We start from the raw sequence: 60,948 nt of genomic DNA, 5'->3' as shown, positions 1-60,948 counted from the left end.
AAAGCTTAGCACTCTGCCCAGGGTAGCTGCAGCCTCAGGCTGAAAGGCTGATCAGGAAGTCGCAGCCAGAGAGCCTGGTGGGAATGAGAGCACAAGGGCCTTGGGCAGTGCCTGTGGCTCAGTGGGCAGGGCGCTGGCCCCATATACTGAGGGTGGCAGGTTCCAACCCAGCCCTGGCCAAACTGCAACAAAAAATAGCCAGGCATTGTGGCCAGCACCTGTAGCCCCAGCTACTGGGGAGGCTGAGTCAAGAGAATTGCCTAAGCCCAGGAGTTGGAGGTTGCTGTGAGCTGTGACACAAATGCACTCTTCAGAGGGTGATAAAGTGAGACTCTGCCTCTAAAAAAAAAAAAGAGAGAGAAGGTGGTGCCTGTGGCTCAAGGAGTAGGGCGCCAGTCCCATATGCCAGAGATGGCAGGTTCAAACCCAGCCCTGGCCAAAAACCACAAAAAAAACCCCAAAAAACTAAGGTTTTGGGTGGCGCCTGTGGCTCAGTCAGTAAGGCGCCGGCCCCATATACCGAGGGTGACGGGTTCAAACCCGGCCCCGGCCGAACTGCAAAAAAAAAAAAATAGCCGAGCGTTGTGGCGGGCGCCTGTAGTCCCAGCTACTTGGGAGGCTGAGGCAAGAGAATCGCTTAAGCCCAGGAGTTGGAGTTTGCTGTGAGCTGTGTGATGCCATGGCACTCTACCGAGGGCCATAAAAGTGAGACTCTGTCTCTACAAAAAAAAAAAAAAAAAGAGAGAGAGAGAGAGCACATGGGCCTCCTGAAAGTTAAAATATTCTCCCAAGGGAACTAGATATCCAGAGATGCTTCTCAGACAAGAAGGCTATGTTAACCATTGTGATGAAAATGTGTCAAATGGTCTATGAATCGAGTGTATGATGCCCCATGATCATATCAATGTACACAGCTATGATTTAATAAAAGAAAAAAAAAAGGATTTGCATTTTAGAAAGATGTCAAAGAGGGGGCGGCACCTGTGGCTCAAAGAGGTAGGGCGCTGGCCCCATATGCCGGAGGTGGTGGGTTCAAACCCAGCCCTGGCCAAAACTGCAAAATAAATAAATAATAATTAAAAAAAAAAAGAAAGATGTCAAAGAAAAATGTACATTGATGGCACACAATTATCCCTTCCTAAAATAACAGTAAGGAATAGACAAAAATAAACCTACTTGGAAATAGAGAAAGAAGCAGCAGGCATTAGCAGGAGGGAGGACTCGGCACACTGCTGGAAGACAAGACAAGGGAAGACCCGGCCACCTGCGGAAGGGGAGGAGGAGGAGATACGCCCTTGCAGGCAGCAGGTGCTGAAGAAGCAAGTGCGGTGAAAAGCTGCAAATGGCTATGTGGTTCAACATACAAGAGACCTTCACTTCCACACGAGACTAGTGGAAAGAGGTGCTGGGAGGTCTGGCCTCTGGGGTGTGGGTGAAGTGTGGCCTGTTATGGGCTGAATTGTGTTGCCGAAAAAGACATTTTGAAGTCCTAATTCCTAATAGCTAAGTATGTGATTTATTTATTATTTTTCTTTCTTTTTTTTTTTTTGAGACAGAGTCTCAAGTTGTCACCCTGGGTAGAGTGCCGTGGCATCACAGCTCACAGCAACCTCAAACTCTTGAGCTTAAGCAATTCTCTTGCTTCAGCCTCCCAAGTAGCTGAGACTACAGGTGCCCACCATAACACCTGGCTATTTTTTTGTTGCAGTTGTCATTGTTGCTTAGCAGGCTGGGGTTCGAACTCACCACCCTAGGTGTATGTGGCCGGCACCCTGCTGACTGAGCTACTGGCGGTGCCCAGTATGTGATATTATTTGCAAATAGGGTCTTTGCAGATGTCATCAAGTTGAGACAAGGTCATATTGGAGTAGGGTGAGCCCTTCTTCCAGTAAGACTGGTGTCTTTTTTTTTTTTTTTGGTACAGACAAAATCTCACTGTATTTTGCAGGCTAGTCTCCAGCTCCTTGCTTCCTCTGCCTCCCAAGGTGAACCACTGTGCCCAGCTTTAGACTCATGTTCTTATTTTTTACTTTATTTTATTTTTTGAGACTAAAGATCACCACAAAAGTCACCTCTAAGACCTTGGCTGTTCTACTTGCTAGCTGTGTGACCATCGGCAAGTTTCTCAGGAGCTTCTAGTATTCAGACCAACCCCAATCTATACTACTGGATTAAAATTTAAAAAGAGTCACACTTTTTATTACTTTTTTTGAGACAGAGTCTTACTATGTTGCCCTTTGTAGAGTGCTGTGGCCTTAAAGCTCACAGCAACCTCAAATTCTTGGGTTCAGCCTCCCAAGTAGCTGGGACTACTGGCACCTGGCATAATGCCCAGCTGTTTTTAGAGATGGGGTCTCAATCTTGTTCAGACTGGTCTCGAACTCCTGAGCTCAGAGAATCAACCCACCTTGGCCTCTCAAAGTGCAAGGATTACAAGCGTGGGCCACTGAGCCCAGCCCAAGTGTCACACTCTGAATAAGGCTAGAGGGAGTTCCTATAGAAGTAGTTACCTGGCTTCATGCCTGTAGCTCAGTGGCTAGGGCACCAGCCACATGCACTGGAGCTGGCAGGTTCAAATCCAGCCTGGGCCTGCCAAAACAACAATGACAACTACAACCAAAAACTAGCTGGGCAGGTACTTGTAGCCCCAGCTACTTGGGAGGCTGAGGCAAGAGAATCACTTAAGCCCAAGAGTTTGAGGTTGCTGTGAGCTGTAACACCAGGGCACTCTACCCAGGGTAACAGCTTGAGACTGTCTCAAAAGAAAAAAAAAAAATAGTTCCCTGTTGAAGATGATCTCACAATCCCTAATTTCAGCACACATGAGGAAACAATCCGCCGTGAGTGAGAACGAGCATAGGATTAGTTGCCCTCAACTTCAGGTGCAAGAATTATCAGACATATGTACCACAAAGTAAAAAAAGCACCCAGAACATGAAAAAGAGGAAGAATTGGGTTTGCATGAGGGGAATTCCTTTGAAAGGGGAGGGGCTGCTTTCAACTGGTTTGCCAAAAATAGTTAACAGCGAAGATGAGTATTTATGGAGTCTGAACATAGTGAAAAGAGAAGAAAGTCAATTTCTGTGCAAACTACCTTTATTTATAAAGAAAACATCCCCATTTTGTTATAAACATAAAACCAGAGCTGTGTAAAGGCACTTAATTAGGGAGAGGTAGGGCAGGGTTCCTGGTAGAGTCCAACGTGCCTTTTTACACCAAGCCACTGGGAGGGATGGGATCAGAAGTGACTTACAGGGAAATCAAGTGGGGATCACCAGTGGGTTGTCTTGCTGGGGGCAGGGGGAGTGACAGTAGGAGTGGGAGGCACTTTGGACGGGATCTGATATGGCAAAGTGGGGGGGGAATTCTCCTACCCCAGTGATTCCCAGCCCCTCCTGGACCTCCAGGGGCTAAGGCAGATTCCTACATTTAAGGCTGGGGTCCTCCTTCTCCCCTGGGCTTCGGGGAGATCAGAGGACTGGCGGTGAGGGCTGCACCATTGGAGGGCTAGGGGGTGCAGCTAAAGGCAGCAGTAAACGGAACTGGAGGCTGGAGCCGAGGTAGGGCTGCTTGCTCCAGCCCCTCTCCGAAGGTCCTTTTGTCCTACTAGACTTTATTCCTCTGAGGCTTCACCCTGGGAAAGAGCTGAGGGAAGACAGGTCTTCAGACAGACCCCAGGAGCTCCTACCCCATCATCCCACACTCATACATGTGCACTGCCTCCCTCCTCCTCCCCTCTTCTTAAGGGACTCTCTCAGCATCTTTCAGACCACCCCAGAATCCCTGAGTCCTGTGTTAGCTCCAAGAACCAGATGGAGCCTTCCACTCAGAAGCCCCCATTGATGAAATGGGGGTATTCTGAGTTTCCCAAACTGCCCTAAAGCAGATGCCCACCTGTCTCTAACATAGGTGTGCAGTTGGGTCCCACCTTCATCCACCCCCAAATTAAAAAAATCTCTTTCTGGAATATAATAGAATCTTTTTTTTTTTGTAGAGACAGAGTCTCACTTTATGGCCCTTGGTAGAGTGCCGTGGCCTCACACAGCTCACAGCAACCTCCATCTCCTGGGCTTAAGCGATTCTCTTGCCTCAGCCTCCCAAGTAACTGGGACTACAGGTGCCTGCCACAACGCCTGGCTATTTTTTGGTTGCAGTTTGGCCGGGGCCGGGTTTGAACCCGCCACCCTCGGTATATGGGGCCGGCGCCTTACCGACTGAGTCACAGGTGCCGCCCCAATATAATAGAATCTTAACAGTCTCTACCCCCAACTCTACTAGACTCTTTCTTAGTTCTACTGTAATTTTATTAGTGGATTTTTCCTCACCCTGCCTCATGCAGTATGACAAAAGCTTCCTCTCCACCATGCCTGTAACATACAGTACTTAAACTTCCCCTTCATCACTAAGATGAGACCCTTCATCGCTTCCTTGCTAAAATTGATTACTGCTGTTATTATTTTTTAGAGACCGGGGTTTTACTATGTTGCCCAGGCTGGTCTTGACCTCCTGGTTTCAAATGATCCTCCCACCCTGACCTCTCAAAGTACTGGGATTGTAGAAATAAGCCACCTGGCAGCCTAATATGGATTATTCTTTAATCTCCCCATCAATACAATCAGGGATGAGAAAAATATTTGAGCACTGGCTGGGTGCAGTATGTCTCATGCCCTATAATCCTAGCACTCGGGGAGGCCGAAGCTGGAGGATCACTTGAGCTCAGGAGTTCAAGACTAGCCCCAGCAAAGCAAGACCCCATCTTTACTAAAAAAAGGAAAAAAAAAAAAAAGGAAGGAAAGAAAGAAAGAAAAGAAAAGAAAAATTAGCTAGGCATGGTGTTGGATGCCCGTAGTCCCAACTACTCTGGAGGCAGAGGCAGGAAGATTGTACGGGCCCAGGAGTTTGAGGTTGCTATGACTTAGACTGAGGCCACAGCATTCTAGCCCCAGAGTCAGAGCAAGACTGTCTTCAGAAAGAAAGAAAGAAGGAAGGAAAGAAGGAAAGGAAGGAAGAGAGGGAGGGAGGGAGGGAGGGAAGGAAGGAAGGAAGGACCAAAAGTAACCAGTAAGGTAGTACTGGTGAGTACCCCCCAAAATGCCAGTTCTGTAAAGGGCTCTTCCTCACCTACTCCGCTATAAGGGACCCTTCCTCCTCCCCTCCATTCTATAACGGACTTCCCCTCTCCTCCGCGACCAATAATGGGCTTTTCTGACTCCCCTACCCTATATAATGGTCTATCCCTCTCATCCTCTTCCTACCCCTTTTCCTGTGGGATCACCCTCTTCCCCACACTTAGGTCAGGAGGATCCCACCATCTCTCTCCCGGGCTCACCCCGAAGTAGTTACGCGGCACGTAGCCCTCCTGGCCGCGGAGCGCAGCCCACCACCAGTCGGTCTCCTCTGGCCCATCCCTCCGCAGCACAGTGACCGACTCGCCCTCGCGGAAAGAAAGCTCATCCCCGAACTCGGCGCTGTAGTCCCAGAGAGCGTACACCGCCCCGTTGTTCATCAGCCCCATACTCTGCTCCACGTCTGAAAAATGCCACGGCCAGGATCTGTCTGAAGATCCGTGGCCAAAGACCCACGGACACAACAGGCCACGCTGGGGATAGGGACAAGAACTTGGCTTTAGCGCCCGACCCAACAGGAGAATGAGCCATCTGAAAAGTTGTGTGTGCCGGTGTCTGGGGATGGGAGCTAGAGCTGGAGACAGACGCCAGACTGGCAGTCTCCAATGTCGGAGGACATTGGGAGTGCACTGAGTTGGGTCACCTATTCCGAAGGCAGGGTCAATGGCCGCCCTTCACTTATACAATGCTGAATCCTCTGGTACCCCTAGAGGTACAGATTCCCCCCTCCCCCATGAACGGTACAGTCCCCTTAGTGAATTTATCCTTTCTTCAAATAGTACCTACTATTTGAGTGGTCTGATCTTCCCCTTTTTCGGTGGTGCAGTCCACACACTGCTGAAGTTATACTTACTTTTCTAGATGGGGGTAGACCCCACCCCACACCCAATCTAAATGGTACAATCTCCATCAAGCATTTAGCCCCCTTCCTGATGGTATTGCCCACCATGCTCCCCTATTCAGTGGTTCAGTCCACTTTGCTCTCACTTTTTCTCCCTTCCCTGCCAGGTGTATTGTCCAATCTTCACCTTCACAAACTCTCACGTGGAACTGTATGATCCTCACATTCATAGGTTCCACCTACCTGTGACACAGGTGTAATGACCCAGTCCCCCTCCCGAAGGTGCCCCCTTTAGCAGACGGTCTACATCTCTCCTGAGCAGTACAGTCCCTGTGGGCCCCTGCTTGCCCTTAAAGGCAGGCCTTATAGCCCTTTTCCTCTCACCCATTTTGCCAGTGTCGGTTAGCACCAATAAGTTCACCTTTCAAATATGGATCCCTGTGTTTCACCCCCAGGTCCTGGGGCCTGCCTTACTCCAACTGTGAGGTCCCCAACCCAAACCAAGCTATGACCTGGCCCTCCAGCTATGAAATAGAGGCCGGCTTGGCCTTGTAGCTTAGTGGTTAGAGCGCTGGCCACATACGCTGGGGCTGGTGGGTTGGAACTCGGCCTGGACCTGCTAAAACAACAATGACAACTGCAACAAAAAATAACCGGGTGTGTAATTCCAGCTACTTGGGAGGCTCAGGCAAGAGAACTGCTTAAGCCCAAGAGTTTGAGGTTGCTGTGAGCTGTGAGGCCACAGCACTCTACCAAGGGTGACATAGTGAGACTCTGGCTCAAAATAAATAAATAAATAAATAAATAAAAAATAAACAAAGAAATAGAGGCCCTATTACAATCCCCCTACGGTCCAACCTACCTTGTCATTCCCTGCCAGGAACCAGGTGATGGAGCCTGCCCCCTGGAGAGACATGCTACTGCCTCATGTCTTACTACAAGTGGAACAGTCCCCAAGCTCCTTCCCCGGAGCCACCGCCAGTTTGCCTGCCAGGTGTGTACTCCCTATCCTACAAGTGGCAAATCCATCTGCCCAGCCCTGTGCCAGGTAGATAATTAGAAAGTCCACCTTCCCACCCCTGCAGGTGAGAAAGCAGATGAGCAACACAATCTCCAGACCCCTCTTCTCTCCGAAGGTGTCCGGCTTGTACAGCACATCCTCCATGTGTCCCCTCTCCCTCAACAGGCAACAATCCACCACCCAGGCAGGTGATCTGTCCACTTCCCCCTCCTCCACAATCCTGCCACAGGGTTGGTACAGCCCGCACATCCTCTTAGCCCTCGTAGGGGGTAGCCTGCCCTCCCCTACCCGGTGCCTGGGACCCTCCAGACGCCCCAGCACTGCCTCGCACCTGCCAGGTAGGTGGCGCACTCGGCATAACCCTCACGGTAGGGGTCGCACTTCTCGATGGCGGTGGCGCCGTCACTGAGCGTGGTGGCAAAGATTGCGGCGCCGTGCTGCACCAGAGCCATGCAGATGGCTGTGTCATTGCACGACGCTGCGCAGTGCAGCGGTGTCCTAGGCACGGGAGGGAGGCATGAGAGGCCGCGCGTCCGCCCACAAGGGACCCAGCCCACAGCCCCGTCCTGGTCCCGCATCCGCACCGCGCGGGTCAGGGCTCACCAGCCGTGGCTGTCAGGGGAGTTGACGTTGGCCCCAGCGGCAATGAGGAAATCTACGATGGAGTAGTTGGCGCCGCAGATGGCGTTGTGCAGGGCGGTGATGCCCTCCTCGTTGGGCTGGCTCGGGTCGTTCATCTGAGCGGATGGGGAGAGGAAGACTCAGTCTCGCAGCTCTTGTGCGGTCCCCCAGCCCTGCCCACCTCCAGCTCAGCGGTCCTCACCTCCTTCACGGCCTGTTGCACCACCTCCAGCTCGCCGGTTAGGGCGGCGTCCAGCAGCAGCACCAGTGGGTTGAGGCGCGCGCGGCGGGCCTTGCGCGGGGAACCCGCCTTCCGCAAAACTGAGCGCATCTCCTGGGGGACAAGGCGGGGATTTCAGCCGCTGGGAGGCTTATTAATGTACCCATTACCCAGAGAGATAAACAGAAGTTTAGGGGCCAGACGCCCCAGGTTACTCATCTGAGCAGGGGTAGGGCTGGGATTCACACCCAGGGAGGTCCTGAGATTCAGACCAGAGGGATGGGGATGCCTCAGTTCTCTAGAGCCCTCAGTTCCTACAGTAGTCAGAGAATCCTGTGACTTTGGAAATTTGGCCCAAGACCTGAGAGAAAGTTGGGAGGCCATTAAGTTGGTGGCAGAGTAATTCCAAGCCTTCAAGGCAATGATTGTGGAAGGGAGGTGTTCACACACAGTCCCGTTTCTTTTACAAAAAAACAAATACTATGAAGCACACTTGACAAAATGTTACCAGGTGTTAATTCAGATGTTTGGGATTTGAGTATTTATCACATTATTCCTTGTGCTTTCTCATCTTCAATTTTCCTCTGCCACGATTCATTTATTCTGAGTGTGTGCGTCTGTAGCATTGTTATTCTGGTCTTTACCATCTCCAGAGTCTCAATGATCTGGAGATTCTGGAATTCAAAGACCCAAAAGCCACTGAATCCAGAATTCTCTGATTTTCAGTTATGTCAAGTTTCCAACCTGTTATGATTGCAGACTAGCTAAATTGCACTATTTCAAATTGCTGAGGGCCCAGGAGATTGGATGATTGAGAATTTTAATGTTTACGGGTGGCACCTGTGGCTCAAAAGAATAGGGCACCGGCCCCATATGCTAGAGGTGGTGGGTTCAAACCCAGCCTGGGCCAGAAACCGCAAAAAAAAAAAAAGAGAGAATTTTAATGTTTAAAATTTCATTCCATGCTGGGTATGGAGGCTCATGCCTGTAATCCTAGCACTCTGGGAGGCCAAGGTGGGTGGATTGCTTGAGTTCAGTTTAAGACCAGCCTGAGCAAGAGCAAGAGCAAGACCCCTTCTCTACTAAAAATTGAAAAACCAGCCAGGTGTTGTGGCCAGTGCCTATATTCCCTGCTACTTGGGAGACTGAGGCAAAAGAATCACTTGAGACTAAGAGTTTGAGATTGCTGTGAGCTATGATGCCACAGCACTCTAGCCATAGTGACTCTGTCTCAAAAAGAAAAAAAATACTATACTCTTGAGGCCCAAGCAGGTGGATTGCTTGAGCTCAGAAGTTCAATTGAGACCAGCCTGAGCAATAGCAAGACTAAAAATAGAAAAACTGATCTAAGAGTATCACTTGAGTCCAAGAACTTCAAGTCGTTATGATCTATAATGCCACGGCACCCTAGTCAGGGCACCAGAGGGAGACTCTGTCTCAAAAAAATAAAAAGTTCATTCCAAAATACTGGAAGGACATTCTTAAAAATATTAATCATGGCTTTCTATGAGAGCAGTTTATGTCCTCTTCATTGTAGCTTTCTTTATTTCCCCCAAGTTTTCTATGGTATTTGTGAATCCCCTTCTATTACAACATATTGGTGTGTTAATTTGTGATTTTATAATTCAAATTATGAGTGTCTTTAATTTTCAGCTTTGGTGACTTCAAGAATCAGTAATAATAAGAGTCTATGATTCTATGATGAGACAACTCTACCATTTCAAGATGTCATTCTTCCCTTCTTTATTTCAAGATCCTAAGCCTCAACATTCCCTGGCTCTACCTTTAGCTATAAATGGCTCTACCTTTACCAAGAAATAGCCATTTGAGTTGTCCACTTGGCCACCACTTCTGTAGAAATTGTTCTCTTCCCTCTGTCTATCCACACTGAGTGTTCAGGACTGTTCCATGTGACTATGACCCGCAGCCAAGATGCAAGAACTAAGATCAGCAGGAGACCATTCATTGGTCCAATAATAACAACAATAATATAGTTAGCAGCTATGTGCCAGGCACTATTCTAGGTACTATATTAAACATTTACTCTTCACAGCAACCCTATGAGGAGAATGCTGTTATTTTCACCCCTTTTACAGAAGAGGAAACTCAGGCCCAGAGAGGCTAAATGTCTTGCCCAAGTTTGCACAGCTGATAAGTTGCATGGAGCTGGGATTCAAACATCCCCAGCAAGTCTAATGCTGCAGCTGATACATTTACCCATGACACTCACAGGCAAGACCAGAGACTAGCTGTTTCTAAGAAGAGAGAGCAAATCTCTAGAAAAAGCAGAAACAAGAGAACGTATGGTCTTCAGGTTGAGAGAGAGAGAGAGGGTGAGTGCTTTGATTCAGACAGGCTTTCCTGATCCCAGAAAAAATCCCTATGTTGTGCCAAGACTTAGTCATTTCCAGGTGTAGCACTCAGAGATTGCTGAATGAGGACCCAGGGGTGGGATGCAGGTATAGGTTATCGGAGAGAAAGCCTCCGATATGAAGGAGTATATGACTCTCCATATATTTCACGCACAGCTATTCATGGCTTAAAGACCACATTTCCCAGTCCCTCTTGCAGGTGAGTTTCTGGCTAATGGGATGGGGCAAAGTGATATGTGTAATTTCCAGGTACTGCCCCAAAAGGGAAGGAGTACTTTCTCTTCTTTCTTCACCCTTCCTACCTGGAAGGCAGACTCGGTGAGAGCCATCTTGGACCATGAGGGCAGGTTAACCCCCAATGGATGGCAGAGCCCCAGGTAGATGGAGGCTGGGTCCTGACTCCATAGTGCTACATACTAGCCCTGGAATGCTCCTTAGGAGAAAATTCCTATCTCATTTAAGCCATTGTATTTTGGGGCTCTTTGCCATAGCTAGAAAACCTACCCCACTTTCCTCCTATATTACTTACCATGCTCTGTGGCTGCTCTGGTGGGCTGCTCTGGGGTGGGGCTGGGGGTGGTATAGGAGCTGGTGGGGCAGGAGCAGGGGGCCCTGCCCTAGCCTCAGGTCCCTCAGTGATGGAGGACAGCTCTGGCTCAGGGCCCCCGGGCCCTGGCCCACCATGGCGATGGAAGAGGCGGTTGATGATCTGCTGGTACTGTTTCTTGTGGGTGGGGGGCAGGGCCACAGCGGGGCTCTGCTCCATGGAGCCCCTGCGTTTGAGGGGCCGAGGAATCTCTGCCAGCATCCGTGCCACCTCCTCCAGCTCGGGCACCGACTGTGCCTCAGGTGGCAGTGCTGGCTGCAGTCTTGTGGGGCTGAGGGGCCGAGTCACAGTGCCCTCATCTCCATCGCCAGCCTCCAGCACTGGTGCGAGCAGTCCTTCAATCTCTGGTTCAGGCTCCAGCTCAACAGGGGGCTTGGGGGGGCCTAACAGGAACAAGAGCTCCATTAGAGGGTGGGTCCTCAGGAGACTACTCAAGACACTCCCTCCCCTTGACTTCCAGGACTTACAACCAGCACCTGATTTGCTGTGTGACCTCAGGGAAGTTCCTTGCCCTCTGTGGACTATTCCCTGGGTTGTGACTAATATACACTTAATGACACCTATGTACTGAGTAGTTAGCATGTGCCTGCTGCTTTTCATGCCTGTCTCAGGGGACCTCACCACTACCTTGTGAGGTAGATAGGCTGTCATCTTCATAGTTTGGAAAAGGAATCTGAAGTCTTGGAGAGGACAAGTCAGTTGCCCAAACCCACATCCTTGAGATCTGAACTCAGTTTTGTCAGACTCTAGTAAAGTCTACAAACCATGATAGATTTGACTTTCTAATATCCTAAGAATTTCCTCTCCTAACATCTCACCCAGAAAACTGTCAAGGGTAGAATACAGGCATTTAATGATCTCTTCTCTTAGTCCCCAGTAGCAAAGCTTCTGAGCTTCTGAAGTAGTTGGAAATAATAATAATCACTCCCTATGGATTATTTAATTGAATCTTCATTGCAACTCTATAGGGGGAGTTTTGTTTGTTTGTTTGTTTGTTTTTTTTTTGTAGAGACAGAGTCTCACTGTATCGCCCTCGGGTAGAGTGCCGTGGCGTCACACGGCTCACAGCAACCTCTAACTCCTGGGCTTACGCGATTCTCCTGCCTCAGCCTCCCGAGTAGCTGGGACTACAGGCGCCCGCCACAACGCCCGGCTATTTTTTTGTTGCAGTTTGGCCGGGGCTGGGTTTGAACCCGCCACCCTCGGCATATGGGGCCAGCGCCCTACTCACTGAGCCACAGGCGCCGCCCCTGTTTGTTTGTTTTTTGTTTGTTTTTGTTTTTTGAGATAGAGTCTCACTATATCACCCTCAGTAGAGTGCCATGGCATCACAGTTCACAGCAACCTCAAACTCTTGGGCTTAAGCGATTCTCTTGCCTCCAGCCTGCCAAGTAGCTGGGACTACAGGCATTTGCAACAACTCCCAGCTATTTTTTTTTTTTTTTTGTAGTTGTTTTTAAAGTTTTTGGCCAGGGCTGGGTTTGAACCCGCCACCTCTGGCATATGGGGCTAGCATCCTACTCCTTTGACCACAGGCACTGACCGGTTTTTTTTTTTTTTTTTTTTTGTTTGTTTCTTTGTTTTGTAGAGACAGAGTCTCTGTTTATCGCCCTCGGTAGAGTGCCGTGGCATCACACAGCTCACAGCAACCTCCAACTCCTGGGCTTAGGCAATGCTCTTACCTCAGTTTCCTGAGTAGCTGGGACTACAGGCGCCCACCACAACGCCCAGCTATTTGTTGTTGTTGTTGCAGTTTGACCAGGGCTGGGTTTGAACCCGCCACCCTCGGTATATGGGACTGGCGCCCTACTCACGGAGCCACAGGTGCCGCCCTTTTTGTTGTAGTTGTGATTGTTGTTTAGCAGCCCTGGGCCGGGTTCCAACATGCCAGCTCTGGTGTATGTGGCTGGCGCCCTAGCTGCTGAGCTACAGGCACCGAGCCTAGGGGAGATATTTTTAATCTCACTTCACAGATGGGAAAACAGAGGCTCAGGCAGGTCAGGTAATTTATCCTCAGTCACACAGCAAGTCAGCAGTTTGAGAGGCTCAAGCCCACTCTGCTTAACTCTACTGATCTTGTACCCAAAAATATTAATAATTATTATAACTAATATACTAGCTATTGAGAACTTACTAGGCACTATTTTAAGGACTTTCTGTGAAGTCAATACCATATCCTAGTAAGATAATTTGCCCAAAAAAACTGAGGCTCAGAGGTTAGGTGCCTGTGGTTTAAGGTGGCTAAGGCACCAGCCACATGCACTTGAGCTGGCGGGTTCGAATCCAGCCCAGGCCCGCCAAACAACAATGATGGCTGCAACCAAAAAATAGCCAGGCGTTGTGGTGAGCGTCTGTAGTCCCAGCTACTTGGGAGGCGGAGATAGGAGAATTACTTGAGCCCAGGAGTTTGAGGCTGTTGTGAGCTGTGATGCCACCAACAGCACTCTACCCAGGAAGAGGTTCTGTCTCAAAAAACAAAAAACTGAGGCTCAGAGAAGTTAAGTGACTTGTTCGAGGTCACACAGTGGAGAATCAAGCAGTCTGGCTCTAGGGTTCATGCACAAACATTGTGCTACCCTTGGTTCTTGAGAAAATTCCCAAGCTCAGCTGGCCTAGCTCTCTGCAGGCACAATGTCTGGAGGCATTTGGCTATGATGGGCCCTCAGCTGGTCTGGTCCCATGCCATGTGTCCTCCCTTCACCCAGCCTTCTGGGGCCCCCACTGCTGACTCACCTTCATTCACAGGGGCCCAGGTCTGTTGGGGAGGCTGTGGGACTGGGGTAGGGGGTTGGGGCTGTGGTTGTGGCTGGGGCTGGGGCTGGGGCTGTGGGGGCAGCTGAGGCTGTGGTTGTGGCTGGGGCTGGAGCTGGGGGGGTGGTTGTGGCTGGGGAGGTAGCTTAGGCGGGGGTGGTCGAGTGAAGACGGGTGATCCAGGGAACGTTGCCCTGCTAGCCCCATGCTCCCAAAAAGCATTCTGCAGTTTGAATATCATGCTGAGAGGGATGGGGCGCTGGCGTGGGGCACCGCGGGGCTGGGGACTGGAAGGGGGCATGGGGATGCGGCTGACAGGCTGCCAGCTGCGGGGCAGAGTGCCTGACTGCCCAGCAGAGCCCAGGGAACGGCGGTAGCTGCCCACATCTGAACGCCTGTCATTGGCCAGAGGGGAGACCTTATAATTGCGCGGCAGGGTGGCACTGGTGAGGTTGTCCTGGAAGGAAAAAAGGGAGAAAGCACTCAACTGGAAGAGGTAAGGGCAAAAGGTGAGAAGAAAAGGGGAGGTGAGGGGAGCCCAGAGAGTGAGGGAAGGGTCAGCAGGGGGTGGAAATGCAGCATATGGAAGGAAGATCGTGGGAAAGACCACGGAGACTGGGGGCGCACGGGTGGGGGAGGGGAGTGAAACTGGCCCTGACCCAGCTCCGGACCTTGACCAGCCTCCCCTCATTTTGTATCTCAGTCTCTGCCCCTCACCTTGCCAGGGGCCCCCAGCCCGTCCAGGCTGCTCTCCCTCCAAGGCAACAGCTGCAGGCCTGGTGAGGCAGGCCGTGGGAACACATCCAGGCCTACGAGACAGAAAACATTAGCGCCCGGGGGTGCCCGTCTTCCGTGTCCTCCACTCCTCTTCTTTCCCCTAACCCCCGGCCTCCGTTGCTCACGTTCATAGCTCTGGGAAGATTTCTTCTCATACGCCACGTCTAGGTCAGACTCGTTCCAGGCTTTGGGGGGCCGCCGGCGCAGTGTCAGGTCGTCTGAGGAGATGTTTTCAGTGAAGATGTGCACCAGGTGGTCCGCCCACTTCTGCCCCCCAAGTTCAACCCCCTGGTTTACCTTGTGCGCGCAGAGGCGGGGCAAAAGCGCTTCCGCCGGTGCCCAGCAGAGAGCTCCCAAAGACCGAGGGCGCATCATAGGCGGCAGGGGGGCGCGGCGAGGGCCCGCGCTCGGGGAAGAAAGCCTGGGGCCCCTCGGCCAGAGGGCTGCCACGCGGAGAGCCAGCACGGCCCAGGAAATCAAAGGGCGTGGGGGGACCCTGCTGGCGGAGCGGGCCTGGCCCGGGCCGCGGGGAGGGCGCACGGCCTAGGGAGCTGCTTGCACCATCGAAGGCGCGGGGCCGGGGTGAAGGTGCGCGGTCCAGGCTGCTGTAGGCGTCAGGCTGCAGGTAGAGCGGAGTGCGGGGAGACGATGGCCGGCCCTTGGGTGACAATGGGCTGTAAGAATGCAGGACCGGGGCACTCTCCGAGCGTGGGAATGAGGCGTCTATGCTGTCAGTGGTTGCCTTCCGGGGAGACCCTCGGCTGCCCATGACTTCAGGAACGGGGCTGGAGCTGTACCGGGACAGCTGTGGGGAGGCCAGGACATGGAGGCGTCAAAGGAGACTTTAGCAGAGGGCTTGGTGGGGTTGGGTCAAAAGATATAATTGAAGGTCAACTCAAAGGAGTTGGACTAGTGGAAATTCACTCACAGTAGGGCCAGGTGAGGAGTGTCAGGGAGAGACCCTGAATTAGGATGAGTCTAGCCCATTACTGTATGTCTCCTTTGTGTGACTTAAGGTCTTCCTGTTAGATGTCCATCTCCACTGGTCCCCTACCTTCAGGTGTGCTTGAGTAGCCCACAACCTGCTCAACTGTTTGGGGCAGCCATGCCTGAAATCCAAGCCTCTGGACTGAGGTGTGGAGCAAAGCTGGCTTTGGAGGTCGGGGGTAGGGACCAGGCTCACCCTAGAAGGGGCTCCAGCCTGTGGGCCAGGAGGCACTGGAGAGTCTGACCACAGTGACTCCAGCTGCTTGGTCAGTTCGTCCACCTTGGCTGCTGCTGTGTCCAGCTCCATCTGCTTCATATGCTCCATGTGCTTCATGGCCAGTGCTGGGGGGGTGGGAGTGGCACTAAGGACCTGGCTTCTAGCAGGGGCCCACCTCTGCCCACATCCCCAGGGCCCCGCCCCACCTGCCCCACCTGTCCCACCCCCCTCTCCCAGCTCACACTGGAAATTCAGGTCCAGAAGGTCCCGAGCACTCTGGAATGCCTCACTGTCCATGGTGCCAGGTGGAGCAGGCGCTGCATGGTGGGGAAAGAGCTGGCTAAGACCATGCCCCCATGGACCCTGTCCTCAAGGAATGTAGGGCACTGAAGGGAAGCACCTCACCTTTACTGTTCCTTCCATTTCCCCAGCTGAGAAATGCCAACTCCCTCAAAGCCCAGTCTGTATGCCAACTAGAAATCCAAACCTGTTCTAGAAGGCTCCAGGCAATTCACTCTCTTTACACGACTCCTTGTCCATCTTTTTGTATCATCCGCAATGAGACTTGAATCATTCCCTCAACAATTATCTGTTGATCATCTACTATGTACCAGTAAACATGGGATGAAATAATAACTAATGATTACTGAGTGCATACTAGGGACCAGGAGGCACTGTGCCAGATGCTGCGAATATTTGTTTTATTTTTTGTTTGTTTGTTTTTTTGAGACAAGAGTCTCACTAGGTTGCCCTTGGTAGGGTGCCATGGCGTCACAGCTCACAGCAACCTCAAACTCTTGGGCTTAAGCGATTCTCTTGCCTCAGCCTCCCAAGTAGCTGAGACTACCGCCACAACACCCGGCTATTTTTTGGTTGCAGTTGTCATTGTTTAGCTGGCCCTGGCCGGTTCGAACCTGCCAGCCTGGGTGTATGTGGCTGGCACTGTAACCACTGTGCTAAGGGCACCGAGCCCAAATATTTCTCTTTTTTTTTGTAGAGACAGAGTCTCACTGTACCGCCCTCAGGTAGAGTGCCGTGGCGTCACACAGCTCACAGCAACCTCTAACTCTTGGGCTTACACGATTCTCTTGCCTCAGCCTCCGGAGCAGCTGGGACTACAGGCGTCCGCCACAACGCCCGGCTATTTTGTTGTTGCAGTTTGGCCGGGGCCGGGTTTGAACCCGCCACCCTCGGCATATGGGGCCGGCGCCTTACTCACTGAGCCACAGGCGCCGCCCCCAAATATTTCTTTTAAATAGTAATTTTGCTGCCTACCGTATAACCCATGCCTATCCCTTGGGATATAATGTAATAAAAAACAATAACCATTACTTGAGGAGTTCCTGCCTTCTGGAATTGTGCTAAGTGTTCTGTACTCAATGCTTCTGTTGATGGTAAAAACCACCCTAGCAGATGAGAAAGTATAGCTCAGAGACAATTGTTTAAGGTCAACCTTCAAGAAGTTTCGCACCCAGTAGTACTGGGCTTCACACCCAGATCTAACTTGTTACTCTGGGTCATCTCCATCAGACAGGAGGGATCCCACAGGGCAGGGACTACTCGGCTTCCTCTCCCAAGAGTCCCTATCCAGTGGAGGCCTGGCTCACACTAACCCATTGTTAGCAGGAGGAACAGGGATGTGGCCAGGGGTTGATGGGCAGCCATGGTCACAGGCCCAGTGGGAGGGAGATAGGCTACCAAAAACCGGTCAGGCCAGCACTATCCCCATCCCCATGGTAGCCACCACGCCTGCCAGCTCTGCCACCTCCCTGTCGTAGTGACCGCTTAGCTTTGGCAGTACAGGCGTGGGCACCAGGAGCAGGCTGGGGCATGCTGGTACCAGCCTGTCTGGGAAGTTGGGAACAGAATTTGTTGAGGCTGGTGGCTCATCTGGCTGTACTGGGAGTGTGTGACCTTGATTAATGAGTCCCCTCCACTCCTTGGGCCTCAGTTTCCCCAAAAGTGAAAGGAAGAGGCAAACCAAGTGAAAGGAAGAGGCAAACCAGCTATTTTGAGAGGCTGCTTCAATCTCTGAAGCCTAGATTCTGATCCTGTAAGGACTGTGAGATGTAATTAAAATTCTGCAGAACCTAAACTCCTCAGCTGCAGAGTCTACTGTTGGAAAGTTCTCAGTCAGCAATTCTATCTTCGGATCATTCTAGAATTTCCAACTTGGCTAGCCCAGAATTCTCAGTCTTCCTGACCCAGGTACTATCTGTCCCAGAATTGCACTCTCCTGGAAGTCTAGATGGATGGAACAGCTAAAAGCACAAGTGAGGGGGTGGACTTCAAGGGTTTAAATCTGGCAGGACCACCCTGACCAGAGTGCCTCAGTTTCTAGATCTGTAAAATGGAAATAAGTAATATTGTGACGATCCACCTGGTCAAAAGGTGCAGGAGGAATTCAGGGCTCTGAGAACTAAGGCCTCAGAAAGTAGAAATTACAGGAATAAAAACTCGGGTCTTTTAGAATCTGCGACACACAGCAAACACTTTGTGTCTGTTAAAATATAAAAATGAACAATTCTATGCAGCCTCCAGTGCCAGCATTCCGGCAGTAAGTGGTTCTCGGGGATTTCATGACTCCCGGATTTCTTAGATTGCCAGACTGCATGCTGACATCCTCTGGCTCTAAGCCTTAGAGTCTAAGGAAATGCCAGCAGTGGGTGTGGATGTTCCGGGGTCCAGCGCGGGCGGTGGGGGTGTCAGGGCCGCCAGGGGGCGCCCAGGGCACGGCCTGACCCCACCCCAGCGGGCGGACAGGGCCTGAGCTCAGGCCCAGGGAATGCGCGGCGGGCCCGGGCAGGTGCCGCGCCTCGCGCGAAAGGAGAGCGGGGCGGGGCGCGGGCGGTGTCTGTTCCCAGGCCGCTGCCCCTGCCCTCCACCCCCGGGTACTCTCTCCTGGGCTCCCCTCCAATCCTAACTCCCTGTCTGGCGAGCTCCTACGTACCCCCCGCAGGTAACCTCCCCTGGGCTCCTCTCTCCGCTGTACTCCTAACTCTCCTTCCGGGCCGCCTCTGCACCCGTCTCATTCTTTGGAGTCAAGGACCCTGTGGGCTTCCTGGAGGAGTCATCCTCAGTAGGAACCAGGTCAGCGCGCCAGTTTGGGCAGGGAACACCCAGCTCGGAATCCTACAGCGCTGTCGGGACATACTGAGGCCAGGAGACGCTCCATCCTTTCTGGGACTTTAGTTTCTTCCTCTGCAGACGCTTGTGAAATGAACTATCGCCTTTTCCTGTCTAATCCTCTACCTTGGGCTAGTTATTTAGCTACTCTGTGCCTCAATTTCCTCATGTGTATAATGGGGGAATTAATATCTTCATCTCAAAGGAGCCTGAGGACTGAGTAACAATTTATGTGTAGTGTTTAGAACAATGCAGTAAAAAGTTCACCTGTACAAGATTCTTAATTACCAGCCTTACTTGGCTGTTCATTAAGATAAAACAGGATCTGGTACAAACTGAGGGCTCAAAATTTAAAGTAATGTTTCCCTTAAAAGGCCTCCTTTCCACTCTTTCTGAGATTCCAAAACCCCTGAGCTTTCATGTCTGGGGTCTCGACTTCCTGAGGCCTTGGCTCTCAAAGCCCTAAATCCCCCCTGTACATTGTTGAGTTCTGGCTAGTCCTCAATAACTTAGGGACAGGGAGCTGGGAGAACTCTGTAATACTCCAGTAAGAAGCTGGCAAAAGCCCTGAGAGTGGGCAGTGTGTACTTTCCACCCTCAGTTTCCCCACTAGTAGAGAGTTCTTTCCTCAGGTCAGCAAATCTCATTCAGTGTGAGACCATTGGGAAGTCGCTGGAGACTCCTCTAGACAATGGGAGCCATCTCTCTATGCCACAGCCCTGAGCCTGGCATGCAGTGGGCCCTGTCTTGGCAGTCTCGGTTATTATTTCTAATTTCATTTCAGGTTATACCAAATGCCCTTCAAGCCCAGACATTAGGAAACATCCCTCTCTCACCAGATTCCCCTGCCTCCCCCATTCTTTTTTTTTTTTTTGTAGAGACAGAGTCTCACTGTACCCCCTGGGGTAGAGTGCCATCACGTCACACGGCTCACAGCAACCTCTAACACTTGGGCTTACGCGATTCTCTTGTCTCAGCCTCCTGAGCAGATGGGACTACAGGCGCCCGCCACAACAACCGGCTATTTTTTTGTTGCAGTTTGGCTGGGGCTGGGTTTGAACCCACCACCCTTGGCATATGGGGCCGGCGCCCTACTCCCTGAGCCACAGGCGCTGCCCTCCCCCATTCTGCTTTTAATCCCCAACCCCATGATGCATGGGGGTAGAGAGAACGGGAGATAGAGGGAGGTGCCTGACCCTGCCCTCCCCAAGCCTCAAGGACAGACAGACACCTCCAGAATTAGCCTCTATCCCTCCCTTATCTCCCACAATACCTCAGGTCAGACTGATGACAGTGGAGGTGACATTTCTCACCTCAGGGTCAGGGCAAGGAGCCCTGCCAGGGAGTGGGTTAGTCAGAAAATCTGGTGGGAGTGGATGGAATCCTGTCCCCCAGAGAGCTACATAGAATGGTGGGGGCCAAATTCTGACCCCCAACTCTGCTGCCTGTGTGACCTGTCGGCCGCAGTTTACCGCTTCCTTTCAATGTAATGCGTGGGTGCCTGGCCACGCAAGTCTCCTAGAATGCAACTCCATGTTGTGGACCTCTGCAAACCTCATTTATTTCCCACCCCCCATAGGGCAATAAAAGGCCTCGCCTCCGCCAGGGGGCGCTCTGGGGCTGATGTCTCTTCTCTGGTTAGGCAGGTCTGACGCCTGGGTTAATGACATGTTGGGGTTCGCTCAGCGGCACAGAAGAAGTTGGAGAGCTGCCCCGGTTTTTTCTCCTCACCCCCCCCCATCCCAGAGCCGCAAAGTCGGGGGAGAGCCAGGACACAGCCTCTGGAAGGTCCCTGGGTATTTGTCCCAGTCCGTATCAGAGACGGGTACTTGTCCCAGTCTTTATCAGGGACCAGCCTCTACTATCCCTGCCCCACCCTTAATTCTGCTTAGAGACTTAGACGTTCGGTAGAGAAGGCAGTTGGAGGGCGATAGGGTGGTCACCCATTCCTGAGCACCAGCAGGCTGAGCCTCCCACTTCTGCCTAATACATGGGGATCCGAGTCCCAAATACTACGTATTACCCAATGAGTCAAGCCTCCCAGCCTCCAGTTCGAGGGATTCAGGAATTCCAGCTAAGACGTCTCCCCCAGACCAAAGGGTCCAAGTTCTCCATTCCAAGAACTCTGGCATCCAAGCCCCCTTTCCTTCCGCCCCGTAAATCTGGCATCCGAGTTCTCTCCTTCCAGGAACCCAGGCGTCTGAGCACCCCACATTCCGCCCTGGAACCCAGCGTTTGAGTCCCCTCCCAGTCCTCCCAGGGACGCGAGTGTCCGGCTCTTTCAGAGCCTCTAGACCCCAGGAGCTTGGAACTCACGGATCCAGGGAAGATCCAGGCACCAGGGAGCTTCCTCCGGCTCCAGCTCCGGCTGCGGGGAGCGGAGGATGGGGCGGGGCAGGCGCCGGGAACAGGTTAGACGACGTGACTCAGGCAAGAGGGAGGCGGTCCCAGAGGGGAGAGGGAGCCAGGTCGCCTCGAGTACCTTGGGACTTGTAGTCCCGGAGGGGCTGGACACAGACTAAGACATCCTCATTTGTTTTCCCTAGTAGTCCATTTCACAGACAGGAAGGGCAAGGCCCAGAAGATGAAAGAGGACCGGCCAGGCCAGGGAGATACGCAAGAAATGAGACGTCTACCGCGCTGTTGGCTGCAAGACACGGACGAACTACTGAGCTCTTGCCCCACCTCTTTAGGCTCAGTTTCCCCTTTCCTGAGTTAAGATTTGGACATTACCAAAAGGTAGAAGACCGGATGTTGGGGAAAAGTCACATGCCCAGCTCCTAAGGTGAGAAGAGAGCCTTGCTAAATCAGTATCCTCTCAGGTCTCAAAGCCTCGATGTCCCTGACTGTAAAAAAGGGGGTAAGGGGTGAGGGTTAGGGGATAAAGGAGTTGGATCTTTACAGGATCTCTCAGCAACAGAGCCTAAAGTTGGAGGCTGAACTACAATTCCCAGCATCTTCCGCAACCGATGTCAGGTACCTCCTCGCCCTCTGGGAATTGTAGTCCAGGAGCCCGCAGGGACCGCACCCGGTGTCTCTAGACCACGCGCGGGAAACACATTGAAGATCTAGGGCCAAGAAAATGTTTCCCCTTACCCTTGACCCTCCTTCCTCTCTAGAAAGCCTCTCCCTCCTGGGGAAGAGGAGGGTGCCAATTCTGGAGTAGGATCCAAAATCTCGGCAGAGGGGCGGGAAGCGGCGCTGACACAGCGGCCAGGAATGCAGTCGGGTCACCCTGTCTAGTAGCCGTCCCGCGGCTCCAACTGCCGCCCCACGCGGTGAGGTTGCGGTAGGAAGATATGTGGGCGCGTATCCCAAATCTGCGTCCACGTGCCGCTGTTTACACGCGCCCTGGGGCAGGGAGGGATTGCCGATCCCGCCTTCTACCCCCGCTCCCTTCCTCAAAACCATCAGGAGTGTTTCCCAGGCGCTAGACTAAACCCTCGAAGGCATCTGCAAGTCTCTCTTAATCCGCGAGCGCCGCCCCACGCGAGTCTAGCTCCGGGTTCGAGGCTCCGCCCCTGGATCCCCAGGCTCCTCCCCCTGCGTTTCCCGCTCCCCGGGAGTTTAGAAGCTCCACCCCTGGCTAGTACTTAACGCCCTTGGGGAGGGATTACACCCATCCCTCCATTTTCCCACTTCTCTCACTCAAGTTCTGAACTTTCAAGGCATCTGAGCCTCCTTAGAAGGGATTGTAACACAGAAAGCACAGCTCTACTATTCAGGATTCTTACCTGTCCCTTACGAATTTAAGACCAATCGACCTTCGTGTCTCTTTAAGGGTTAGATCCTATTAGTGCAGCTGCCTCTTTAAGGCGATGTTGGAACAAATCATGTCTGAGTGACTGTAGGGGGGAACCTGCCGGGACCTGGCAAGTTTCTCACTCCAGCAAAACAGAGAATCATCTGTTTTCTGGAGCATATTTCCAGAAAAATATAGTTTTCTGTCGTCTACTCTGCGCAATGGAAGTTTCCCCCAGTTCTGCCCCCCAGAACGAACAGCCACCAAGAGATGCCCCCCCCCTCTCGCGTCCCTTGGACACTTCCGGATAAAGTCCCACCCTTTTGGGTCCACGTGGTATGCAGCAGGGTCCAAGTAGCTGTGGCTGCTGGGTCTACGTGCAGCGTGGATCCTAGGATGGAGAGAGCCCAGTCCAACGGTGAGCCGGCGGATCTACGGGGCGCGGAGAGTGAGCTGGTGGGAGATGAAAGGGGCGCCTGGAAGAATTAGGGCGGAAAGGAAGCATCCCTGGAGACCGGACTTGTGGAGAGCGTATCTCCCCTTGGGGGGACTGGGGTTCGGACGGAGAGAGAAGGGTCTACTGGTAGAAAGGCGCCTCCAAGGGTTGGGTCGGTGGAAAAGGGGACGCCCTAGGGAACAGACGGGCAGGCTGCAGAGACCAGGGGAGTGGATTGGCGCGCTCATAAGGTTGGGACTGATGGACCCATAGGCACCCTGGAGGATTGGACCGGCAGGGAAGTGTCAGTAGCCCCACCCACCCACCAGTTTCCCCTTCTCCCGTAGGTGCTGCTCGGTTCTCTTGTCCCCCCAACTTTGCCGCGACGCAGCCAGCCTCAGAATCCCCTCGTTTCTCCTTGGAAGCGCTGACAGGCCCAGATACGGAACTGTGGCTTATCCAGGCCCCTGCAGAGTTTACCCCAGACTGGTGAGTGGTCCCACACTGCCTCCTAGGAATGCTCCCCACCGGAGAGGCTGAACTTCAGTGGGGCGTTTCCAAAAAAAACCCAGAAATGCTGCTTTTAACCCTCTTTTTCCTGTGCCACCAAAAGGATCCGACTAAGCCTCTGTCTTCCCATCTTCTCCCCTCAGCCTCAATGGACGGCGCGTGCCTCTCTCTGGCTCCCAGACTGTGAAAGGCAAGTTGGCAGGCAAGCGGCACCGTTATCGAGTCCTCAGTAGCACCCAAGCTGGAGAAACAACCCTGCTGGCCCCCTCAGCGGAGGTGGGAGGTGGGCTCATCTGTGCCCTAGCCCCCCGGGGCTGCCTAAGAATCATAGAGGGTCCACAAGAATCCCTGTTAGGGACCCCTCTGCAGCCCATTCCAGCAAGTCCTCCACCACAGATCCCCCCTGGGCTGAAGCCTCGATTCTGTGCCTTTGGAGGCAACCCACCAGTCACCGGGCCTGGGTCAGCCTTGGCACACAACTCACCCACTTCAGGAAAGAGAAAAAAGAAAATGCAGATTCGAGAGGCTTCAGTCACTCAGGAGGCAGTGAACGGGTATGGAGCCCTGCAGATGGACAGAATGTTGCTGTCCCCAGAAATTGATGTGGAGAAGAAGAAGAAGAAGAAGAAGAAAAAGCAGCAGCTGAATGAACCTATGGCTGAGATGCTGGAGACTCCAGGAATGCTGTTCCCATCCACCACTGAGAAGCAGCAGCCCAAAGCAGCAGAAACATTTGAGCCAGAAGAAAAGACAGTGGAGCTCAAAGTCATTAAAACTGAACCTTTGGAAGAAATAGTCCTGTCCCCCACCAAGAAGAGAAAGAGGCCAAAGGAAACAAAAGGGATGCAGCCAGTGGAAGGGATGACAGTTGAAACTCAGATGAAGATGGCGCCACAGGAGGAAGCCATCTCACTGTCTCCTGTGAAGAAAAGGAAAAAAGAAAAGTGGCAAAATGCAATGACAGAGCCAGGGACTAAGACTGTGGAGCCAGAGATGAACTCTCAAGAGCTCCCTGGGGAGATGATAGAGCCCGAACTGCCCAAGGAAACTGAGCCTCAGGTGGAGGCAGCTCTGGTTTCCATCAAGAAGAAGAAAGAAAAGCGGCAAAATGTGATGACAGAGCCAGGGACCGAGGTGGCAGAACCTGAGCTAGCAGTTGACCTTGTGCCTCAGTCAGATCTAGCATCCACCAAGAGGAGGAAGAAAGAGAGAGGTCACAAAGTGACGGAGCTGATGACTGAGATGATTGCCCCACCAAGGGAGACAATGGAGCCTGAGACCAAGGCAGCTCCAGGATCCACCAAGAGGAGGAAGAAGCGGAGTCAGGAAGGAGAGAAGCCAGAGACAGCATCCCCAAAGGAGAGGCCTGAGGTGCTGCTGAACCTAGAATCTGGAGAGGTGACTCCCATAGGAGGACAGGAGAAGAAAAGGAAGAAGCTGCAACAGGATGCTATGTAGTGTTCTCCAGGGAAACTAAGGAACTGATCAAAGCTGAAGGTGGGCACCTGGGCCAGCAGAAGAACCCCTCCCTGGTGACCACACCAGCACATCCAGCAGGAGCCTGGACTGGAAAAATGCTTTATTATTATACAAGGGATCTCCTCAGTGGTTGGGGTCATCGGGGCACTTTAAGGAAGGGCTCATGCAGGACATCAAACAGTCTCCGGGCCTAGAAGTGGGGGAGAAAATGAGATGCCAATCATTAAATGAGCCATACATTTGGTATATTTAGAGTGGGTTTTGGGTTCTTTTTCTCCCAGGTTGGGTGTGTTGGGGCTAGGAAAGACATACCCCATCTGGATTTGATCCCAGACTGGCTGTGTAAGGTTGGGCTGGTACCTACACTCTTATATCAGTTTCCCCATCTCTAAGAGGGGGACTGTGAGCCTTCCAAAACCTTAAAACTGGGATCTCAGGTCCTACTCACATGTGGCTCCCTGCCACCCCTGACCCCTCAGGATCTTTCCCAGAGCCCTTACCTTCTGGGGGCCCAGGCCCGGGCACAAGGCCAAGTCGTCCCTTGATGCAGCTATGAGCTGTTCCAGAGACTGAAGAAGGCAAAAGTAAGGGATTGGGGAGGTGAGCATAAAAGCCCACCCTGCACCAGCTTAAGATGGGACTGAGATATTCAGTAGGAGGCAATGAAGGCAGGAAGGGACTGAGGGATGGGCAGGGAGATGGAAAAAAGTGGGTGTGGGTTTAGAAGGAGGTAGAAATGCTTGTGCGGCAGGGATCTCCTTACTCCAAAAGTAGCCAGAAGGGTCTGACTGTCTGTCTTGTTGACTGATTTCACAGTGGTCAGACAATCAGTCACCTGGAAGGGGAAAAGGCAGAAGCCTATTAGGAAAGGACAGGAAAAGCCAGCAGGACAGCCCATGAGAGCAGGGCGGGGTCACTGCTGTGTCCCCAGACTGCCTCACACACAAGAGGTACTCAATAAATACTTTTTTGTTAAACTGATTAAAATCTCATCTCAAGTAATCCCCACCTAGCTGAGATGGTGCTGGTCATGTGATAAGATAAATGCCATTGAGTTAGAGCAGTGGTTCTCAACCTTCCTAATACCACGATGTATTTTCATTGTTACAAAGGGATCACGACCCACAGGTTGAGAACCGCTGAATTAGGGTCTCCCTCTGTCACCCAGGCTACAGTGCAGTAGCCTTATAATAGCTCACTACAACCTCAAACACCTGGGCTCAAGTGATTCTCCTATTCTGCCCAGAGAAAGACCCCAGGTAAGCTCTGGAGTCAGACCTGAGTTCAAACGAGCTCCACTGCTTACTCTAAGAGCTTGGGAAAGGCAGGGGGGTGACTACTGTGGGCCTCTAGAAGATACGATCAGGGAGAGCTTCCTGGAGGAAGTGGTCTCAGAGCTGAGATGTGAAAGATAGAATTTAGGCAGGGAACCAGGCAGAAGGAACAGAATGTGCAAGTGCTCTTTGGGAGGTGGAGGAAAGAGGATCACTTGAGGCCAGAAGTTCTAAACTAGCCTGAGCAACATAGCAAAACCCTATACCTATAAAAATTATAAAACCCATAACTATAAAAATTTTAAAAACCATAACTATAAAAATTAGCTGGGTGGGTACGCTGGTGTGCTCCTGTAGTCCTAGATACGTAGGAGGATTGCTTAAAGCTAGGAGTTTGAGGGCGGCGCCTGTGGCTCAGTGAGTAGGGCGCCGGCCCCATATGCCGAGGGTGGCGGGTTCAAACCCAGCCCCGGCCAAACTGCAACAAAAAATAGCCGGGCGTTGTGGCGGGCGCCTGTAGTCCCCGCTGCTCGGGAGGCTGAGGCAGGAGAATCGCGTAAGCCCAGGAGTTGGAGGTTGCTGTGAGCCGTGTGACGCCACGGCACTCTACCGAGGGCGGTACAGTGAGACTCTGTCTCTACCAAAAAAAAAAAAAAAAAAATTAAAAAAAGCTAGGAGTTTGAGGTTGCAGTAAGTTACCCTGCCACTCCACTCTAGCTTAGGTGGACAGAGTAAGACCCTGTATCAAAAAAAAAAAAAAGAAAGAAAGAAGAATGTGCCAGTGCTTAGAGAGGAGGGAACTAGTCCTGGGAGAAGTATGGTGTAACAGACTGCAAGGACAGTGCCAGGGACAGAGCTGCCCAGCCAGATAGGCCCTTATAGAGCATGGTCAGAAGGCTGGGCTTTTTGTCAGGGGCCTAGAGAGCGCAGGATCAGGTTTGTGCTAAAAAAGATCCCTTCAGTTGCGGTTTGGGTGGGAAAGAAGCAGGGAGACCTGGGGAATGGATGGACATGCCTTGAAATCAGAACTGAAGTTCAGGCTGGGTGCTAGTACCTAAGTGGTTAGGGTGTTGGCCACATGCTCCAGGGATGGTGGGTTCAAACCTGGCCCAGGCCTGCTACACAACAACAAAAAACATAGCCAGGTGTTGTGGCGGGCGCCTGTAGTCCCAGCTACTAGGGAGGCTGAGGCAAGAGAATCCCTTGAACCCAGGAGTTGGAGGTTGCTATGAGCTATGACGCCATGGCATTCTACCAAGGGTGACAAAATGAGATTGCCTCAAAAAGAAAAAAACTGAAGCTGAACCATGCAGCAGATAGGGGGAGGCCCAGGCAATGATGTGGGGTGCACACGCAGGGAGGAGATGCAGCCTTACCCTGGAGAGGAAGTCCTGCTCCAGCTTTTCTAGCAGGAGATCTGCCGGCTTCTGCTCATAGGCCTTGTAGGTCTCCAGGTAGCGCCCAGCTTCCTCGGGGCTGGGATGACAGGACATGTCGGTCAGCCAGCAGGAGGGATATGAGGTTTTAGATTCACTTCATTGTGGTGGTAGCAATCACTGATGCTAAAATTGAAAGTTCTCAGCCCCCCCAACCCCCAGTGACATCTGGCAATAACCCCTGTTAGGCATACCTTTTCATATCTTTTCTGGCTAAAAGCCAGAGTTTGGGAGCCAGACCCCATTCCTGCCTGGGAGACCCTGGGCCAGTTATATGATCTCCCTCAGCCTCAGTTTCCACATCTGTAAAGTGGGGATGGTGATGGTGGAACTGTGAGATTACAGAGCATTACAATGCTCTGTAAGTGCTCAGCTCTGTCATTTTGGAAAGGAAGTCAGCATACAGAATTTACACTGATTTGAGAGACGAAAACCAGAAACCCTGTTTATTTTCTCAACTGCAACAGGAAACCAACCTCCAGCTTCACACCAAGAAAAATTGAGGGTTGTTTTGTTTTTGTTTCTTTTTCCCTTTTGAGACAGAGTCTCACTATGCCACCTTTAGTAGAGTGCCATGGTGTCCAAGCTCACAGCAACCTCAAACTCTTGGGCTTAAGCGATTCTCTTGCCTCAGCCTCCCAAAATGCCTGGCTATTTTGTTGTTGTTGTAGTTGTTTAGCTGGACTGGGCCGAGTTCGAGCCCGCCACTCTTGGTGTATGTGGCTGGCACTAAAACCACTGTGCTATGGGCGCCGAGCCTTCTTTTCTATTTTTTGTGACAAAAATGCCATTTAGAATTTTGCTTTGTTTTCATAGTTCACTCTGCAGCTTCAAACTCCTGAGCTCAAATCATCCTCTTGCCTCAGCCTCCACAGTAGCTGGGACTACAGGCACATACCACTGCATCTGGCTAAAAATGAAGTTTTTAAAAAGTTTATAACGTAGCACACTTTCAACTAAAAAGCTATGGTGTGTGCTGAATTTTTCATGACACTCAGCATAATTTAAAAATCACCATTTAGGCTTGGCACCCGTACCTCAGTGAGTAGGGTGTCAGCCACATACACCGAAGCTGGCAGGTTCGAGCCTGGCCCAGGCCTGCTAAACAACAACTGCAACCAAAAAGTAATCGGGAAGGGCGGCACCTGTGGCTCAGTGAGTGGGGTGCCGGCCCCATATACTGAAGGTGGTGTGTTTGAACCCAACCCCAGCCAAATTGCAACAAAAAATAGCCTGGCATCGTGGCAGGTGCCTGTAGTCTCAGCTACTCCAGAGGCTGCTGAGGCAAGAGAATCGCCTAAGCCTAGGAGTTGGAGGTTGTTGTGAGCTGTGAAGCCACGGCACTCTACCAAGGGTGACAGAATGAGACTCTGCCTCAAAAAAAAAAAAATAGTCGGGCATAGTGGCAGGCGACTGTAGTCCCAGCTACTGGGAAGGCTGAGGCAAGAGAATCGCTTAAGCCCAAGAGTTTGAGGTTGCTGTGAGTTGTGACACCACAGCCTCTACTGAGGTTGACATAGTGAGACTATGTCTCAAAAAATAAATAAATAAATAAAAATAAAAATCTCCATTTAGAGCCGGGTGTTGGTGGCTCACACCTGTAATCCCAATATTCTGGGAGAACAAGACCAGTGGGTTGCTTGAGCTCAAGAGTTCAAGACCAGCCTAAGCAAAAGTGAGACCCCATCTCTAGTAAAAATAGAAAAAATAGTTGGGTGTTGTGGTCACCTGTAGTCTCAGCTATTCGGGAGGCCGATTTAGGAGACTTCATCCAGTCCGGGCAACAAAATGAGACTGTTATTAAAAAAAAAAAAAAAAAACCCTGGTGGCACCCATAGCTCAGTGGGTAGGGGCTGGCAGGTTGGCCCAGACCAGCTAAAACAATGACAACTGCAACAACAACAACTAAAAAAAATAACTAGGTACTGTGACAGGTGCCTATAGCTTGGGAGACTTGTGGGAAGATTTTTTCTTAGAGACAGAGTCTCACTTTATTGCCCTCGGTAGAGTGCTGTGATGTCACAGCTCACTGCAACCTCCAACTCCTGGACTTAGGCAATTCTCTTGCCTCAGCTTCCCAAGTAGCTGGGACTACAGGCACCTGCCACAAAGCCCGGCTGTTTTTTTTCTTGCAATTTGGCCGGGGCTGGGCTCAGTATATGGAGCCTGGCGCCCTACCCACTGAGCCACATGCACTGCTCAGGAAGATTTTTTTATATCTAGTAAATATTTAAATATATAAATGTATAGGATTATATAAATATATTCAAAACATGTATTCGAATATATTTAAATATATAAGTATAATCTTTATATACATATACAAATTAAGGATCTTAATCTTTGTTTTATATACATAGCAAAAATTGCTTCTTAATTTCTACTGTCTTTTAACTGAGTTTCTGGTATCTCTAACCATCCAGTAGTTTTAAATTTTTAATTTTCTCAAATCATCCAATCTTTTCCTTTTGGCTTCTGGGTTTTGTATCACACTTTGGAATACTTCCTACCACAGGATTATAAAAAAAATCTCTCGTATTTCTGGTAACCCTTTTCTTTCTTTCTTTCTTTTTTTTTTTTTTTTGAGATAGGACCTCTGTCACCCAGGCTGGAGTACAGTGGCATCATGATAGCTCATTACAGCCTCAAACTCCTGGCTCAAGTGATCCTCCTGCCTCAGCCTCCCAAGTAGCTGAAACTATAGGCACCCACCACCATGCCAGGCTAATTTTTCTACTTTTTATAGAAACAAGGTCTCACTATATTGCTCAGGCTGGTTGTCTCTTTTTTTTTTTTTTGAGATAGAGTTTCAAGCTGTTGCCCTGAGTAGAGTGCCTTGGTGTCACAGCTCATAGCAACCTCCAACTCTTAGACTTAAGCGATTCTTTTGCCTCCGCCTCCCAAGTAGCTGGCACTACAAGCACCCAACACAATGCCCAACTATTTTGTTGTTGTTGTTGCAGTTGTCATTATTGTTTTAGCTGGCCTGGGCGGGTTCGAACCCACCAGCTTTGGTGTATGTGGCCGGAGCCCTAACCACTGAACTATGGGCGCCGCCCTCAAGCTAGTCTTAAACTCCTGGCCTCAAGCAATTCTCCCACCTCAGATTCCCAAAGTGCTAGGATTACACTTTTAACACTTTCATTATAATTTTTTTTCCCCCCAGAGAGTCTCTTGCCCCAGGCTAGAGTGCCATGGCATCACAGATCCCAGCAACCTCAAACTCCTGGGCTCAACTTGATCCTCTTACCTCAGCCTCCCAAGTAGCTGGGACTACAGGCACCCACCACAATGCCTGGCTATTTTTAGAGAGGAGGTCTCACTCTGGCTCAGGCTGGTCTTGAACCTGTGAGCTCAGGCAATCCACCCACCTTGGCTTCCCTGAGTGCTAGGACTACAGGCGTGAGCCACCGTGCCTGGCCTAGTTTTTCTATTTTAGTAGAGATGGGATCTTGCTTTTGCTCAGGCTGGTCTTGAACTTCTGAGCTCAAACAATCCACCTGCCTCAGGCTCCCAAAGTGCTAGAATTACAGCCATGAACCACCATATGGGTCTCATAATTTTTCTTTTCAAGTTTAAAGCTATAATTTGTCAGGACTTAATTCTGATATGAGAAGGGAATGTTTTTTTTTTCCCCAAATGAAGAGCCAATCTATTATAAATGGTCTTTAAAAACCTAGACATAGGGGCGACGCTTGTGGCTCAAGGAGTAGGGCGCCGGTCCCATATGCCGGAGGTGGAGGGTTCAAACCTAGCCCCGGCCAAAAAAAAAAAAAAAAAAAACCTAGACATATAGGGGTGGCACCTGTGGCTCAGTGAGCAGGGTGCCGGCCCCATATACCGATGGTGGTGGGTTCAAACCCAGCCCCGGCCAAATTGCAAACAAAAAAATATATAGCCGGGCATTGTGGCAGGCGCCTGTAGTCCCAGCTACTGGGGAGGCTGAGGCAAGAGAATCGCCTAAACCCAGGAGTTGGAGGTTGCTGTGAGTTGTGATGTCATGGCACTCTACCAAGGGTGATAAAGTGAGACTCTGTCTCTAAAAAAAAAAAAGTAAAAACCTAGACCTAGTGGGCCAGGTGTAGTAGCTCAAGCCTGTAATCCTAGCACTTTGGAAGGCTGAGGCAGACAGATTGCTTGAGGTCATGAGTTCGAGACCAGCCTGAGCAAAAAGCGAGACCCTGTCTCTACTAAAAATAGAAAAAGCAAGGCAAGAGGATCATTTGAGCCCAAGAGTTGGAGGTTGCTATGAGCTGTGATGCCACAGCACTCTACTGAGTGCAATATGTCTCAAAAAAAAAAAAAATTAATTAAAAAAAATAAAAACCTAGACACCTAGACATGGAATTAATTACTCAGCCAGATTTTTTTTTTGAGACAGAGTCTCATTATGTTGTGCTTGGTAGAGTGCCGTGGTGTCACAACTCATGGCAACCTCAAACTCTTGGGCTTAAGCAATTCTCTTGCCACAGCCTCCCAAGTACCTGGGACTACAGGCCCCGCCACAACACCCAATTATTTTTGTTGTTGTTGTTGTCATTTTTGTTTAGCAGACCAGGGCTGGGTTCAAACCTGCCAGCCCTGGTGTATGTGGCTAACGCCCTAACCACTGAGCTACAGGTGCTGAGCCTCAGCCAGATTTTATATCTAACTCATAAGTACCTGGTATAGTGCTGAGAATTTGATCTACATCACCTGTTGTTGTGCCTACAATCCTACAAGAAAGATATTAAGACCCCATTTTAGGGTGGCGCCTGTGGCTCAGTCGGTGGGGCGCCAGCCCCATATACCGAGGGTGGCAGGTTCTAAGCCCAGCCCCAGCCAAACTGCAACCAAAAAATGGCTGGGTGTTGTGGCGGGTACCTGTAGTCCCAGCTACTCAGGAGGCTGAGGCAAGAGAATCGCTTAAGCCCAGGAGTTGGAGGTTGCTGTGAGCTGTGTGAGGCCACGGCACTCTACCGAGGGCCATAAGGTGAGACTCTGTCTCTACAGAAAAAAAAAAAAAAAAAGACCCCATTTTACAGATGGAAACTGAGGCCCAGAGAAAGGCAGTACCTAGGCCAGGCTCATGTGGAACTCAAGGAAGAAGGAGGGGCTGGGCAGGTTAGGATGGGAGACGGGAACAAATCTCAGGAAAGCACCTGAGCTAAGCAGGGAACAAACCTCCATCTCACCTCCAGGCAAGGATCAGCGTGCAGTCAGCTAGGATGCACATCTTAGCCAGTTCTTTGAGGGCCTGCTGAGGATCTTTCTGGAGGAAGAACATCACAGTTAGAGAGCTGGAAGAAAAAGGAGAATTACAGTCTGAAAACACAATAGCTTAGGCTACCAAAAGCCTGCCACTCAGTTTACATTCCTTAAGTTCTTACTGGGTACCTGGCTGGTTCTGATAGTACCAAGACTCAGTTGTGACTGAGACAACTCTGGCTCTGCCTCCCAGGGCTCAGTCTAATGAGGGGGATAGACTTGTCCCCAGATAGTGATGCCCCAGGGTAACCAGGACTATGATGGGGAAGCCAGAGGAGGTCCTAAGCCAGCCTGGGAGGTCAGGAAGGACTTCCTGGAAGACAGGATATCTGTGCTAAGACCCAAAGGAGGAGGAGGAGTGACGGAAGTGATGGAAAATAGAAAGGGAATTCTAGACTTGGAGAACAGCCTAAGCAAAGGATGGGAGGGGTAAGAGGGCCTGAGGAAGTGCCAAGTCACCCAATTTGGGATGGAGGATGTGAAATGAAAGGCTGCATGGAAGCTTAGAGAGGAACCTAGAGAGCTGTGTGGAAAGTCAGGTCAAGCAGGGCCTCATGGGCCATGGAAGGGAGTAGAACTTTCTCCTGGCATACTGGGAAGGGCTGCCATCAGATCTGTACTTTTGGAAGAAGTCTGTGGCTACTGTAAGGATGGGGAGGTCAAGACTGGAGGTCATGAGACCAGGAAGGAGGCTGGAGTGGAAACCCAGAAAGGAGAGAAGACCTAGTGGGGCAGGGACTATGGGGACAGAAAGGATGAAGCAGATTCAAAAGATATTCTGATGGCAGAGGGTAGGACTAATTGAGGGGGGCTGTTGGAAGGAGGAGACATAATTTTGCCCTCCCTGCTCCTTGCCAACATAGGGTATCTTGGTGACGATGTCAATCTCTGATGTGAAAAAATGTTTGCTCCTTGAAGTTTTAACCTTTGTTTCTTCTTGGAAAGGATTTGACAAGCCAAAGCACAACCTCTGGGCTCAATATTCTGCATTTCACAGATGGGGACAGAAAGGTGGGCAGGGGAGTGACCCTGCTTACCACATCCACTTGGACAAGCAGGACCCGCAGGGCAAAGTTCCTCCCCAGGCTCTGCAGCCGCTCATGGATATAGTCCGGGTGCAGGTTGTGGTAGCGGAGGCTGGGGGAATGGAGAGATGAGAAGTCAGGAAGTCTCAGCATCTTGAAGACCCTGGAACTCCTCTCCCCCCTCACTGGAATGCAGAGCAATGGGGGTGCAACCCTTTGCTGGGACCTGAGGCCCAGAGTGGTTAAGTGACTTGCCCATGGTCACACTTATAAGATGCACAGTGGGGACTGGCTGCCTGGCTATGGTTCCCCAGAAATTTGGGGCCATTGCTTCTTCATGGAACAGACTTGGGCTCCTGGGGGAGAACAGGGACTTGGAGGCCCTACAGAGTGTGGCCCGGGGACTGGTCTTTGAAGACAGAATCCATTCCTAAGTCCTCTGCTCTGGCCTCAGAGGGTACAGCTGGCGGGAGTGGGGGGCTCCACCCAGTAACCAGGACCAGTTCTCACAAGCTGCTGGAGAAGACAGTAACTTCTAAGTTCTATTTCCTCTATCTGGCCCTGTCTGCAGAGGGGCCCTGGAGAGGAGAGGAAACTTGTTTAACTTCAGTGGAAGCTGGAGAAATCTTGGCTCTTGGCAATTCCAATCAGGACTATCTGAGACAAATGACCCAGCCTCTCCTCCCTCAGACTTGGGGGTCCAGGCCCCACTTCTCCTTGCCCTGGGCACCACCAGGCTAAAATCTCACCTACTTTTGTTGCTGTTGTTGTTGTTATTATTGCAGTTGCCACTGCTGTTTTAGCTGGCCAGGGCTGGGTTTGAACCTGCCACCCTCGGGTATATGGGGCTGGTGCCCTACCTGCTGAGCCACAGGTGCTGTCCCTGCTTTTTTAATTATTATTATTATTTTTTTTTTTTTTTGTAGAGACAGAGTCTTACTTTATCACCCTCAGTAGAGTGCTATGGCATCACACAGCTCACAGCAACCTCCAACTCCTGGGCTTAAGCGATTCTCTTGCCTCAGCCTCCCGAGTAGCTGGGACTACAGGCGCCCGCCACAACGCCCAGCTATTTTTTTTTGGTTGCAGTTCAGCTGGGGCCGGGTTTGAACCCGCCACCCTTGGTATATGGGGCTGGCGCCTTACCGACTGAGCCACAGGCGCCACCTCAATTATTATTATTTTTTAAGACAGAGTCTCACTTTGTTGCCCTCCATAGAGTGTCATGGCATCACAGCTAACAGCAACCTCCAGCTCTTGGGTTTAGGCAATTCTCTTGCCTCAGCCTCCTGAGTAGCTGGGACCACGGCACCTGCCACAATGCCCTCACCTACTTTTTTTTTTTTGAGACAAAGTCTTAACTGTCACCCTCAGTAGAGTGCCGTGATGTCATCGGAACTCACAGCAACCTCAAACTCTTGGGCTTAAGTGATCCTCTTGCCTCAGCCTTCCGAGTACCTGGAACTACAAGTGCCCACCACAACACCTGGCTACTTTTTCTATTTTTAGTAGAGACAGGGTCTCACTCTTTTGCAGGCTAGTCTCGAAATCATGAACTCAAGCAATCCACTTGCCTCAGCCTTCCAGAGTGCGAGGATTACAAGCGTGAACCACCTGGCCCAGACAAGACCCATTCCTGTAACACAGGGTCACATCTAGGCCCAGAGCCAGCAGGGCTGTGCCCAGAGGTTTCCCATGGAATGGCTCAGAACATGGGAACATGACCCTCCCAGGTGTCATATGGCACCCTTCTTGAAGGGTGAGGTAGCACCCAGAGCTCACCTGAGGAAGAGCGCACAGGCACTCTGGCCCAGCACGTAGTCAGGGATTACATCACCAAATTCCCAGGGCACATTTCGCACAAATTTCAGCACAGGGTTGCCCCTCTAGGAAGGGAGAAGGAACAGAAGCCATCAACAGGGATGACCCTTAGCCACTGCAGGCACCCCCCAACAAATACCTCTTCCCAACACTTCCCACCTTCCTTCCTCCTTCACCTTGTACCTGGGTCATTTCGGCTTCTTTCTCAGCCTGGATTAGCCCTGGACCAAGGCCCCTCCCCTCCTCTAGTGCCAGCCTTTTCCTAGAGGGTTCCAGGCCTGTCTCCAGCTCAGCCCTCTCCCCAGCCTCAATCTGTGCGTCTGTGGTCCACTGGACACCTGCCCCCAGACGTCCACCTCTGCGTCCAAACTGACCTCAGTATTGGCCCCACATCTGGTCCTCCTTCAGGCTCCATCTCTCAGATAGCCCTGCCGTCCAGAGACCTGGGCTTGTCTGTACCTCCTCAGGTGGGACTTTCACCTTCTAAATATCCCTGGAAATGTCTCCTGCCCTGCCTGAGCCCCACCTGCTTCTTCCTACCTCTGGCCCACCCTCCATATGTCAGCCAGAGGGATCTTCCTATTGCACAAACCTGCCTCTCTCCTGCTTTAAACCTTGCTGTGGCTACCCAGTACCCTCAGGAGGAAGCCCATCCTCTCAAATCTGCTCAGCAGGCTGCTGTCTCTGAATTCCCCTCACACTCCACCCTGCACAGGTTCCACAGTCTGAGATTGAGATTCTGTGAACGAGGTAAGCAGCTCTAATCCATTCAGTAAGTATTTAATGAGCACCTACTGTGTGCCTCAGTGCTGGGGATATAGCAGTGATCCAGACAAAGATCCCTGCATTCATGGAGGACAGAGACATTGTGACACTGTGATAGTATAAGAATTATGTTTGGGGGCAGCGCCTGTGGCTCAGTGAGTAGGGTGCTGTCCCCATATGCCGAGGGTGGCGGGTTCAAACCCGGCCCCGGCCAAACTGCAATAAAAAAAAAAATAGCCGGGTGTTGTGGCGGGCGCCTGTAGTCCCAGCTGCTCGGGAGGCTGAGGCAAGAGAATCGCGTAAGCCCAGGAGTTAGAGGTTGCTGTGAGCCGTGTGACGCCACGGCACTCTACCTGAGGGCGGTACAGTGAGACTCTGTCTCTACAAAAAAAAAAAAAAAAAAAGAATTATGTTTGGTTAGCCAGGCATACAGGCTCATGCTTGTAATCCCAACATTTTGGGAGGCCAGTGATTGCTTGAGCTCAGGAGTTTAAGACCAGCGTGGGCAATGTAGTGAGACCCCATTTCTTCAAAAAATAAAAAATATGGGCAGTGCCTGTGGTTCAGTGGGCAGGGCGTTGGCCCCATATACCAAGAGTGGCGGATTTGAACCCGGCCCTGGCAAAACTGCAACAAAAAAAATAGCTGGGTGTTGTGGCGGGTGCCTATAGTCCCAGCTACCAGGGAGGCTGAGGCAGAGAATTGCTTAAGCCCAAGAGCTGGAGGTTGCTGTGAACTGTGACACCGCAACACTCTAACAAAGGCAATAAAGTGAGACTCTGTCTCTAAAAAAAAAAATTAGCTGGGTATGGTGATGGGCACCTGTAGTCCCAGCTATTCAGGAAGCTGAGGCAGGAATATTGCTTGACCCAGAAGTTCAAGGTTGCTGTGAGCTATGATGATGCCACTACACTCCAGCCTGGGCAATAAAGCAAAACTCCTTGACTAACAAAAAAAAAAAAAAAAGAAAAGAAATTTGGTCTCCAACCTCAGTTCTTGACATAGAGCTTCTGAAACCCTTCAGATGAGGCCACTAAGAAAATAAAATTTTTTTTGAGACAGAGTCTCAAGTTGGCACCCTGGTTAGAGTGTTGTGGTGTCACAGCTCACAGCAACCTCAAACTCTAGGGCTTAAGCGATTTTCTTGCCTCAGCCTGCCAAGTAGCTAGGACTACAGACGCCCACCTGCCACAACACCCGGCTATTTTTTTTTTGTTGCAGTTGTCATTGTTTTATCTGGCCCAGGCCAGGTTCAAACCTGTCAGCCTCGAGCTTGCCCAGCTATTATTTGTTGTAGTTATTGTTTAGCAGGCCCAGGCCAGGTTCAAACCCACCATCCCTGGTGTATGTGGCCAGCACCCTAACCACTGAGCTATGGGCGCTGAGCCTAATAGATGGTCTTTGAGCCTCCAGTTCCTGAGACAGAGCTCCTAAGAAGACCTTTGTCATTTCCTGAGTGATAATATCTGACACAGAGCTCCTAAATCCTCTGGAATTTCCTGGGTAAGAGGAGTATTTTGTATTCTTGTGAGGCAACTCTTAGACTCCTGGTAGCCTCAGGATGGGGAATGAGCCACGTCATCAGAGGGAACCTTCAGCCCTACCCCACCCCCACCCCCACCTCTAGGGAGGGGAAAGGGGCTGAAGGTTGAGTTATTAATCCCCAATGACCAATGACATAATCAATCATGCCTACATAATGAAGTCTCCATAAAAACCCAAAGGACAGGGCTCAGAGAGCTTCCAAACAACTGAGTGTTACTTGAGGATGGGTCCACGCCCCTTCCCATGTGTCACCCCATGCATCTCTTCAGCCAGCTGTTCATCTGTGTCATTAATTACATCCTTTATAACAAACCAGTAGGTGTATGTAGAGATAGGGTCTCAATCTTGCTCAGGCTGGTCTTGAACTTATGAGCTCAAACAATCCACCCCTCTCAGCCTCCCAGAGTGCTAGGATTACAGGTGTGAGCCACCGGGCCTGGCTGGTTATTTTGTTTGTTTTTGGCCGGGGCTGGGTTTGAACCCGCCACCTCTGGCATATGGGGCTGGTGTCCTACTCCGTTGAGCCACAGGCGCTGCCCGGTTATTTTGTTTTTGAGATAGTCTCACTCTGTTGCCCAGGCTAGAGTGCTATGGTATCAGTCTAGCCCACAGCAACCTCAAATTCCTAGGCTCAAGTGATCCTCCTGCCTCAGCCTCCCAAGTAGCTGGGACTACAGGCATGTACCACTCAGCCTGGCTAATTTTTCTACTTTTTGTAGAGACAGGGTCTCACAATGTTGCCTAGGCTGGTCTCAAATTCCTGGCTTCAAGCATTCCTCCCACTTCAGCCTCTCAAAGTGCTGGAATTACAGGTAGTAGGCCACCTCACCCAGCCTTACTGTGGTTTTAATGTCCATGTCTCTGAGGACTGATGTTGCTGAGCATCTTTTCACATGCCTAGGCCGTATTATTTTATTTATTTATTTATTTATTTATTTTTATTGTTGGAGATTCATTGAGAGTACAAAGAACCAGGTTACACTGCTGCATTTGTTAGGTAAAGTCCCTCTAGGTCCTATTATTTTTATTTAATTCATTTTATTACCATGTCTAGCTAATTTTTTTTTTTTATTTATAGAGATGATGTCTCACTATGCTGCTTGGGTTGATCTTGAACTCTTCGCCTCAAGCAATCTTCCTGCCTCTGCCTCCCAAAGTACTGGGGTTACAAGCGTGAGCCATAGTTTCCAACTCTCGACCCTATTATTATCTTGGTATATCGCTACTCTACCGCAGTAGAATGTTGGCTCTGTCAGTGGCAGAGACTTTATCTGTTTTCATTCTGCCAATCTGTCCCCAGTGCCTAGAACAGCATTTGGTACTGCAAATACACACATGTGGACTAAATAAGTGGACAAATCCCCCACTTAAAGGCATAGATGGGTTAAATCATCTACCCAAGATCACACAGCTACAAAGTGACAGAGCAGGGATGCAAACTCAGGCCCAAGTTCATTAACTACATCCTGAATAAATGAACAAACCTGGGTTAGGAAAAAAAGCTGCACAAACACAACCTTAGGAAGAAAGAGCTAGGACACCCTCAACCCATACATAGTTGTTGAATGAATGAATGGCACAGCAGAGGACAAAATGTCTAGAATTCAGACCTCCTGCTCCCCTCCAAAATCATCCCTGTACCAGTATTTCCCCCACCCCACCCCCGAAATCTCCAAGTTCTACTTCCCTGTCTCCCTCCTCACCTGCCGGGGGCTCACAATGATGCTGTTGGATTTGGCCCCTGGTTTCAGAGCCTGGTTGGGGGTCTCTCCTGCCTGGGACTCTAACCCTGTGTGGCACGTGGCTTGAGCCCCTCCTGCAGGCCGTGAGATGGCATACTCGGCATAGGTTTGAGGGGCCACCTGAGCTGAAGTATCTACAGCAGGAAGGCTCCGTGTGGACTTGAATAAGGGCTTGGCCTATGGGAAAAAAAGAACGGTGGAGGAAACACGTGAGCCCCTGCGTGTCAGCCCCCCTTCCTTAAGTTGGTCCATTCTCCTTCCTCCCCATGTCCCTTCCAGAGGCAATGCCATAAGGGCTGGGAACTCTGAATCCAGCCCCTTCTCCCCACCTCCTCAGCCTCCACATTGATCTCAGCCACCATATCTCTCCCTTGGATCACCGCCTTGCAGATTCCCTGCCTACACCCTCACCCCTGCCACAGTCTGTGCCCTACACTAAGTCATCATAGCCCTCCTCTGTTCAGAGTCTTGGGTAGCTCCTACCTCAGAGTAAAACCACAGCCCATTAGACTCTAAATATGGCCCTGCCTCCTTGCCTTAGGGACTGTGCCTCCTATACTTTCCCTGGTTTCTCAACTCCAGCTCCACTGGCCTCCAAACCTGTCAGGGTCTCTCTGACCTCAAGGCCTTTGCAGTCTGTTCTGCGGAAAGATTTGTGCAGGGGTTACTCTCTCACTTCTTTCACATCTCTGCTAAGATATCACCCCCTCGGCAAAGCCTTTCCTTAATCTTCCTATCTAAGGAATTTCCCCTCCCTGTTACACTGCCCATATCCTTCACCCACTTTCTTTTTCTTCACAGCATAAGTGGCACCAGTTGATTGCTTTTCTGTGAGATTTCAGTGTTGCCAGATCCCTTGGCAACAGATGCCTATCCCTCAAAAGTATAGCCTTTTTAATTCTAATTGCAAACACTTCCAATTCTTAAAACTCAACAACAAATTCACATCTTGAAAAAGCAGGGTGCTGGACACAATAAAACCCATCCCAGGACCTTCCTTCCTTAGAAGGAAGAGGTGTTTGTTAGAACCACCCTGCCATTTTACAGATTGGAAACAGACCTGCAGGAGACAAAGGGCTGTTTTCCCAAGGGACTCTGGCTCTCACATATCCCAATCAGCACTGTGGTCCCACAGGTCCTTTCTTGTCCCCTTACTCCAACACCTCTAATGTCCCCCATCTCCTCGTCCTACCCCTGCAAGAGGGGCCTCATCCTCGTCCAGTGGTATGACAAATTTCTTCCTTGTGGGTGGCCCTGCAGGCTGCCGCACTCCCTCTTTGTCCTTCCCAGGGTCCATCAGGAGCCTGAGAGAGAAGACGTGGCGACAGGAGCCAGTGAGACATCGGCATCTCCATTCCCTTCTCCCCCGCAGGTACTCACAGTCGTACCGCCCCCAAATCCTGGGGTTCCAGGGCCTCAAGCCGCAAACACTCAGCGCCCAAGGTCCTACAAAGCCTCGCCCACTGAATAGCCACCTACGGCTCTTACTGACCACACGCCCTTTCGCCCCGCCCCTAGTAAGCCCCAGGTGGCACACGCTCCGCCCTCAAGGTCTCCCGCCTTCCGTGGTCCCAGCTCCCGGGGCTTGCCCCTAAACGCCCCTTTCCCACCCCGCCTTGTTCTTATCTCAGACAAAGAATGACTGGCTTCCGTATCTGCCCCTCTTGCCCCGGCCCCGCGATCTCAGCACCACGAAGACTCACCTGCTTGCCCTGAGGAAAAGACCAGAGGGGACCGAGACGTCCTACCTCCAGCGCAGCTAGCGCAGCCCCCGGCTGGCCTCACTTCCGGCATCTCTGGCTCTCGGGCCCGCCCTCAACGCTCCCTCGGGAGAGAGGGGCGGTCCGTACTCAACTCTATGATCCTGGAGGATCGCGGAAGTTTTGGGAGGTGAGAGGTTTAGAACTGGCTCCCAAGCGATTCAGTTCCATTGTCCCTGTAGAATCGTTGTGTACCCAAGCACCCGGGAGGACTCAGTGAAGAGATGGCAGACAACCAAACCTGGTCCCTCCTTTCAGTACGGAGAGACTTGGTAGAATTTCAAAATAGGAGGGAAAGATTAACATTTGGTCAATTTGAGGCACTTGGCTATGTCTATCTTACATGGATTAAAGATATGATAAAAATCAAAACTCAGGGCGGCGCCTGTGGCTCAGTTGGTAAGACGCCGGCCCCATATACCGAGGGTGGCGGGTTCAAACCCGGCCCCTGCCAAACTGCAACCAAAAAATAGCCGGGCGTTGTGGCGGGCGCCTGTAGTCCCAGCTACTCGGGAGGCTGAGGCAAGAGAATCGCTTAAGCCCAGGAGTTGGAGGTTGCTGTGAGCTGTGTGAGGCCACGGCACTCTAACGAGGGCCATAAAGTGAGACTCTGTCTCTACAAAAAAAAAAAAAAAAAAAAATCAAAACGCAATCCCAATTCTACAATTGACCTGGCCTCAGTTTCCCCATTCATTCATTTATTCCGCATTGGTTGCCCAAGTGCCTCCTCTGTTCCTGGTCCTGTGCCAGGCGGTACTAGTGACACAGCAGTGACCAACAACAGCCCTGCGCTGTTGCTCCCGGAACTTACAGTCCAGTGAGAGAGACAGACGTGTTCACGTTTCCCAACACTGAGGACCCAGAATGGATGACCTCGGAGGGCTGTGGGACTCGGGTCAGGGAACCACCTGACCCAGCCGGGAGTCAGAAAGAGCTTCCTGGAGAAAGGACATCTGAGCAGAGAGAGACCTACTTGATGAGTTAGTATTAGTCATTTCCTGAAAGGATAGTATCACACTGTTCTACCTGCAACTCTCTGATTACTAAGGAAATAGAACATTTTTTTTTTAGTTTATTGGTTCTATATATTTTGTCTTGTGAATTGCTTGCTCATATCCTTTGCCCATTTTATTTATTTATTTTTCCTTTGCCCATTTTTTTTTAGACATTTTTACTTTATTTATTTTTTTTTTGTGTGGTTTTTGGCTGGGGCTGGGTTTGAACCCGCCACCTCCGGCATATGGGACTGGCGCCCTACTCCTTGAGCCACAGGCGCCGCCCGCTTTGCCCATTTTTTAAATGGGTTGTATGCCTTTTATTATTAATTTGTAGGAGTACTTTACGGATTCCGAAACTAATTCTAATTCTTAGTCAGTAACACATGTTGTAAATACTTCCTCCTAGTTTGTACTACATGTTTTAACTTTATTTAGTTATTTTGTTACAGAATTCTTTTTTTTTTGAAACAGAGTCTCAAGTTGTAGCCCTAGTTAGAGTGCTTTGACATCACAGCTCACAGCAACCTCCAACTCTTGGGCTTAAGGGATTCTGTTGCCTCAGCCTCCCAAGTAGCTGGAACTACAGGCACCCGCCACAATGCCCAACTATTTTTTTTTGTTGTTGTTGTAGTTGTCATCTTGTTTGTCAGGCCCAGGCTGGGTTTGAACCCGCCAGCTCTGGTGTATGTGGCTGGTGCCCTAGCTGCTGAGCCACAGGGGCCAAGCCTGTCACAGAATTCTTAGTGTTTATTTGTACCTAGTCTGTCCTGACTTTTGTATTTGGTGTGTTGTTTGAGAGCTGTGCCATAATCCAAAGTCATAAGTATGTATTCTGTCATTTCTTTTAATACTTTCTTAGTTTTGATTTTATGATCTTTAATACATATAAGATAGACATAGCCAAGTGTCTCAAATTGACAAAATGTCAATCTTTCCCTTCTATCTTGACATTCTACCTTTATCATATACCAAATTCCCATATCCACACAGGTCTATTTTTGATATATTTTTTTCTTTTTTTGAGACAGAGTCTTACTTTGTCACCTGTGGCATCACAGCTCACAACAATCTCAAACTCTTGGGCTTAAGCGATTCTCTTGACTCAGCTTGACTCAGTCAAGCAATTCTCTTGACTCTCCCAAGTAGCTGGGACTACCTGCACAATGCCTGGCTATTTTGTTGTTGTTGTTATTGTAGTTGTCATCGTTGTTTGGCAGGCTTGGGCCAGTTTTGAACCCCCCACCCCCAGTGTGTGTAGCCGGTGCTCTAACCACTGAGCTACCAGCGCCAAGCTGTGGCTAGTTTTTCTATTTTTTTTTTTTTTTTTTTGTAGAGACAGAGTCTCACTGTACCGCCCTCGGTAGAGTGCCGTGGCGTCACACGGCTAACAGCAACCTCTAACTCTTGGGCTTAGGCGATTCTCTTGCCTCAGCCTCCCAAGCAGCTGGGACTACAGGCGGCCGCCACAACGCCCGGCTATTTTTTTTTGTTGTTGCAGTTTGGCCGGGGCTGGGCCCGAACCGGCCACCCTCGGCATATGGGGCCGGGGCCCCACTCACTGAGCCACAGGCGCCGCCTAGTTTTTCTATTTTTAATAGAGCTGGGGTCTGGCTCCTTCCTCAGGCTGGTCTTGAACTCTTGAGGTCAAGCAAAAAGGCCTCCCAAAGTGCTAGGATTACAGACGTGAACCACTTCGCCTGGGCAAAAAATTATCTACTTCTTTTTACAACCCTTTTTTCCCTGAATTCATTTTATTTCTTGCTGGAATGCCTTCTCTACTGATTCTCTATTTTATTTTATTTTATTTCATTTCCTGACCTACCCAGGAAATCTCTACTGATTCTTTGAGAGAACATCTGTAAATAGTAACTTTTTGAATCTTGCTCATCTGAAAAAAAACATTTTATTTTTTAGAGACAGAGTCTCACTCTGTCACCCTTGGTAGAGTGCTGTGGCGTCACAGCTCACAGCAACCTCCACCTCTTGGGCTTAGGTGATTCTCTTGCCTCAGTCTCCTGAGTAGCTGGGACTACAGACGCTCACCACAACACCTGGCTATTTTTGTTGTTGTTGTTGTTGCAGTTTGGCCGGGGCTGGGTTCAAACCCGCTACCCTTAGTATATGAGGCTGGCACCCTACTCACTGAGCCACAGGCGCTGCCCAGTGTTTTGTTTTGTTTTGTTTTTAAATCCTTACTCAAAATTGTAATCTGGAATCCTGGTTCTTAGTTCTTTTTCTTGAAAAATCAAGAGATATTTTTCTTTCTCCCTGATGAGAAGTCTGCAATCCACGTGATTCTTCTTTCTTCCTAGGCAATTTCATCACTAGATGTAATTTTCCCATGGTTACCTACTAGCAGTGTGACATTGGTTGAGCTAGCATCTTACTTCTCTATATGTGTCTGATTGCTTATCTCTAAAATGGGTATAGCAACAGTGTAATTGTTAAGAGGATGAAATGAGTTAATATGTGTCAAGTGCTTAGAACTGTACTTGATACACAGTACAGGTACAAAAGGGTTTGTCAAATAAATGAACAGCCTTTGACCAAGTACTGGGCAGGTAGAGACTGAAGCTCTAGTGGCCATATCACAGTGCCCCTGTTCAAGGCTTGGCACCCATAAGAGGAAATTGAACCATGTGTCATGTGAATGAACAAAGAACAGAAGCTGACCCCTAAATCAAGCAACTTCACCATTGTGAGCCTCAGTTTCCCCACCTGCAATAGCACAGATTGTGAGGATTCAATAAGACCTCAGAGTTCTGTCTTGAGACGACCCATTCACTCATTCCTTGAATAACTTTCACATAGTAAGCACCTACTATATGCCCTGGGGTAGGCCCTGGGGTCACAGCTGTGAGCAAATCAGACTAGATTCCTGCTTTAAGGGAAGAGAAGGAAATACACACATAAGAGTTTTGCAGCTGGGCACAGTGGCTTATGGTAATCCTAGTGATTCCAAAGGCTGAGGCAGGAGGATTGCTTGAGGCCAGGAATTCAAGACTAGCCTGGGCAACACAGAGAAATTCTTTCTCTCTCTCTCTCTCTTTTTTGAGACAGTCTCACTTTGTGGCCCTCGGTAGAGTGCTGTGGCAGCACACCTTATAGCAAACTCTTGGGCTCAAGCACTTCTATTGTCTCAGCTTCCAAAGTATCTGGGACTACAGGTGCCCACCACAACACACGGCTATTTTTTAGAGATGAGGTCTCGCTCTGGCTCAGGCTGGTCTCGAACCTGCGAACTCAGACAACCCACCCACCTTGGCATCCCAGAGTGCTAGGATTACAGGTGTGAGTCAGGCTTGGCACCCATAGCACAGTGGTCACGATGCCAGCCACATACACCAAGGCTGGTGGGTTGGAACCCAACCTGGGACAGCTAAATAACAATGACAACTGCATCGAAAAATAGCCAAGCATTGTGGCGGGCCCTGTAGTCCCAGCTACTTGGGAGGCTGAGGCAAGAGAATCACTTAAGCCCAAGAGTTTGAGGTTGCTGTGAGTTGTGATTCCACAGCACTCTACCAAGGGCGATATAGTGCGACTCTGTCTAAAAAAAAAAAAAATTAGCCCTGCACAATGGTGTCAGTCTGTAACGCCAGCTACTTCGGAGGCTGAGTTCAAGGATGCAGTGAGCTAGGATTACACCATTGCATTCCACCCTGGGCAACAGACCAATACCCTATCTCTAAAAATAGGTATACAGATAGCCATATATACTATGAAGAAGATAAACACAGTGCTGTGATAGAGGTGATGGGGGAGGAGAGCCACACTGTCACAGAAAGTGGGCTTTGTAAATAATTAATCCTTCCATGAACTAAAAATTGATTGCACTCTCACTAAGGACTAAGGCCTCACAATAACCCACCCCTTTAGCTATCATTAGCCCATTTGACAGATGAGGGAATTGAGGCCCCACCAAAATAGAGAAGGTCCATGGAAATGTGTCTGAATCCACCGGCAGAGAGCCTTTTGAGAAAGAGGCCAGCCGGGGTGAAAGGGCATGACTCAGAAACCCCTCGGGAATGAAATTGCCAGACTTAACCCTGCAAGTTCTGCCTCTTCCGCCAGGGGGAGGTGGTGTCCCACATGAAGATTTCGAGTGGGGCGGGCCGGGGGCGTCATCCAGAATCCACACCCCACAAGACCCCAAGGGGACAGCCGGCGGCCCCTTCCTGTCTCTGGACCTTTCTCCTCGCTGCAAAAGTGTAGAAAGGGGCACTCGCCCGCGGTAAATGTAATCTGAACTATTAGTTAAAGGCGTGGGGGAAAGTTGCCCTCAGTTATTGCATGATTTCCAAGTTTGATTTCTACGTTCAATTTCAAAATTGACCCTTTGAATCCCAGATTCGAATTTTCCTGGTTCTCAGAGTTCCAACGTTCGAATCTTCGCGCTGCCTGTACACAGATTCCGCGATTTTGTTCCAAGCACCTCAAGTTCAAAATTCAGCCGCAACTGAAGTTTTCCGGTGACTCCTCGACTCTGGTCTCTGCTCCAGACCCAGACCTTTCCCTAATCTTAACTTCAAGTCAAGTCCTTTCTGCGCCCCAGAACAGGTAGGGTGAGGATGGAGAATTTGGGGACTCTCGCCGTTATTTCCACGTGAGGGGCTCTGGGCAAAGGGAATGGGAAGTGACCAGTCCGAAGGCTCTGGAAGCGGGGGCGCGGCCGGGGGGCGCAGTGACCAGGCTGGCGTCCCCACCCGCCTCTAAACTTAGCCGCGGTGACGCGCGGCCCGGCGATCGCGGCAGGGCCAGGGACGCAGGGGGGCCCGAATGGAGGGGGGCGGCTCGGCTTGGCGAGCCTCTATTTATAGCGCCCAGAGACCGAAATAGAGCGGAGCGGAGCGGCCGGGATGACGCGGGAGCCGCCGGGGGCTGACTCACCCGGCCCCAGCGGAGGCCCCCGGATGGGGGACAGTGGAGGCTCCTGGCCCCCAACTCCACACCCTGCCGGTACCTCTTCTGCTGGGACACCCCAAGTCTCTAATGGATTGGCCATGAATTTGCAGCAAACGCGAGGATCTGCAGCATGAGAAACTAAAGTTGGATCAGAGGTAGGACTTCCACCAAAGAGCCCAGAATAGAGGGGCTCTTATACAAAAAGAGTAGTTGGGAAGGCGGGCAGGTGAACCAGATATACACGCTTGATTTCTTACCAGCAACAAAATGGAGAGGATTGGAGGCAGAGGAATGACCACAGTGACCCTGGACAGTTGCCATTCCAGCTCATGTCCCCTTCTCCACTTCCTGCGATTGCTTGTGTACTGTTCCCTTCCCTGGAATGCCCTTCACTGTCTTCTCATCCTCAAGAACTTGCATACCTTGGAGACTTAGTACCTAGGGCAATCCCTCAGATGAAAAACTCTGTGACCCTGGGAGCCCCAGGAGGCCACAGTCAGGGCCTTCTTGGTCATCACCATGTCTCCAGGACTAATACAGGCCTCAGGAGAGATTAATTGCATGAAGTGTTGTAATAAAGTGTTGGCAACAAAATAAAATGACGTTTCCCAAATTATAATAGCAAATGTTTATTTTATGCTGTGTGCCAGGCATGATTCTAAGATTTATCTCCTATGGGTCTTGTTACAATCCTGCAAGGGATGTGGTTTTATTATTTTTATTATCACCATCCCTGTTAGAGATGAAGAAACCAAAGCTCAGAGAGTATATAAGTGCTGAGCTCATTGTGCTTATCGTCAGAACTGTCTTTTAAACTGTCACTGGGCTAGTGTATTTACCGGATACATTCCCCTGGGCTCTACAGAACCCAAAACAAGAGAGGAGTAATTCTCAAGGAGTTCCTCACCATTCTTTCAGGAGATCTAAGTTTGTTTTTGTTTGTTTGTTTTTTTGACACAGAGTCTCACACTGTTGCCCCTGGATAGAGTGCCATGGAACTATCACAGCTCACAGCAACCTCAAACTCCTGGCCTCAAGCAATCCTCCTGCCTCAGTCTCCCAAGTAGCTGGGACTACAGGTGCCGGCCACTGCACCAGGCTAGTTTTTATATTTTCTATTTTTAGTAGTGACAGGGGTCTCACTCTTGCTCAAGCTAGTCTTGAACTCCTGAACTCAAGCAATCCACCCACCTCAGCCTCCCAGAGTGCTAGGATTACAGGCATGAGCCATTGCTTCTGGCCTCAAATTTAGGAATATAATAATAAGACACTCACTCACCTTTTTCTTGTTCTTTCTTTCTTCCTTTCTCCTTTCCTTTCCTTTCCTTTCCTTTCCTTTCCTTTTTCCTTTCCTTTCCTTTTTCCTTTCCTTTCCTTTTTCCTTTCCTTTTTCCTTTCCTTTCCTTTTTCCTTTCCTTTCCTTTTTCCTTTCCTTTCCTTTTTCCTTTCCTTTCCTTTTTCCTTTCCTTTCCTTTTTCCTTTCCTTTCCTTTTTCCTTTCCTTTCCTTTCCTTTCCTTTCCTTTCCTTTCCTTTCCTTTCCTTTCCTTTCTTTCATTATGAGACAGAGTCTCAAGGTATCACCCTGGGTAGAGTGCCATGGCGTCACAGCTCATAGCAACCTCAAACTCTTGGGCTTAAGTAATTCTCTTGCCTCAGTCTCCCAAGTAGCTGTGACTACTGGTGCCCGCCACAACGCCTGGCTATTTTTTGTGGTTGTTGTTGTTGCAGTTGTCATTGTTGTTTAGCAGGCTCGGGCCAGGTTTGAACCCGCTAGCTTCGGTGTATGTGGCCCGGCACACTAGCTGCTGAGCTACAGGCACCACCCTGTTTATCCTATCTTGAGTATACAGTGTAGCCTGCAGGGAATCACAACACACTTGACACAGAAGCAGATGTGAGGACCCAGCTAGCTTCTGTTAAGCCGAACATGAAAATGATTTGCAAGAATTAGCACACTCTTCTCATTACATTTTTGTTTTGGAAAATCTGGTTATTTTCCATTAAAAATATACAACCTGGGGCCGTGCCTGTGGCTCAGTCAGTAAGGCGCTGGCCCCATATACCGAGGGTGGCGGGTTCAAGCCTGCCCCTGGCCAAACTACTACAAAAAAATAGCTGGGCATTGTGTCAGGTGTCTGTGGTCCCAGCTACTTGGGAGGCTGAGGCAAGAGAATACCCTGGGCCCAGGAGTTGGAGGTTGCTGTGAGCTGTGATGCCACAGCACTCTACTGAGAGCAATAAAGTGAGACTCTGTCTCTAAAAATATATATATATATATATATGTTCAAATTGGGGCAGTACCTGTGGCTCAAAGGAGTAGGGCACTGGCCCCATATACCAGAGGTGGTGGGTTCAAACCCGGCCCCAGCCAAAAACTGCAAAAAAAAAAAAACAAAAAAAAACTAGGGCTGGGCGCCAGTAGTACAGTGGTTACTGCGCCAGTCATATACACCGAGGCTGACAGGTTCGAACCCAGCCCTGGCCAACTAAACAACAATGACAACTGCAATAACAACAACAACAACAACAAAATAGATGGGCGTTGTGGCAGGTGCCTGTAGTCCCAGCTACTCAGGAGACTGAGGCAAGAGAACTGCTTAAACCCAAGAGTTTGAGGTTGCTGTGAACCGTGACGCCACAGCCCTCTACCGAGGGCAACAGAGTGAGACTCTTATCTCAAAAATAATAATAGTACAATAAAATAAGTAAACAAATTAAATTAGTTTGTAGATTTGCTTAGCTTTTCCCTATAAATCATCCAAATCCAGCTTGCTTTCTTGCCTTCTCATCTTTGCATCTCATCTCTTTTTTGCCTTATCTTTTTTTCCTTGTCTTACAGCATTTGCAAAGACTACCAAGGATTATGTTAAACAATAAGTTGATTGCTTTTCAGTTACTCCACACCACAACCCTCTGAGATGGCTTGTCCATCACCCCCATTTCATGGAGGGGAAAGCCGCTGAAGCACAGAAAGTTTACACAGCAAGTAAGCAACCAAACCAGGAACCCCAAACAAAGCTCGTGTTCTCACCCACTGCCTTAAAAGAAACTCAATAAACATTCCATATGTTTTTTTTTTTTTCAAACAGGCAAAATACCTTGCGAGTTTCCACAGTGATCCCTGGAGCTTGGATGAGGAGCTGGGAGCCTTGGGCTTGGTTCAGGCCGCACCCTGTCTCTGAGCCTCAGTTTCCTTCCCTAGAAGGGAAGGTTGGAAGAAATGGTCTCTGAAAGCCACAGAAACTCAGCCTTTGGGGTTGACACAGGCCCCCAAACAGATTGTATTTCTTTCCTGATGTCTGCCATAACAAAATACCACTAACTTAGTGGCTAAAAACAACAGAAATTCATTCGTTCACAATCCTGGAGGGTGAAAATCCAAAACTAAGGTGTCATCACCCCACACTCCCTTGCAAAGGCTCTGAGAATCCTTCTTTGCCTCTTCCAGCTGCTGGTAGCTCCATGACCCTTTTTCCAAATAATGTTGGGGGTTTTTTTTGTTTGTTTTTTTGTTTTTGGCCGGGGCTGGGTTTGAACCCACCACTTCTGGTATAAGGGGCCGGCGCCCTACTCCTTTGAGCCACAGGCGCCTCAAATAATGTTACATTCCCAGATTCCAAGTGGACATATCTTTGGTGGGGGGAGGGCGGGCAGCATTCCACCCACTACACAGATGAAAGGAAAAACAGAACAGGAAACTATGTGGAAGGGTATAGACTGGGAGATGTGCCATGTTTGTGACAGCCCAGCCTCACTCTGGCCCGGGATGCTGCAGCAACTGCCTTTAAAGTAGTTCTTGTTTTTTTTTGCAGTTTTTGGCCGGGGCTGGGTTTGAACCTGCCACCTCCAGCATATGGGGCTGGCACCCTACTCCTTTGAGCCACAGGCACTGCCCTGTTTTGTTTTGTTTTTTCCCTGAGACAAAGTCTCACTTTGTCCCGTGGGTAGAGTGCCCTGGTATCAGCCTAGCTCACAGCAACCTCAAACTCTTGTTCTCAAGTAATCCTCCTGCCTCAGCCTCCTGAGTAGCTGGGACTACAGGTGCTTGCCACTACGTCCAGCTAATTTTTCTGTTTTTCTTGCTTTGTTCAGGCTGGTCTCCAAAACCTGAACTCAGGCAATCCACCAGCCTAGGCCTCCCAGAGTGCTAGGATTACAGGTGTGAACTACCCGTGCTCAGTATTTAAAGGAGTTTTTCTTTCTTTTCTTTTTTTTTTTTTTTTTTAGAGACAGGGTCTCACTTTATGGCCCTCGGTAGAATGCCGTGGCCTCACACAGCTCACAGCAACCTCCAACTCCTGGGCTTAAGTGATTCTCTTGCCTCAGCCTCCTGAGTAGCTGGGACTACAGGCACCCGCCACAATGCCCGGCTATAGGAGTTTTTCTTTCTTCAACTGCTAATGTAAAGTTAAGAAATCTTTCTCTAAGTACATACGCCAAGTGATAATAAAAGCCATCACTCTGCAGCCAGGCAAGGTGGCTCATGCCTGCAATCCTAGCACTCTGGGAGGCCAGTGGATTGCCTGGGCTCACAGGTTGAAGAGTGAGTCCCCGCCTCTAAAACTAACTGGGTATTGTGGCAGGCACCTCTAGTCCTAGCTACCTGTACATGGGAGGCTGAGGAAAGAGAATTGCTTAAGCCCAAGAGTTTGAGGTTGTTCTGAGCTACAATACCAAACGTATCGTACGATGGCCACAACCAAAGAATAGCCAAGCGTTGTGGCAGGCACCTGTAGTCCCAGCTACTTGGGAGGCAGAGGCAGGAGAATCGCTTGAGCCCAGGAGTTGGAGGTTGCTGTGAGCTGTGATGCCATGGCACTCTACCCAGGGCGACAGCTTGAGGCTCTACCTCAAAAAAAAAAAAGAACAAACTGTAATGTCAGTTGGGAGGGCTCATTTATCCATTAGGTCAAAGCAAAAATAATAAATTTCAGGTTCATTAACAAACACAATTTAATACAGAATGCCATTTTATGACCAAAAAAATCTTTAAATATGAATTAAAGAAACACAAAGAGAAAAAAAAAAGCCATCACTCCTACAGCACATAGTATGCACCAGGCCCTGATCTAAGAGTTTAATATATATGCATGTATTTAATCCTCAGAAAACCCCTATGAGGTAAGTCGTGTCAGGTATTCCCCTTTTATAAATGAATATACTGAGGCGCAGAGAGATTTGAAGTCACCACTTGGGAGTTGAGTCCTGCAGCCTATATCCCAAGACTATGGTCTTCACATCAACTCCTGGACATACATTGTCACATGTTGTTACATCTAGACTTCAAGGAAGTCACACTCCAGATCCCAGTTCAGGCCACTGTCCATTGCTGTGCTGTCGGAGATGGTGGCCACTGGCCACGTGCAGCTCCTGAGTGTTTGAAACATGAAAAATCAGCTGGGTGGGCGGCGCCTGTGGCTCAAGGAGTAGGGCGCTGGTCCCATATGCCGGAGGTGGCGGGTTCAAACCCAGCCCCGGCCAAAAACCACACACAAAAAAAAAATCGGCTGGGTGTTTCGGCAGGCACCAGCAGTCCCTGCTACTCAGGAGGCTGAGGCAGGAGGATCTCGAACTCAGGAGTTTGAGGGTGCTGTGAGCTAGGTTGACATCATGGCCCTCTAAACTAGGTGGCAAAGTGAAACTCTGTCTCAAAAAAAGAAAAAAAGAATAAGAATTAGAGTGTAGTGGCACACGGCACACATGTATGCTGAAGGCTGAGGTGGAAGGGCCGCTTGAGCCAGGAGGTTGTGTCTGCAGTGAGCTATGATCCTGCCACTGCTCTCCAGCTTAGGCAACAGAGGGAGACTTCGTTTTTTGTTGTTGTTGTTGTTTTTTGTTTTTTCAGTTAAGACAAGATGTTTATTGGGTTCTTAGGCTACACAGATTAAACTAGAGTTCAAATTGTGTTCTGAAGTGCTGAAAACACATAGGGATTTTGTTTTGTTTTGTAGAGACTAAGTCTTCACTTTGTCGCCCTCGGTAGAGTGCCGTAGTGTCACACAGATCACAGCAACCTCCAACTCCTGGGCTTAGGCAATTCTCTTGCCTCAGTCTCCCCAGTAGCTGAGACTACAGGCGCCTGCCACAACGGCCCGGCTATTTTTTTGTTGCAGTTTGGCTGGGGCCAGGTTTGAACTTGCCACCTCCGTATATGAGGCCAACGCCCTACTCACTGAGCCACAGGCACCGCCCATTGTTTTATTTCTTTTTTTTTTTTTTTTTTTGGCTGGGGCTGGATTTGAACCCCTCATCTCCGGCAAATGAGGCTGGCGCCCTACTCCTGTGAGCCACAGGTGCCGCCCTATTTTTTTTTTTTTTTTTTGAGACAGAATCTCATTATGTTGCTTTGGGTAGAGTGCCACAGCTCACAGCAACCTCAAACTCTTGAGCTTGAGCAATCTCCTGCCTCAGCCTCTGGAGTAGCTAGGAGGACTATAGGAGCCTCCTACTTTTAGGAGAGATGGAGGTCTCACTCTTGCTCAAGCTGGTCTTTTTTTTTTTTTTTTGGTAGAGACAGAGTCTCATTTTACCACCCTCGGTAGAGTGCCATGATGTCACAGGACTCAGAGCAACCTCCAGCTCTTGGGCTTCCGCGATTCTCCTGCCTCAGCCTCCCGAGCAACTGGGACTACAGGCGCCTGCCACAACGCCCAGCTATTTTTTGGTTGCTGTTCAGCAGGGGCTGGGTTTGAACCTGCCACCCTCGGTATATGGGGCCGGCGCCCTATTCACTGAGCCACAGGCGCCACTCCGTCAAGCTGGTCTTAAACTCCTGAGCTCATGAAGATCCACCTGCCTCAGCCTGTCAGAGTGCTAGGAATACAAACATGAGCCATCATGCCTGGTCAAGGCATAGGGATTTTTTTTTTTTTTGAGACAGAGCCTCAAGCTGTCGCCCTGGGTAGAATGCACTGGCATTACAGTTCACAGAAACCTCCAACTCCTGGGCTCAAGCGATTCTCCTGCCTCTGCCTCCTGGGCTCAAGTGGTTCTCCTGCCTCTGCCTCCCAAGTAGCTGGGACTACAGGTGCCTGCCACAATGCCTGGCTATTTTTTGGTTGCAGCTGTCATTGTTGTTTGGCGGGCCAGGGCTGGATTCAAACCCACCAGCTCAGGTGTATGTGGCTGGCACCTTAGCTGCATGAGCCACAGGCGCCGAGCCAAGGCATAGGGATTCTAAGAGGATACTGAAAGTGCAGTGGTTCACATCTGTAATCCTAGCCCTCTGAGAACCTGAGGCAGGCACATCCTTTGAACTCAGGAGTTGGAGATCAGCCTGGACAACGTGGCCAGACCCCCTTTCTACAAAAACATTAAAAAATTTTAGGCAGTGCCCATTACTTAGTAGGTAGGGCACCAGCGACACACACTGAGGCTGGCAGGTTCGAACCCACCCCACAGCCAGCTAAAACAATGACAGCTGCAACAACAAAAAGAAATTGCCTGGCATTATGGTGGGCGCCTACAGTCCCAGCTACTTGGGAGGCTGAGGCAAGAGAATCACTTAAGCCCAGGAGTTTGATGTTGCTGTGAGCTGTGACGCCACAGCACTCTACCCAGGGTGACAGCTTGAGACTCTTTAAAAAAAAAAAGAAAGAAAAAAAATTTTTTTTAATTAGCTGGGCACAGTGGTGCCCACCGGCTACTCAGGAGGCTTAGGAAGAAGCATGGCTTAAGCCCAGTGACCTATGGTGGTACTATTCCACTCCTGTCTGGGTGATAGAGCAAGACCTTGTAAAATAAAGAAAAAAGTTATTGTTGACTACAGTCACCCTACAGTACTTGGAACCCTAGGCCTCCTATCTACCTGTAATTTTGCATATGGTAGCCACCCTCTTCTCACCCTCCCTGGTTCCCCTACATAGCCTCTTGTTTTGCTCTAAGAGATGTTTAACATTCTTACTACACACAAAAAAAAGAATGGTAAGGTGGTGAGGTGATGGACGTGTTAATGAGCTTGACTGCATATTTCCATAACATATGCATAGATAAAACATTCACATTGTACCTCAGAATATACACAATTATTATTTGTCAATAATTTTTTTTTTTACGTTGTGCTGGAATGTCAATAAAAACTTTAAAAGAGGGGCTTGGCACCCGAAGCACAGTGGTTATGGTGAAAGCCACATACACCGAACCCAGCCTGGGCTAGCTAAACAAAAATGACAACTGCAACAACAACAAAAAAATAGCTGGGCATTGTGGGGAGCACCTGTCATCCCAGCTACTTGGGAGGCTGAGACAAGAGAATTGCCTAAGCCCAAGAGTTTGAGGTTGCTGTGAGTTGTGATGCCATAGCTCTCTATTGAGAATCTCATAGTGAGATTCTGTCTCAAAAAAAAGAATAGGGCAGCCCGTTGTCTGTAGCTCAGCAGCTAGGGCGCCAGCCACATGCGCCGGAGCTGGTGGGTTCGAATCCAGCCCAAGCCTGCCAAACAACAATGACAACTACAATAAAAAAATAAAAATAGGCTCGGCACCTGTGGCTCAAGCAGCTAAGATGCCAGCCACATACACCTCAACTGGCAGGTTGGAATCCAGCCTGGACCTGCCAAATAACAATGACGGCTGAAACCAAAAAATGGCCAGGCATTGTGGCAGGTGCCTGTAGTCTCAGCTACTTGGGAGACGGAGGCAGGAGAATCGCTTGAGCCCAGGAGTTGGAGGTTGCTGTGAGCTGTGATGCCAGGGCACTCTACCCAGGGTGACAGCTTGAGGCTCTGTCTCAAAAAATAGTAATAATAAAAATAAATAAATAAAAATAAAAATAGCCGGGCATTGTGGCTGGTGCCTATAGTCCCAGCTACTTGGGAGGGTGAGGCAAAAGAATCACTTAAGCCCAAGAGTTTGAGGTTGTTGTGAACTGTGATGCCATGGCACTCTACCGAGGGCAACCTAGGGAGATTCTGTCACAAAAAGAAAAGAAAAAAAAGAATTGGGCAAACAAGGCATGGTGACTCAGGTCTGTAATCCCAGTGCTTTAGGAAGTCAAGGTGGGAGGAGGGTTTGAGACTGGAAGTTCAAGGCTGCAGTGAGCTATGATCATGCCTCTATGCTGCAGTCTGGGTGACAGAGTGAGACTCTCTCTCTAAATAAGTAGTCTCAAAAAATAAATTAATTAATAAATGAAAACAAGAAAGTTGTTATGCATATGGTGTGCATGATATTTCTTATGGATGTGCTGGCTCATGGAACTTGTCTTTATCTGAGAGGACATCAGGTGTCAGGGGTGTCATTTTGTTCTGGGTCCCTTGAATCTCAGGTTTTATTGTGATGTATCACAGTCTAAGTCAGAAGCATTTAAACACAACTGATATTCATGTCAAAAATGTGACTTCTGGGTGATCACAGTGGCTCATGCCTATAATCTCAGCACTCTGGGAGGCAGAGGCAGGTGGATTGCTTGAGCTCCTGAGTTCCAGACCAGCCTGAGTAGGAGCGAGATCTGGTCTTTATTAAAAATAGAAAAGCATTATGATTTAATAAAAAAATAAAAATAAAAATAGAAAAGCAGCTGGACATAATGGTATATGCCTGTAGTCCCAGCTACTTGGGAGTCTGAGCCAAGGGGATTCGATTGCTCAAGCCCAAGAGTTTGATCTTGCTGTGAGCTATGATGAGACAGTAGTCTACCCAGGGTGACCCAGTGGCCTCTGAAGTCCCTGTCCCCATTGCTCCCTGAGAAAGAGTCTACTTAACTCAGACAGGTCACAGTGTCACACACACAGGACTTTGTGGCCACCTCATATAAGAAGATTTTTTTTTTTTTTTAGAGACTGAATCTCACTTTATCGCCCTCAGTAGAGTGCTGTGGTGTCACAGCTCATAGCAACCTCCAGCTCTTGGGCTTAGGCGATTCTCTTGCCTCAGCCTCCCGAGTAGCTGGGACAACAGGTGCCTAGGACAATATTTTTTATTCATAAATTATATGCTCGTGTGTCTCTAATGAAAATGTTATAAAACAAAAACTTGCACAACTGCAATAAATAATCAGTGTAACTCTATCAGCCAGGCTGCAGTGAGCACCTGCATTCAAATCCCACCTCTGGCCTCTCTCTGGCTATAATTCCTTCAGTGAGTCACTTGCCCTCTCTGAGCCTTAGTTTCTTTATCCAAAAACTAGGAATGGTTGTTTTTGTCCCCTGGGGGCTTTAGAGGAAATCAGTGAGATCAGGAATACAAAGGGCACACTGCCAACTGAAAGTGGTGTGACAGGGGTAAAGAGGCAGGCACCCAGCCCAGGTGGAGGAAGTGAGGGAAGGTTTCTCAGGAGAGGGAATGGTTGAGCTGGACCTTGAAGGATGAGATGTTTACTAGGTGGGCAAGAACAGGAAAGGTATACAGAGCAAAGGGAACAGAACATTTAGGTTTAGGAGGCATTAAGGAGCCTAATGCATTTGGGAAAAGGGGACACATCTGAGTACTGTTTAAGGAGAATGATTCTGTGTTTGGGGAAAGGAGTGCAAGAGATAAGGTTGTAGAAGACAGCAATGTTCAGGCCACTCAGGGCCTTGTAGGTCAGACAACCAAAGCACCAAGGAGCCATAGCAGGCTCTGAGTAGGAGAGGGGCCTGACAAAGAGATAGGTTCATGGTTTACCAAAATCCTTCTGGATGGAAGGGAGCAGGAGTGGAGCAGGAGACCAAAGAGGAGGCTGGTGCTGGATGAAGTGGGGGTCGGGAGAACACATGAACTCTTTGAAAGACAGAATGGGGAGGAGTGATGGGCCATGGGAGGTAAGAGAAGGAGGAAGGTATCTGGGATGAGGTTCAAGCCTCCGGTCCAGGTGACAGGGTCAACCCTGTGCTGTGAACTCTGCAGGAGGTGGCATAGTTTGCAGCAAAACTCAAGTCTAGGTGCAGGACAGAAAGCAGCGCTGAAACCAGGAGGTCATCCGTGGTCAGACAGGCTAAAATCATGCCAGTGGGAGGAGGTGGAAGGCGTGATAGGATAATTTCATTGTAGTTGGCTGAAATCGTGCCACCACCAATCCATATGATGAATTCCTAACCTCCAGTGTGACGATGGTGGGACCCTCATGAATGGGATTAGTGCCTTTACAAAAAGGACTCCAGGGAACGATCTTGCCCCCTTTTCACCATATGGAAATACAAAAAGACAACAGGAGTGTGCAATTCCAAGGCAAGCCCTCCACATGCTGGCCCCCTCATGAGGAGACATCCAGCTTCCAGACCTGGGAGCAATACAATTCTTTTGTTTCTGAGTCTCCCCCTACTTTGTTATAGTAGCTGAGCTAAGACCCCTTGCTTTCAGCCAGCAATGCCTGTGAAAGGGCCTCAGCTACGAAAGCAGCAACTGAGCCCAGGTTCTCTGTAATTGTCGTCAGGTCTATGGGGACACAGAAATGGGCCGACCCAGAGCCCCACCAAGGTGAGCCTGCCCTAGAGGAGTGGGGAGGCACAAAGAGTCCTAAGCAGCCCCCACCTCCACGTGGTGACAGCATGTGATGAATGCAGGCCTCAGAAGGGAACAGTGATGCATTCCCCAGGAGCATTAGGGCCAGTTCTTTGGGAGTCTTGGAGAGGGACAGTGAATTAATCAGGCGTTTCTCAGCTTCAGGTGCAAACTGGTTTAGGGAAATGTATTGGCTCAACAGAAAAAAAAAAGGTGAGGGGGGCAAATGGTAAAACCAGCTTTAATCACAGCTTGATCTAAGAGCCCAACTGAGGACATGAAGTCACTGCCTCATCTTTTGAGTTCCTTTTTTCTTTGTGATTTTTTTTTCTTCCCTCAGGCAAACTCTCCTTGAGGTAGCAAAGATGGCCTCAGCAGCTCTAGGTTCACATACTACCATCTTAGCAATCCCATAGGGAAGAAATGTTCCCTGCCTAATGTTTCCAGCAAAATCCCAGGGCCATGATTCACTGGTTACAATTGGGTCACATGCCCACCCCTGAACCAATCACTATCGTCACAGGACAGAGGAACTGGAATGCTCTGATTGGCTAGGCCTGGGTCACGTGTCCCTCCCTGGATGGGGAGCATGGGGTGAACCCCAAGACAACCCCATGAACCGAAATTTAGAAAAGGGTAATTTCCCAAGAGACAAGCTGGATGTCGTTGGCAAAAGGCCAGCAAAGGCACAGGTGCCTACATGGTTGAGCGATGGGAGGAAAGGAAACAGATTTCCTCGTGTGTTAGTGGGCGATGGGAACAGTACCTCGCCTTCTGGGGCTAGGGTGGGCAATTCAGTGAAACAATGCAAGTGAGGCATTTAGCAAACTGCTTGGCGGAGAGTAAGTGCTGGGTAAATGATGAGTGGTAAATGTATGGTGGAAGGTAACGAGCTCCTAAGTCAGTAGTTTTCTTTCCTTCTTTTTTTTTTGGTAAAGAAAGAGTCTCACTTTATCGCCCTCGGTAGAGTGCCGTGGCCTCACACAACTCACAGTAACCTCCAACTCATGCGCTTAGGAGATTCTCTTGCCTCAGCCTCCTTAGTAGCTGGGACTACAGGCCCCAGCCACAACGCCCGTCTACTTTTTTTTGTTGCAGTTTGGCTGGGGCTGGGTTCAAACCCATCACCCTCGGTATATGAGGCCGGCGCCCTACTCACTGAGCTACAGGCACCGCCTTTTTTTTTTTTTTTTTTTTTAATAAGCAACAGAGTGTCACTATGTTGCCCTGAGTATAGTGCCGTGGCGTCACAGCTCACAGCAACTCAAGCTCGTGGGCTGAAGCGATTCTCTTGCCTCAGCCACCCAAGTAGCTGGGACTACAGGCGCCTCAGCCACCCAAGTAGCTGGGACTACACAAAGCCCGGCTATTTTTTGGTTTGAGTTATCATTGTTGTTTGGCAGGCCCGAGCTGGATTCAAACCCGCCAGCTCTGGAGTATGTGGTTGGCGCCCTAGCAGCTGAGCTACAGGAGCTGAGCCAGTTTTCAACATTCTTTTTTTTTAATATCACAGCACACTTGAACCTGTATAGTTAAACTTCCAAGGCATTCTTGAATTATGTTGCTCAAAACAAATGGAAAAAAAAGAATATACTTACTGTGCTTTTAACTTCTTTTGAAAATTATTTATTATTATTATTTTTTGAGACAGAGTCTCAAGCTGTAGCCCTGGGTAGAGTGCCATGGCGTCACGGCTCACAGCAACCTCCAACTCTTGGGCTCAAGCGATTCTCTTGCCTCAGACTCCCAAGCAGCTGGGACTACAGGCGCCCGCCACGATGCCCAGCTATTGTTGTTGTTGTTTGGCAGGTCCGGCCTGGGTTCGAACCCACCAGCCCCGGTGTATGTGGCAGGCCACCCTAGCCCCTGAGCTATAGGTGCCAAGCCTTGAAAATAATTTAATGATCTTTAAAATTTTTCACAGCACACTGGTTGAAAACCACTGTTCTAGGTACAGGAAAGAACCAAGCTGAAGCCAAAAAGCCACCAGAGTGGAAGCTCATGCTATCTACATTCTCCAAGCTCAATCTTCAACTGGTTCCTCTTCAAGATTCTGTCTCTTAGATGTCTGAAATGGCTAAGGTGGTTGAATTGGCCAAAGGTATCATTCAGACTGCAGTAAAGTGTCACTTTCTCAGAGAAAGGCCTTCCTTGACTACTCGTACCAAAGCATCCCTT

At 49.9% G+C, this 60,948-nt stretch overlaps 3 protein-coding genes across 3 annotated transcripts; 1 reads left to right on the top strand and 2 right to left on the bottom strand.

The window, feature by feature from the left end:
- Positions 1 to 3,084: 3,084 nt before the first annotated feature.
- On the bottom strand, positions 3,085 to 21,103 carry PPP1R13L (protein phosphatase 1 regulatory subunit 13 like). The gene is made up of 13 exons (XM_053607115.1): positions 20,983 to 21,103; positions 15,783 to 15,857; positions 15,520 to 15,665; positions 14,634 to 15,141; positions 14,462 to 14,554; positions 14,277 to 14,368; positions 13,542 to 14,016; positions 10,731 to 11,191; positions 7,812 to 7,943; positions 7,592 to 7,725; positions 7,320 to 7,486; positions 5,330 to 5,529; positions 3,085 to 3,645 (listed from the first exon to the last, which is right to left on the bottom strand). The coding sequence occupies exons 2-13, from the start codon at positions 15,835 to 15,837 to the stop codon at positions 3,607 to 3,609; spliced, it is 2,502 nt and encodes an 833-aa protein (XP_053463090.1). The 5' UTR covers positions 15,838 to 15,857; positions 20,983 to 21,103; the 3' UTR covers positions 3,085 to 3,606.
- A 1,310-nt stretch (positions 21,104 to 22,413) lies between these two features.
- On the top strand, positions 22,414 to 25,076 carry POLR1G (RNA polymerase I subunit G). The gene is made up of 3 exons (XM_053607096.1): positions 22,414 to 22,826; positions 23,192 to 23,333; positions 23,498 to 25,076. Exons 1-3 carry the CDS (start codon positions 22,679 to 22,681, stop codon positions 24,810 to 24,812), a joined length of 1,605 nt encoding a protein of 534 aa, XP_053463071.1. The 5' UTR covers positions 22,414 to 22,678; the 3' UTR covers positions 24,813 to 25,076.
- Positions 24,921 to 41,520, bottom strand: ERCC1 (ERCC excision repair 1, endonuclease non-catalytic subunit). The gene is made up of 10 exons (XM_053607111.1): positions 41,392 to 41,520; positions 40,881 to 40,992; positions 39,650 to 39,865; positions 35,598 to 35,701; positions 33,828 to 33,927; positions 32,718 to 32,794; positions 27,484 to 27,583; positions 25,597 to 25,668; positions 25,334 to 25,402; positions 24,921 to 25,023 (listed from the first exon to the last, which is right to left on the bottom strand). The coding sequence occupies exons 2-10, from the start codon at positions 40,983 to 40,985 to the stop codon at positions 24,970 to 24,972; spliced, it is 897 nt and encodes a 298-aa protein (XP_053463086.1). The 5' UTR covers positions 40,986 to 40,992; positions 41,392 to 41,520; the 3' UTR covers positions 24,921 to 24,969.
- Positions 41,521 to 60,948: the final 19,428 nt, after the last annotated feature.

This window comes from Nycticebus coucang, chromosome 10 (genome assembly GCF_027406575.1).
Source record: "Nycticebus coucang isolate mNycCou1 chromosome 10, mNycCou1.pri, whole genome shotgun sequence".
Taxonomy (NCBI): Eukaryota; Metazoa; Chordata; class Mammalia; order Primates; family Lorisidae; genus Nycticebus; species Nycticebus coucang.
The sequence above is the reverse complement of the archived record's forward strand: the minus strand, read 5'-3'. Positions and strand labels throughout refer to the sequence as shown.

Bases quoted from the DNA above. Each gene is read 5' to 3' on its own strand.
- POLR1G (XM_053607096.1), top strand. From the start codon at position 22,679: ATGCCCCCCCCCTCTCGCGTCCCTTGGACACTTCCGGATAAAGTCCCA. The intron at 22,827-23,191 runs GTGAGCCGGCGG...CTTCTCCCGTAG, and splicing joins GGAGAGAGCCCAGTCCAACG to GTGCTGCTCGGTTCTCTTGT. The intron at 23,334-23,497 runs GTGAGTGGTCCC...TTCTCCCCTCAG, and splicing joins GCAGAGTTTACCCCAGACTG to CCTCAATGGACGGCGCGTGC.
- ERCC1 (XM_053607111.1), bottom strand. From the start codon at position 40,985: ATGGACCCTGGGAAGGACAAAGAGGGAGTGCGGCAGCCTGCAGGGCCA. The intron at 39,866-40,880 runs GTAGGACGAGGA...TTTTTCCCATAG, and splicing joins ATGAGGCCCCTCTTGCAGGG to GCCAAGCCCTTATTCAAGTC. The intron at 32,795-33,827 runs GTAAGCAGGGTC...TTCTTCCTCCAG, and splicing joins TGCTTGTCCAAGTGGATGTG to AAAGATCCTCAGCAGGCCCT.
- PPP1R13L (XM_053607115.1), bottom strand. From the start codon at position 15,837: ATGGACAGTGAGGCATTCCAGAGTGCTCGGGACCTTCTGGACCTGAAT. The intron at 14,017-14,276 runs GTGAGGGGCAGA...TTTTCCTTCCAG, and splicing joins GGCTGGGGGCCCCTGGCAAG to GACAACCTCACCAGTGCCAC. The intron at 7,726-7,811 runs GTGAGGACCGCT...CCATCCGCTCAG, and splicing joins TGCAACAGGCCGTGAAGGAG to ATGAACGACCCGAGCCAGCC.